The 64,326-nt window shown below is 39.6% G+C and overlaps 2 protein-coding genes across 2 annotated transcripts; one reads left to right on the forward strand and one right to left on the reverse strand.

Annotated features, from left to right (window-relative positions):
- The first annotated feature begins 16,166 nt into the window (after window positions 1-16,166).
- Window positions 16,167-26,170, forward strand: scrg1.S (stimulator of chondrogenesis 1 S homeolog). The gene is made up of 3 exons (XM_018243203.2): window positions 16,167-16,268; window positions 21,603-21,867; window positions 25,902-26,170. Exons 2-3 carry the CDS (start codon window positions 21,635-21,637, stop codon window positions 25,954-25,956), a joined length of 288 nt encoding a protein of 95 aa, XP_018098692.1. The 5' UTR covers window positions 16,167-16,268; window positions 21,603-21,634; the 3' UTR covers window positions 25,957-26,170.
- A 20,654-nt stretch (window positions 26,171-46,824) lies between these two features.
- On the reverse strand, window positions 46,825-58,686 carry sap30.S (Sin3A associated protein 30kDa S homeolog). Its single transcript, NM_001094356.1, is given in 4 exon segments — window positions 46,825-47,041; window positions 47,937-48,035; window positions 51,895-52,020; window positions 58,325-58,686. Coding segments are annotated over 4 exon segments (585 nt in total). The 5' UTR covers window positions 58,562-58,686; the 3' UTR covers window positions 46,825-46,918.
- Window positions 58,687-64,326: the final 5,640 nt, after the last annotated feature.

Genomic DNA, 64,326 nt, shown 5'->3' on the forward strand with positions numbered 1-64,326 from the left:
TCTCGGGCAGCAAATGAATGTTCACCAGATTTGACCTGAGCAGAAAGTAGTGGGGGGGGGGCAAAAGTTACCCTTATTGACAGTTTTATACATATCTGGCTTTGTTTTGTACTCTGAACAGCCATTTTGCCTTATTTTAGCAGGAAAAATATCATAACCCGGAGCGAGAGACACACTTTATATACATTTTATTTTGATAAGCCCATGGGACCTTTATATCTACAGTATATTTGTGAATCTCCCTAGCGGCTCTTCAGTATCAGGCTATTTGTTTTTTTATTTTAGTGTTCCCTAAAGAGAAAATGATTTCTGCTGGCTGCATAGTAATTATGAGGAACATAACTCTCCTTGAAGAAAATTCTAGTAAAGGGGATGCACTGCGAGTTTGCTCTTTTCCCTTCCTATGAATTGTTAACTCAGTGGAACCTCGTAATCTCTTTTAATGGTCTGTGAAATCCATTGGCTTGAGCTTTTGTAATGTAAAGAAACAATGATGTCTGTGTGCCAGTTAGATCATAACTTTTTAAACTGCATGGATAAACTAGCTGCCAGTTCTCAAAAGAATAGTAATCCCTTTTGTAAGGAAACGAAATTGAGTGTAAATTCTCGTCAGAGCAGTATGTGGCTAGTAGACATCTGCCTTTGGCATCATTGGGGAGCTTTGCAGCTGGAATGTAGAATAGGAGTGTGTTTAGTGCAACTGGGCTTCTCTCTTCCTCTATTTCTGAATTAAAGTGGGCCTGTCACCCAGACACAAAAAGCTGTATAATAAAAGTCCTTTTCAAATTAAACAAGAAATCCAGTTTCTATTTTTTATTAAAGCATTCTTAGCCTTTCATAGCTGTTGTAAGCTTATTTAAAAATCTCAGCTGTCATTCAAATATTGTCTGCCCCCCTCTATGCCTTGGGCATTAAGGCGGGCAGACAATTAGTGCAAGGCCAGACGTGGTGTTTTTACATTGCGTTTTTAAAAAAGCTCCGTCTACTGTAAATACGCATAAACTGCACTACCACTGAAACAAATGGAAAACACACTATGGCAATTCTCACCGGGCGCTTGCAAGCTGAAATCCGCCATGGGATGCCAGTATTGGCGTTTTTTAGCAGAAACGCCAATACGTCAAGAAACTACCAAATCAATAGACTCTATGGGATCTGCAAGTTTGAAACCACACTTTACAAAATACGCAGCTCATTATTAATATGGAGTACAAATTATCGCAAGATAAATGACGCATATACGTTTTTACAGCAGGTGGCGTAATTACAATGTGTATTGACGATCCTGCTCCATTTTGCATGTAAATAGTTTTTCTATTTCTAAATAGCTTTTCTATTTCCAGCCAGCGGAATTATGGGGAACGAGAACAATGAGAAGTGCATGTTGGGAAAAGAAACCTATGTGCTGAAAAACGCATGTTGACGGTCACGTGTGGTTTCAGTGGCGTATATTAGGGCCGACTGAGCCTTTTTAAAAATGCAACGTAAAAACGCCATGTCTGGCCTTGCCCTAACTTTCACTTTCCATTCAGCAATTCCTAGATGTTACTGCTCTCCACATTCCCGTAAGTCATTACCATCCATAAGATTTTCTTTTAGAGGGATGCTGCTAGTGCTGGGGGCCCAAAAAGTCTTCTTGGCCTCACCCTTAAGCCAGTCCTGCAATAATATGCTACTGTATTCATAAAAAAAATATACACAAAGAGCAATATTTTAATGTATTGAAAGAGGAGATAAAAAGCAGCAGATGAACTGGGTAAAACAGGGATAGGACACAAGTTAACATGTGGGACTGAGAGACTCTGGCCTTCCATCAGCGTCATACACAATCACAAACTGCACGTAGGACTTTGTAATGTTAAACACTTCTGTTTTTAACAATATTAATTTAAACACCCATAAGTATTAATACTGTTAGGATGAAATATAGAGGAGACATGAAAAAGCAGTGTAATTATGATTTCTGGTACAAGACATAGTGGGGCTTCTTGTGCAACCATCACCCACCTGTGCCGAGCACGTTTGTATTGTGTGCACTATTACCAGTGTTAGTTAATTGAATAAAGAAACCTACATTATATGCTTCTTTAGTGTTGCTCTCATGCATAGCCCTGTGGTTATTTGTGTACTCAATTACTGTACACTGCTTGCTGAAGTACTGCTTGAGTACTACTGATAAATGCACTGTTTTATATATATATATATATATATCTATATATATATATCTATATATATATATATATATATATATATATATATATATATATATATATATATATATATATATATATATATATATATATATAAAATGGGCAGTGTAGGACTCTTGAAAAATAAGGGAAATATACATATTTTTGCCAAAGTGTGGTACACCACATTTTTGTATCAACATATCTTTAGAAAAGGTGAATTTGTGTACTAGCAACCAGTTACTTTCATCAGTTATATATGCCTATAACCAGGGCCACCATCAGATTCAGGGGGGCACAGGGGGGACAGTTGTTCAGGGTTGATTAGCCACCTCCCCCCCTGCTATGAGCCTGCTGCAAAGTTTAGAAGAGAGGGAGCTCCGGGCAACGTCTTTGGTAGTTTAAGTTTAGGCCCCCCCAATGGCTTTTTATACTGTTTTAGCTCTGATGTCTGTTTGGCTTTTTTACTGTGGGGAGGGCAAGATATGGGGTGGGGCTTGGGGGCAGGCAGGGACCCAGAAAATGTTGCCGTATAGGGCCCGGTGATTTCTGAAGGCGGCCCAGCCTATAACACCCATCATTTATGACTACAGCGCTAATGAATGCAGGCAGCTTTGTATTCAAGGTCTACATTAAATAATAGCAATGCCCAAAATGCAAAAAAAAAAGTGTGCATTGCACATACAACTTTTCAGTAATATCAGATATTCAACATACAGTCCATATACAGTAACTACACAAATGCCTAATGCTTCTCCTGTTTCTTAGGGCAGATTTCACAGAATGCTCTCTTCACGGCTGGTCATGCCATATCACTAGTATGAAATACCAATATAGATCAGTAATTGTGGGGCCATCAACCCTAGCAGGCCTCAGGAGTATCTGTTTGCTTGAATGTGAAGCATCATCTTAACAACAACATAACATAATCAATGCATCATGAATTATTCCGAAGGCAATACTAAAATTAGAATTTTACTTCTTGTGACAAAATTATTTTGTACCTTCTTTTAAGCACTAAGTTGGCACTTCTTCGCCTACAAAGTAGCATAAGTTACCCAGAATACATCTGATATTTGCAATTAGCCCAGACCATTTGATCTCAAGTTCTTCGATGTAACTATCCAGAACAGCACATTTTGTCGATGTTTGCTTTCTACAGGTTCCAATCTTCTTTAAATGGACCCTGGAAAATTAAAATGTACTTTTATTTACATAAAATTGTAGCACATATTTGTTTGCTTATTTCCTGGTACACATAGGCCTAGCTGCTTTATCCCAGTAATGTGATTCTTATAAAAAAAAAAGTCACTGGTCTGAAATCCCTTTTCATTTTCTATATTACAGCCTGATGATAAAACGGGACATCCTATAGAACCCTTTATAGTCATTGTTATTGCACTTGCATCTGTAAATTAGAAAATGTTTGTGCTCTGTATGCCATTTGGAAAAAATACATCATTTGGATTCACAGGGCAACAAAACATCAACAGCTGCACCTCCAGATTCCTATAGTTTTTCTGCAAATGTGAAAAGCATAAGTACAGAGAAGGGATATTTTCTGTTGATGTTATAAATGCCTATTCGTATTGACTGTTGCAGTTTCATTTTCCCTCCGAATTAGATAGATCGCTTTAATATGTTTTACAATAATGAGTCCGTTTAGGCGTTCTCTAATTCTTCAGTTCTAAATTCTACTGTATCGTTCTAATACGTTCATCGTGACATCTTGTCTTGGACAAAAACATTTGAATTCCCTTTGTGTCTATAAATCTGTAATCACCTCTTTGCGTTCTCCATCCACTTAATCCAACTTCCCGGTAGTTGATTGAAAGAAAGCTCAGATATATGGGTTCCTTATTTAATCCAGTGACCACCCAAGTGGCTTCCTAACGTTTCCCCTGCTATAAATTGCTAATTTGATGCAAGTGCTCATTGATAGTACCATTAAAGTGACACATAGGGGTTTCCCCATGGAAGGTCCTTAATATAAGATTTCACAAATTAACTTTAAGAATAAAACCCTTTGCACTTCGTCTTCTCTTGACAGAGAGTTTATATGCAAGCAGGATATTTTCTAAAGTTCCTCAGACATTTTATCAGTTCATCGAACACCTAAACGCTCTATTGTTCACAAATGAATTATGAGCTGAGTGAGTGTCCACCCCAGGCAGAAAGCCTTTCACTGGGACTAGTAATGTTAGAGAACTAACAACACACCTAAGAGATGAAAGCCAAATCACAAGGTTGCTTTGGTAATGACAAGGATGACCTACTGAGCTCCACTCATTAATACAGGAGGCGCAAAGCAATAAAATACATATTTTTGTGGACTACTGTGTTCTTCACTATCCGTTAAATAGCCAGTAGACCAAACTCGCAAAGCATTCAAGGTCAGCAATATAATCAGAGGCAGCGCTGGATCAGTGTACAAGGCAGCCTAACAAAATTGTTTTGATGGCACAGTGGAAAGAAGTAACCTGCCGAGCTTTGAAATTGCAATTATTCTTAGAGTATCTTTGTATTTATTGCAGAAACATGTTCCTTGAAACTTTTAGATCTGAATGAACAGGGAAAAACACTTTAGATAATGAATCATGTTTGATCAAGGTGATTTCATGCGTGGCTTCAGATTTTAGTAAAGATGCTTTCTGGCTCTGAAAGAGAAAAGGCCTGTGTGCCATTGAATGAAAGGTGATAGAGTTCTGTTCAAGGGATAAAAAACAAAAGCTTGTAACTGTAAAATTGATTTTTAAAAAGTATGAAAAGTAATGAAGTAAATGAAAAAATGGCTACTATGCCCAAAGCTCTGTGATTTTATGGGTTTTTTTTGTGGTACAGGTATAGGATCCCTTATCTGTGATAATAAAACAGTAGCTTGTACTTGATCCCAACTAAGATATAATTAATCCTTATTGGAGGCAAACCCAGCCCATTGGCCTTATTTAATGCTTAAATGAATTTCTAGTAGACTTAAGGCATGAAGATCCAAATTACGGAAAGATCCGTTATCCGGAAAACCCCAGGTCCCAAGCATTCTGGATAACAGGTCCCATACCTGTATTAATAAGGGTTTGTAAGACTAATATACTAATAGTGAGGATTTTTCCAGCTCAGTTTTTACCTTCAAATGCTATTTTTTTTTACAGGTTGAATTGTTTGACAAAAAATATATTTGTTCAAGTTTTTTTGAGTTGAGTATTTTTACTCAAGGGCATGAATGGGTATGACTTATGGGTAAAATTGTTGAACCTTTCAAATAAATTCTCATGCTAAAAATTGTTTCTACCAGTGACAGTAAATGGCCAAAGAATAAAAAAATGGTCAGATTGAGAGTAGATTTGGCCTTCTGTAACAAGAACACCTAGGGGCAGATAAAAAAAATTCGAAATTCTAAGTAATTTTGTTGGATACTTCGACCATCGAATAGGATACTACAACTTTGAATTTACTTCGAATTCGATTAGAAGTAAAAATAGTTTGAATATTCGACCATTCGATAATCAAAAAAAACTTCGACTTCAATACCAAATTAAAAATGCAGAAGTGCTATGTTAGCCTATGGGGACCTTCTAGACCATTTTTCTAAGTCTTTAGACATCGAAGTAAAATCGGTCGATCGTACGCTAAAATCGTTCGATTCGAACAATTTAATTGTTCGGTCACACTATTTTACTTTGCTCGTTCGATGGCCAAATTCGGTGAAAAATCCTTTGACTTCGATATTCGAAGTCGAAGTATTTCAATTCGAGGGTCGAATTTCGAAGTATTTATCACTTCGAAATTCGAACCTTGATAAATCTGCCCCCTGAAGGCAAACACGCTGCCTTCCACCACTTTTTTGCTGCTGCCACCCAGCACTTGCTGCCAGTTCCCCCTCCATCCCAAGAGTTATGTGCAGAGAGGGCCCAGTGTAGTGGGAGAGGCTTAAAATGTGCAAATGGCTGTCCTCCCTGGAATCTCAGCTCCCTTCAGTTGGGTCCAAGGCTCCTGCCTACCTCTAGCTCCTGCCCTTAAAGGAGAACTACACCCTAAAAATTAATATGGCTACAATGCCATATTTAATGTACTAAACTTATTGCACCAGCCTAAAGTTTCAGCTTCTCAATATGAGCAATGATCCAGGACTTCAAACTTGTCACAGGAGGTCACCATCTTGGAAAGTGTCTGAGCAGCTGTTGAGAAGCTAAGCTTAAGGGTTGTTGTAAATCATAAAGCAGAAAATGAGGTTGGCCTGTAGTAAAAACTGATGCTCAGCCCTATATTGTGACATTTATATTCTATGTGTACTGTAGATTTTGAGTCAGTCCCTATTTTGAGTCAGTACCTAAGCATCTTTGGAGACACAGATCTTCCCTGCTAAAGGGCTGTGGTTGCCTCGGGCTGTTACAGAAGCCTCAAAAATAACGTAAAACATTTCTACCTACTTCCTTGGTTAAGCTTTAGTTCTCCTATAATACTCCATTTAGAGAAGGGGGAATAACTGGCATCCACTAGATAGAATAAAACAGTAGTGGTAAAAACAATAGCTGAGGTTTCTGAGACTGTTCAGGTGAGTATAAGACTGGCCTCACACGAATGTAAATCAAGGGTGCTTCTAGTCTTCTTGCTACCTGAAGTGGCAGACCTAATGCTACTATCGCCCCACTGTGTATAACTGTACTGGGGGCTTACAAGGAACAATTAATAAAAAAGAGTAGAATTTTTGGTAAAATAAAAAAATACATTTATTGAACTTACTTAGGTCACCGGGATTGGCAAAAAGCCATCTGAACAATGTTCTCACCTTGCCTCATGAGAGATGTGGCCTTGCTGCCAGCCGACCTTGTGACTGATTATATATAACATGGGAGAACTATATATCGCTGTGGAATCGCATATTTATCTGTAAAGAGAAACATCTATGGAGCAACGCAAGGTATCTATCTATCTGATTTGAAAATGATACTGGTTAATTCAGGGCCGGATTTACATAGCAGGCACCCCTAGACCCGCTGACGTTTGTTGCCCCTGTCCCCTCCCTTTTATTTGCGAAACTTTTGTCATCAGAACCAGAGCAATGGGAATTGGTGCACAGGTTATTTAGGTGTCATTGGAAAGCATGCCGCCCCCTAAAATCCTGCCGCCCTAGGCCTGGGCCTTGGTGGTCTTTCCAGAAATCCGGGCCTGAGTTAATTAGATATGTTGATATGTAGAGATGTTTGTCACAGTTACGTGCTCCCTGACTAATAGCACCAATATCAGGTTATGTTATGTGCAAAATCCAACAATAGAAGGGTTATACAAACCCATGAGAATATGACTTATTTAGGGTTACCCAGAGAGCCACAGGGACCATTCAATGCCAAGGGAAAGCAGGTGGAACAAGTGCAGAGGGCAGGCCCTGGAAAAGTTTTGCCTGCTGCATTGTTTTCTATGGAAACAGGTATTTAGATATCAGAAGATAACCTCCATCTGGCTTTGCTGTGTTTAACAGGCCCGTATATTCTGCCTGGGAGATTTAGACTTTATAGCCCTTCTCCTGCTATCTGGCAGAACATCTTACTGCATATGCTTTTTATCAGCCAGCAACTATATTTTTGGCAGGCACCTCATTTAAATCAAACAATAGGTAAGAAATAGCATGTGAGCTCTATAGACTTGCAAGGCCTAGATAAAAAGTAGACACATGCTCTGGCTTACTGCCAGCCTAAGATAGACTTGCATAGAATGGATGGAAGTTATTTGCATTCCAGCCAAAAGAGTAATCGGAGTAAACCTGTAATTTAAACATCAGCAGTCCGTTTAATTTATGGCTTAGTGAGAAACGAACCAGTGGTCCATAATCACATCAGACATGTTTCATACTTCCTAATAATTACTGTGATCCTCAAACCGCTGCAGAATTACCAGCATAAACGAAAGTAAATGTAAATTAAAAAATGAAGTGAATTGTCTTAATATATATATATATACAGGTATAGGATCCCTTATCAGGAAACCCGATATCCAGAAAGCTCCGAATTACGGAATGGCTCCCATAGACTCCATTTTATCCAAATAATCCAAATTTTTAAAAATGACTTCCTTTTTCTCTGTAATAATAAAACAGTAGCTTGTACTTGATCCCAACTAAGATATAATTAATCCTTATTGGAAGCAAAACCATCTTATTGGCTTTATTTAATGTATAAATGAATTTCTAGTAGGCACGAAGACCCAAATTACAGAAAGATCCATTATCAGGAAAACCCCAGGTCCCGAGCATTCTGGATAACTGGTCCCATACCTGTATTTATACAGTATATATATATATATATATATATATATATATATATATATATATATATATATATATATATATATATATATATATATATATATATATAGATAGATATATAGATATATATATATATATATATAGATATATAGATATACAGTATATATATATTCAGAAAGTGCATGAGTTGTGTAAGGTGTATGAAATGTGTGGTGCCATGTTGCTAAACTACAGGTTCTAATGTATCATGTGCTCATTTTTATTATGTTTGGACAGTTTTTTATGTCTAGTGAGGAACAGAGTTGCTGCAGGGAAATGTAATTTCTTTTGAAGGTATAAGAAGACAAAGCAGCTACAGACTCATTTGAAATAGGCAACATATAAAGTGGTTAGAAGTCCAGACAGCCTCCCACAAACCTAATAAATAGTGATTGTATATTGCATGTAACAGCAGCCCCCATGACTCTATAGATTGCCAGTCCGGGGCTGATCAAAGGGCAAAATCAGATCATTGAGAGTAAAGAAATACAGCACGGTCGTTGAGCAATGAATTAGGAGACAGGGCAGGGCTGGTGGCAAAAACAGACTTGGTACAGACAAGGGGGCAGATTTACACAAGATTTTACGCCAGCGACCGCTTCGCAGCCATCGCTACAATTCGCCAGGTAAAAATTCGATCAGACAGCGCTAATTCACTGGAATGCAGAGTTTCGTCGTGGGCGCTGAACGATGGTGACATTTCGCTAGCGTTACTTCGCAATGCGAGCAATTGAAAGCAAAGATGCGCTAGCGTTCATTCTTGTCTAGTGCAAATTCGCTTTTGCAGCAAATACATTACATTACACAAGTCCAGGGAACCTTAATAAATAAAATAGAGTTGTTATAATGCCCTACACATGAGCCCACTGTATAGTTAATGTTCCATATGTTAGAAAATGTTTGGGGGAACCCGGTTACCCCAAAAAAAATTTAAGGACTTTTGCAGGTTATCACCATTAAAAAAGGAAATGACGCCAGCGTTTTTTAGAAGCTTTTTCCACTGAAAATGATGTCAGTAACAGAAGACTGAGGAAGATATATACACACCATTGCACTTTGCCTGGTCTGAGCTGGGGAAGGCAAGTCTGGCAAAAGAGGTAACTCTCAGTAAAATCAGCATTTTAGTGAATTTGCGCTGTTATGTCCATTCGCCAGAGCGATAATTCGCCTGCCGATAGAATGCGAATGACTGCTAGCGTCTGTCTCTTTCACTAGTGAAGTGACACCTGCGCCTGTTAGTCAAGTGGCGATGTCCCTGCGGGCAGTAACGTTAGCAAATTGATGCTATAGTTAGCCACTTCGCCCTTGAGTAAATCTGCTCCAAGTTCTCATGAACAGACTGGCACCTTGCAATACACTCAATTGACTTAAAGCTATTGAGTATTCACTGGTGGACTTACAACTCATTGTAACCATTCACAAAGTTAATGAAGACACACTACGCACAATCTTGATATAACAGGTGAATTGAGGGGCTTACAGCACTTGTTTTCTGGGGGCTTACAGCTATCTTGTGTGGCAGTGCCAGTTTCTGCCATATGCAAAGCATTTCCAAATCACCTTTGAGAGATCTGTAACAATAACAAACCACATATGATATAGCCAACTATTTTCCACCCCAGAATGAATAAGCGGGATTTATTGCTACTGCTTGGTTACATTTTTTGAGATTTGCTAAATGAGCCCCCCATCTTGCTACACGGTTCAGATTCTAAATAAATTCGTCTGCCTTCAGTCCAGCCTTGGCCAATACTTTCACCCTTATGAGGGGTGCACAGTGCAGGCAGATCCTTGGCACAAATCTTGTTATGTTTGAACACAGGAAAGCACTATTTCCCCCCCCCCAGTGATGTTACACTTCTGCTCAGGGTCAGAGTAAAATATACCTAATATATTTTTCTGTATAACATAAATACATTTAGTTTTCTTGTTGTTTAACTGATATATTTGTTGGACACATTTAGTGCTACAGACAGGTTTATATTTTATTTGACTATAGCACATTTCACTGCCTTTGTTCTTTGTACACATCAGGATTTATAAGACTATGCCACAGAGTCTTTCCAAAATATTTTATGCAGAAAACTGGTAACAAAACCTCTAAAATACCTTTACTTTGACCAACATTTGCATTATTGAAAGAGCTGAACTAGACCTGCACAGATGCAATGGTTTATATGTCAGTCTAAATACATGTATTTTCAGGGGGTTTGTCACCCACAGGGAGCACAATTTCACACAGATGACAAAGCACATATATAAATCCTACAGCTTGGAACAACAGCTTCAAAGGTCGGGTAATTAATTAAAGGTAAACCAATGCAAACAATCAGATCTTTGCTTGGAGACCAATGAACAAAAAGTGTTTTCTTTAGTATGACTAGAACAGTCACCCAAAAGTAAGGGACACGGAGCAGCCACCACTATCAAAAGTCTTCTCCAGGGCCCCAGTGCTAACACATAATGCTAATGCAGCAAAAAATATTAAATCATACCATGTGAGCTTTATTACAATAATCCTAGTGTACAAAAACAATTCCCAGTATCTAAGATTTGTGTAGCCCTGCTTAAAGAGATAATGTCATGATTTTTATGGTGTAGTTTTTATTTCTACATTGCAAATAATTCACACTACCATATACAACGTGTTTTTGTTTTTAGTTGTAATATTGGTGTTGTGTGGGTGCCATCTAATGTCATTTTGCCTGGTCATGTGCTTTCAGCAAGAGATCACTTCATGATGGAACTGCTTTCAGACAGACTATTGTTTCTCCTACTCAATGTAACTGAAGGAGTCACAGTGAGACTTGGATGAGACAGTGCTGTTCTTATATCTACTAGGGAGCTGTTATCTTGTGTCAAGGAGCTGTAAGCTGGTAAGCTTCCACTGTTCTGTTATTAGGCTGCTGGGGGAAAGGGAGAGGGGTGACTCCAACTTGCAGTACGGCAGTAAAGTGTGATTGAAGTTTATCATGACTGAAGGCACCTGGGAAATTGACAATATGTCTAGTCTCATGTAGGATTTCACAATAAAATATTGTTTGCGCTTTTGAAAAACTGATTTTACGGCACTGTGATTGTCCCACTACAGTCCCTTTAAGCACCGGAAACTGTCTACACAGCAAACTGTATGTCATTGCAGCCTAATTTACAGTAAGAATGGGGCACTGTCTGTTTTATTCATAGCACCTTTGAGATCTGCTGGGACCTCAACCTGTGGCTTTACTACTGTATATCTCTTCCTATCCCAACATCTGCTCTATCGTACAGTGCAGAGCACATGCTTTCTCTGCACAATTCTTCCTTTCATTTTCCACAATTTCTTTCTTTCCAACAATCCAAAACAAACACCAACCTTAAGCAAATCATTAGTAAGCACCAGGAGCATACAGCGCTATGCAAATAACTTTGTGATTTAAAGCCAAACACAAAGACTACTTTCTGCCTGCTGAAACATTTGTGTAATTCTGTGAGTTCATTGATTGAGAATTACATTCATGTTTTCACTAGAAAAGAGAACGTATTCTGGATCATCTTCTTTTGCACTTCACACTTAGTAACATGGGATCAGTATGGATCATATCATTTGAAATCATCATTTGACATAATGGTTAAAAAAAAAAGTCTATACATCTTTACAAAGTAAAAAGCCCAGCAGACATTTCAACATTACAGAGTAAAGAATAATAAATTCCAATCGGTTACTGCCTTTCTCTGCTAGAATTTAAATATCTATGTACCAAATTACAGGCATAGGATTCATTATCTGGAAACCCATTGTCCATAAATCTCAGAATTACCAATAGAATCTTAACCAAATAATACAAAAAGGAAAATGTTCTCCTTTTCTCTGTAATTATAATTATAATAATCAGGGTGATTCATATTACGGAAAGATTCGTTATCAATAGTGATGAGTGAATCTGTCCTGTTTTGCTACTCCGAAAAATGTGCAAAACTCTGAAAAAATTATCGAAACTGTGAAAAATTTGCAAAACATGTTAATGGGCGCCAACATTTTTGTCTCAGCGACAATTTTGTCTTGATGACTTTTTTGTCTCTGCAACTTTTTGTCCAAATCCAAGTCAATTGGCGTTTTTTTTCTTATGGCAACTTTTTTCTCTCTGCGACAATTTTGCTGTGGCAACTTTTTTGCAACAGCAAAATTTTCTGCGGCTAATTTTTGCCGCAGTTTTGCAAAACTGTTCAGGCAGCGAAGTGTCGAATTTCACTGCAAATCAATGCCTAGCAAATAAATTCGCTCATCACTACTTATGAGGAAAATCCCAGGTCCCAAGCGTTCTGAATAAGAAGTCGCAATTCAGTACTGAGAACAAAATATAACGTTTTTAAACTGAACTTCCTGTACAACTTCACGTCAGTCTATTTTGGTAGTGAAGTTACGGCTGCGCCCAGGCCTGGGAGTCAAAATAGGCCCTGCAATTCCAAGTACGCAGAGGCCCAAACAGCCCCCAACCAGCCCACTCTATGGTAACTTTCTATGGAACCATACAGCAGCCCCATTTGCCAGAATCCACAGATTGCCAGTCCGTGCCTGCCTGCGCCCATTAGTAAAATGGCGAAGTACCGAAATGACGTCGCGATGGCAAATTTTCACCAGCGTTAGTCACTTCGCCCTTAGTAAATTTGCCTCCTTGTGTCTAATTATGTGTCCTATAATAAAGATTCCTTGCTGCTATTTGTTTCTCTTGTAAAATTAAGTCCCTCAGCACCTTTCACTGTTATCTTCTGATTTCAGTTTTGTTCCTATGCGATATTTCACTCCTTTTCATGCTAGAGAGGTCATTTTTAGTTATGTTTATGTGTTGTTAATACAACATCCATTTCCTGACATCTATGGCCTCTTGTAATACTGTAAGGCTAGGGCCACACAACATAGATTCTCTGCCTGTGGAGAAACTGCTGCTCCACTTCTTTTCTTCAGCTACGTTGCAGGAGTTGCAGATTTTGGTGCAAAATTATAAATCATGCGTTTTGGCGCCTATATGGAAGTAATGTTTCCGGGTGCAGGCAGCGCAGCATTAAAGGAGCAGTAGATTTTCGGCCTGTGTTTCGCCGCAGGCCAAGGTCTGTGCCTAAAAAGGCATTTGAAATGTCAGCCTTATCCAAACATATCATACTGCATATGCATAGGAACATACAGTATATTCTGATACTTCAGTGGCAGCGGGCTTGTTCATTTTTTCATTTAATTTTTTAAAATACATTTAGGTATTTGCTTAATCCCCTCATAATTATTTTCTTCAATTTCAATCTGTACTAACCTGATTATCTTAAAGTTTACAGAACTGTGTGTCGATACTCAGTGATGCCGCTTTTAGCTTTTCTCATTTGAATTATGGGTATGTTTGCTTTCCACTGTTGATTTCTTCTTGTGCTGCCTGTAGAGAAGCATTGGTTTAAATTAACTTCTTGAATTTCTGTTACTAAGAGAATTTTTTGTACCATATTAGTGTTTATTTATTGTCCTTTCAACACTCCCTGCTTGGCTTCTGTATTTTTGTTTTAGGACACTCTGTCCTAGCATTTATTATTTAAAGCTTAGTCACATTAGACTAAATAAATTAATCTTTATAAATCCCATACAAACAGGCTATTTAAATTTGTAATGGGCCCTGTTACCCCAACCCCTGCAACCTTTGGGGCTCCTCTATTGTCCTTTGTGCTTTTAAGATGATTTCTCTGAACAAACATGATATCCAAGGCACTGTGATCTAAAGACCTACAATTTAGTAAAGGTAGCGGTAGTTATACATTGTTTATATTTGAGTGGATACATAGATCTATTTACAGTATTTATGTGAAACAAACAGTGGAGATCATTTGGAAGGGTTTAACATAAAAGACTTTTGCCTTTTTCAAACCAAATTTAGTGTGTAACTATGTAATCTGCATTCAGCTTTAACTTCTAACCCACTCCATTACCTATTTACGAATCTCCCTTCTATTATAAATCTGATTTTTAAAGTTAATAATACTGGCATGGGATCCTTTATCCAGATACCCGTTATCCAGAAAGCTCAGAATTACGGGATGGCCATCTTCCATAGCTCTGTTTTATCCAAATAATCCAAATGCGTATTGGGTTTATTTAATTATTAATTGATTTTCTAGTAGACTAAAAGGGGTTGCTCACCTTCAAAAACTTTTTTCAGCTCATTTGGTTTCAGACATTTCACCAGAAATAAAAACTTTTTCCAATTACTTTCTATTTCCTACAGTATTTGTAATAAATTTTTTTAATATTGAAACATAAAGCATAAAGTTTTATTTTTCACCTTCTAAAGCAGCTCTGGGAGGGGAGGCACCGACTCTTTAACTGATCTAAATTGATACATTTATAGTTGATACATTTGTTATATTTGCTATCCCTGCTGAGCTGAATCCCTGAGCTGTTAGAATTGATACTATAGTTGCTAATATTCCACAGATACTGCTGAGAAATGTATCAACTGCTATCGAACCTCCAGCGAAGACAATTAGAGATTGCATGGATATCAAAAGGGTCGACAACATAAAATAAGTCTGTTTGCCGATGATGTGACACTTTTTTTGACACAACCCATGACAATCTTTACCTAATCTATACAATCTCTTGGCTAAATTTGTTTGCATCTCAGGATTAGTAATTAATCCAGAGAAGACAAAGGCCCTTAATATAGGCCTGCCCCAAGACGTGGTTGAGTTATTAGCCCTTAATTTCACATTCAAATGGCAGAAAATTTCAATCTCTTTTCTTGGGATTCAAGTAACGAGTAATTATGATACCCTTTATCAAACCAGTTAGAAGAAGATTGGGGCAAATACCATATTTCATGGATTGGCTGAATATAGCAAATTGTAACAGTTCAGATGCTCCTGGATCACTGAGCTGCCAGACTGAAACACTAGAGACACAAACATTAAACTTTAAACTTACATTTTGGGGAAAATGGTAAAAAACAATAATTGGAAAATAATTGGAAAAACTTATTTCTGTTGAACAATCTGAAAACAACTCAACAGAAAAATGTGTTTGGAATGTGAACAACCCCTTTAAGGTATGAAGAACCAAATTACAGAAAGATCCGTTATCCAGAAAAACCCAGGTCCCGAGCATTCTGGATAATAGGTCCCATACCTGTAGTAGGAAGGTCATTTATTATTTTATTATACCCAAGCTTTGTGGATAGGGAGTAACAAAGGAGAGGGTGAGGATGAGCAGACAACAAGCTATAACAACCCTACATGATAATGGATAATTATTTTTATTCCTTTTTAATTATTTTTCATTATCATTAAGAATCCATTTTAAAAGAAACTAAGCTTTAACCAAAAGCACCTTATCATATCTGTAGTCCATCGTCCATTAAGCACATCATTTTCCATTCATACTTTTTTTAACTTCCAGAAATAGAAAAAACAGTGTGACATAATGTTTGCTTGAGGCTTATATACCTTCACTACAGACTAAAGACTATCTGTCTTGCTCCTGGAAATGAAATGATCATAGATATCCTGGGATTTGTGCATGGTTAAAGCAGGCAGTTATTCTCAGGCACTTCTGGCCGAGGCTGACTGTGAGGGAGAAGTTGTCGTTGGGATGGAAACAAAGGTTCATTGATGATGTACTTCTTCTGCCAAGCCAGGCCACTCCCCCCTAATCCAGTCCATTTTTTTGCCCCTTCACCAGTACTGTACATCAGTCTATGCTCATTTCAAGAAACAGCTAGTCCAAGAACTCTCATAGACTTTTGGAGACATTTGTGCATCTGACACAGGTAGGATTTGTACTGTACATGCTCTAAAGATAGTTTCTTCTTCTCAGATATAAAGAGGAATTGCTGCTCTGTACACTGCAATATACTGTATTCATAAGAGAGAGTTGGGGGTATGAATACATTGTCAGAGGTTCCTTTTCTACCAGCTTAAAGGCACTTCATATCAATGCTTCACCAACAAAGGTAACTTTTAGTATGTTATAGAATGTCCAATTTCTAGCAACTTTGCATTTGGTCTTCATTATTTATATGTACACTTTTTGTTATTTTGTCTTTTTCTTCTGACAATTTCCAGCTTTCAAATGGGGGTCACCGACCCCATTAGTAGAGGTTAGAAACAGACCAGGAGTCAGCAGTACTTAGTCTGTAATCACCCTTTATTGGTGTATCTCACCTATACAGGGATACACCAATAAAGGGTGATTGCAGACTAAGTACTGCTGACTCCTGGTCTGTTTCTAATGTGTACTAATCGAATATTTATCACATGGTGGATGGAACCACATATAAGGCACCACATTTATTGTTACTGCTACTTTTTATTACTCAACTTTCTATATAGGAACTCTCCTATTCATATTCCTGTCTCTTATTCAAAACAGTTCATGATTGCTAGGGTAATTTGGACCCTTGCAACCAGATTGCTGAAATTGTCAACTGGGGAGCTGCTGGATAAAAAGCTAAATAACTCAAAACCCAAAAATAATAAATAAAGAAACCCAATTGCAAATTGTCTCAGAATAGCACTCTCTACATCATTCGAAACGTTAATTTAAAGGTGAACCCTTAAGGTAAGTGAAAAACATAAATATCAGTAAAATGGTGTTAGCTACCCTGATATAACCTGGAGAAGATATTAAAGTGAGGTTTCACTATCAAGAAGCAGCATTTTTCTTTTTTATCCTTATATAAATAATTTTTTCAAGAATTGTGCAGCCTAAAAGAATCTAATCATAGGAGTTTTCCTACAGTGTTAGTTCCAAGAATAGTAAAAATGTGAATGGTTTCAATATTACATCCTGACAATGAGTCTTGTATAGTAGTTCAACCACAACCATAGTGGACATCTCTGACTGCGCAAGACATTGTGCCTATACAAAATTAAAATATGATTCTAAGGTTAATATTTGTTCTATTCTTGGAAAATAATATATGTTTGAATTAAGAGTTATTGCTGGAATAGAAATGTCTTATTGATGGACTCCACAGAACTGTAATTAAGCAACACCTTTTATTGAGGCTCAGCCATATGGAGTTTCACACACGCACATGGCACGAAAATTGGAACAGAGCTCTTATTTGATGTGCTTTCAGATTTCTATTTAAGGTTAAATAAAAAATGACTGTATATTTGACAGGTAAAAAGAGAGACTAATATAGTCTATGCAGTTCTAAGACATGGCTTTAATACTTAGTTGCCTGCTGGCGGCAGGGCTTGTGTGTTTGCCCTAATCTAACACTAGGGGGCATTTTTATAAAAAATACATTGCGATATTTACATAAAAAGAGAGGAATATGTGTGTCATCTCACTGTCACTGTTTTACAGATTAAAGGGAAACTATACCCCTGAATATGGCAGGTCTCTATAAAAACATCACATAAAACAGCCTATATGTAAATCACTGTTTCGCCAAACTAAAAATATAAATTTCTAGTAACCATTGGATAGTCCTGAATAAAAAAATCACCGTTTTGAATAGTAAGGGCCACCTCCAGGATCTCATACAATTCAATGTGCGTGCACACAAACCAAGGGCACACATACATGCTACGTTACATCAGCCAATGAATGGACAAAGTTCTTTCTTTTACTCACACACTTCTTCCTGTTACATTTAGAACCCTGTCAGGTGATTAGTGACTGAGCGCACAGGCCATCACAAAATGGTAGCTTAAGGTAAAACATATAAATGGGCAATATTTATAGATATGTATATATGCAAATATGGTAAGATTCTTTAAATACTGTAGCTCATTTGTTATGCTATAAATGATCTGTTGGTTAAGCAATCATTGCGAGGTCTAAATTTCCCTTAATGGGCAGATTAATTATAAGGGATAGGGGGTCCAGAAGGATATGGTTTATGATTTATCAACACTTTTCTGACTGTTAGGAAAGTTTTTAATTAACTGGCACATTGGGTGATACCTTTGTTCATCTGCCTAATGTAAGGTGATCAAAATTTCAGAGAGAAATCTGGGGACAGGGGAGAATATTTTGGTGCACTTAGTGTGCCATGGCAAAATTTTTACACCATGCCAACTTTGCAAGACACCCTCCCCACGAACCACTCCCCATTTTAAAAATACACCCTCAGTGAATATATTAATGAATGTAGTGGCAATTCCATGTATAATACTCCCAGAACTCACAGCAGGATGGCACAAAGGCAATTTCATGTAATATTCCCGCAGAGGTCATAGCAGGATGGAACAAAGGCAATTTCATGTATAACTCCAGAACTCATAGCAGGATGGCACAAATGCAATTTTATGTATAATACCCCTAGAACTCACAGCAGGATGGCACAAAGGAAAATTCATGTATAATATCCCCAGAACTCAGAATTCCATGCATAATATCCAGAGAGGTTAAAATTCAGAATGGCTAATTACGGCACGTAAAGATGTAATGGCATTATTGTGGGAAAAACAGAAACAGCCAAATTGAAACAACATAAACAACACCAAGTAAGGAAAAATAAAGGTGGAGTAATTATTCTTACAAGTATTCTCTCTGTCTTTATTGATAGTTCGTGGGTGGGGAAGAAAGGGGGATCTGCCAAGCTGCGAGCCACCAGGATGTCTTACACAGGAGCAAAGTTCTTCCCCTCACCAAAAGGAAGCTCTTCTGCTTACTGCTTCCCCAAGTTCCAGCTCACATACAGTTACATAGTTAGTTACATAGTTACATAGATAAATTGGGTTGATAAAAGACAAAAAATTGGGAGCTGGGTCCTCTAGGAACGATTGGCCTGGATGCTCTTATTGTAATCTTATTCTGCATGTAGTTATCGAATTGATGTTAGAGACCCTGATTCAAATTCCAGGGCTGTTTTTATAGAGATATGGAATGCTCTGAGATATAGTTTCCCTTTATTAAAGTGCGTCCGTAGAAAAATGAATTCCCTTGATATATTTCATGTGTGTATTCATTACAAGTAGCATGTATTATAGTCAATCATGCATTTACAAGGCACAGGAAATTTATGCTTTATCAATGTTTAAATGAAAGTGCAATTCTGTCTGACATAGATATAAGCTACAACTGCAATTACTTACATTTTTAGTTGACATTGGCCCAGTATAGCAGAGCCTCTCTGCAGTAATCTCTCAGCGGTTACATCTTATACTGCAAGTAAAAAAAGACACAGTGCCAAGTTGTTTGGCATTTTGTTGCAAAGCCAAAAGAGTATCAAGCCTTCTGTTTCCCTGGGTTTAACAGAAACAAGGGGAGCTGTATTATATAGCAAGAGAAGCCAAGCTTCTTATTTATAGTTTGTGAATGTTAGTTTTTGGGGTTTTAAGCAAATCTATAATTGAATGAATCGTTATAACTGGCTCCTTGGAAGTCTGAGCCTGCAGACAAGGAATACATATTCCTTCTGTGTTGAACTTCACAAAGGTACATAGATGTGGCCAAACTGTGGTCAAATGATAAGGTGGTCAGATGTCTGGATTTCTGTGTCCAATTCTCTTCTGTGTTCAATTCTCTTACAACACATAACACAGTTCTGATCCAACTGATATAAAGTTGGCTTTGTTTCAATACAGTTTCTATAAATTGTGCAAATTTCTCTGTTCTGGATGTCTTGTAAAAAGAAATAAAATATATTGCACAGAAAAGAACCATTGGCCTATATGATGTTTATTTTCTATGCCCTTTGGCAAAAAAAGAAAACAATGGCTAAAACCAATAATAATAATTTGTTTGGCCAATGTAACTACTGACCCCAAACTGGTATATTTTCTTCACTTCTTGTCTGCCCAAAATGTTGTTAGACATATGTGGTGCCCCAGTGGGGTTCTAACTCTGTTCTTGCAAAAAGCTTGGAGGCCTAAAGGGTTCAAAAACTCTCAAGGCTGACTTTGAACCAGATATAACACTTGTGGCCTCTTCTCTGGTTCCAAGCCTGACTAGTACATTACAAGGTCCATAATATAATGATATTTTTCAGTGACACAATTCAAAATTTCAGATCATTTTAAGGAACTTTTTATCAAGATGTACCAGCTGAAACACTGTGACTAAGTAGCATTTATTTATTTTCCATCTGCCCCCTCTAGATTTAGATTTTTGTTTTAAATAAATATATTATTCCTTTCCTTTATTTTATATCTCCTGCTGATTGCACATGGACTTGTGGGCGTGTGTATGCAGCTGTACTTCTTGGAGTAACGATCATTCCAGCTAATTAAATGTATGCTCACATAACAATTGTACTGTAAATAACTAAAATACATTTCTTTACATCCAGTTTTTATATCACACACCAACAAGTCTGTACCTAACTGTCCTTTTTATGACCATGATCTCCATAGGATGTGTTCTTAGCTTGCAAGGATGAACTGGTACAGTATCATATAGCCAGTGGTGTAACTATAAAGCAAGCAGACCCTGTGGCTGCAGGAAGGCCCTTGGGCATAGAGGGCCCACTGGGCTTCTAATTAATTCTAATAAACTGGACAAAAATGCCCATATATTAACTTGCTGTATAGTCCAGTAACATCCAGCTAGGCCACTACCCATATCAACCAATTAGATGGTTGCTTAAAAAACAGGTGACCAGGAAATGATACTTGTGGATTGGTTGCTATGGGTAACAAGACCTGGACCAAACATTGCATCTTTTATTACATAACCCCAAAAAGATAATCCTGATTTGTTTTTATTATAGTTTTACACTGCTAATGCCTAAAACCTTTGAAGGTCAAAGTGTTAGCAACCACAACTGCTTATGAAATTTCTATGCACTAATGGTATAGTCAGTTAATCCTAGGTTTGTTGACTCTCTGACTTTCAGAGGGTAAAGCACACTTTTGGTATTGCAGGGGGGCAATTCTCGAAGGCAATATATAATGAGGTGAATGGAGAGATAAAGTGGAAAATGTTGCTATGTGAGTAACTTGCTGAGGCTATAGTGTGCTAAGCGAGGTGATCAAGCCTGGAGAGTAGTTGGTTGGCTCAGTAGTTGGTGTATGAAGTAACATTCCCATGTAATAATGATGCATGTGGGACCGCACCAGGGAACATGGAAATACTAGCTTGGGTCTAAGGTCTAAGTGACAATAGTTTACTGACGAACAGACGTACTCATATTTTTCATCCACAGGTTTGTAAAAATTCCGAACTAAGAAGCTAAATATGAGGATTCAACTTCTTGTTTTGCTGATCACTGTCATTGGAATCAGTGCCACACCAACCAGCAGGCTCTCATGCTACAAGAAGATTTTAAGGGACCGAAACTGCCATAATATCCCAGAGGGAGTGGATAGTCTTACACCCCTACATGGAAACCTTCAAGACCACTTCTGGGAGGGAAATGGATGTGAGATGGTCTGTTACTGTAACTTTAATGAGCTGTTCTGCTGTCCAAAGTAAGATTTGACTCTTCTATTATGTAGATAGTGAATAATAATGCTTATTATGATATAATTACTGCAAAGACTGTTATATGTTTATTTATAATACACAAACACCATTAATATCTTGTAAATTATATCCTTATAAACGGTGAGTTCTGATGTCATCAGTTATAAACGGTGAGCAGTGATGTCATTTGTCACATGACTCACTGAAACAAGTTTATTATAATAAATAAAGTACCCCTTTTGCAAAATATGAGATTATTAGAAATTACCTCGGATGTTCCATGACCTGTATAAAAACACTCAGCCTTCGGCCTTGTGTTTTTATACAGGTCATGGAACTCCTTGGGAACTTATAATATCCTTATAATTCACAAGAGGGGCTACTTTATTCACTATATCTATAATACACATTTGAGTTCTGACAAGTTTGGCTCCCCCCCAACACACACACACTAGTGAGCCATGCGACACATCAATAAGCAATGCATAATAAGGTATTTGGGCAACTCAGATATCATTAACTTTAAAAGAAATCTCAACCCAAAAATAATTATTTGCCTAATAAAAGAAAACATCATTCTAAGCAACTTTGCAATATACGTTCATTTCAATTTGCTATGGTTTTTGAGTTCCCACTCCCACCCACTCACGCATGCATAATCCCACTCACTCATGCATAATCCCACTCATTCATGCATACTCCCACTCCCACCCACTCACTCATGCATAATCCCACTCATTCATGCATACTCCCACTCCCACCCACTCACTCATGCATAATCCCACTCATTCATGCATACTCCCACTCCCACCCACTCACTCATGCATAATCCCACTCATTCATGCATACTCCCACTCCCACCCACTCACTCATGCATAATCCCACTCATTTATGAGTATGAGTGGGATTATGCATATGAGTAAATGGTATTATGCATATTATTATGCATACTTATGAGTATGAGTGGGATTATGCATATGAGTGAGTGGGATTACATGTACACATGAGTGGGGTTACAAGTATGAGTGGAATTATGCATGTGAGTGATTGGGATTATGCATGAACTAGTGGGATCATGCATATGAGTGATTGGGATTACATGTAGGAGTGAGTAGGATTACACATATGTAATTGCTAATAAAGTTACATTACCAAAAAAAGCTTCTGAGCAAGGTGATCAGGCGTGGCTGGATATGCAAATATAAATGATGATGTAGCCAATAGAAAATGGCCGCCTGGTTTAAGAACATCTTGCATTCAGGAAAACACTACAGTGCAGGCTAATACAGATAGGGGATACAGATACTACCTGACCCAATACAGAGACAATGGTGCATTTTGTGTGGGGAATATGTGCCCAACCTAAAAACATGGTAAGGGTTTATAGGGTTTACATGTCCTTTAATACAAACTTTCTCCAACTCTGCAGAACCAGTGGCTGCAGCAAAGTATCCTCCAAATTGAATCCCCATTTATCTGTTTAAATCTATCTCCATGATCTTTGTCCCTGCAGCTGGAGTTGGAAACAGTAAAGGGGATGTAAAGGCAAAAATAAAATCGAATACAAATCTCTACACAGTCGCCAACTGCTCTACAGGGAAAAAAACAAAGCTGCTTGAGTTCTGTATGGCTGGGAAGTAAGATGGGAGCTCCCCCTGCTGTTCATAAGTATGATTGTTTCCCTGCTCAGCAGTTAGGGACTGTCTGACAATTCCTATCCACAGCAGTAAATGAAGGGGGAATTTCACTGCATACAGTCAGGTTTCTTATAAAAACGGTACACATTTTTTAATTAAAGTATATTGGAGATAGGTTTCTTTTTCATTAAAGAAAATAAAAATGGGATTTTATTTTTTTGCCTTTCCTTGTCCTTTAATCATATAAATATTAGGGATGCACCGAATCCAGGATACAGTTTGGGATTTGGCCAGGATTCGGCCTTTTTCAACAGGATTCGGATAAATCCTTCTGCCCGGCCAAACCAAATCCGAATCCTAATTTGCATATGAAATTACGGATGGGGAGGGAAATCACATGACTTTTTGTCACAAAACAAGGAAGTTAAAAAAAAATTCCCCTTCCCATCCCTAATTTGCATATGTAAATTAGGATTTAAATTCGGTTCGGTATTAGGCCGAATCTTTCACAAAGGATTCGGGGGTTCGGCCGAATTCAAAATAGCAGATTTGGTGCATCCCTAATAAATATACATCCACATGGGTTGCAAAATCTGAAAAAAATACATCTGTTTAGTTTAGTACTGGAATAGTACGCTTAACATCCTCCAGTTATTGTAAACTGTTACTACCTACATTTCCCACCAGCTACTTTCTGAGGTTTGTAGTTTCTGAAAGCAGTTTATTATCCTTGAAGTAATACATTATTTTCAGTAATTGTGGAAAATACCCATTGGAATATACTGTAAGTGGTATAACTATTGAAATCCATAGTATAGTTTGTACTTATTAAAAGTACAATAACTTACCAATGTATTTATATTTACCTACCAGCTTCACAGTCTTTTAGTGATGGGCGAATTTATTCGGCAGGTGCAAATTCGCGGGTAATTCCTGCGATTCGCCGCCGGCAAATAAATTTGCGAAACTGCCCAGAAAATTTGCCAGCAAAAATTTCGCCAGAGTCAAAAAAAAATTGCAGCAAAAACGCAAATTTTTCGCCGTTTCGTGAATTTCCGTTTTCTATAATTCTGCCTCGAAATACTTGCAGACTCGGCTGTACTTACAAGAGATATTGTGCTGTCTTTACTCATAAAACCTGTGCTGACTGAGTGGGCTTGGTCTGATAACATTGGGGAAAGGAGACAAATCTACCTAAATTTGCTCATACTTTGAACGACAGAGTTTTCATGTAACACACAAGCTCATCCCTGTAGTAAGCATGATTTAATAAAACAAAAAATTCAAGTTAGAATGCCTTCATTTAACTCTGGCAATGAGTAATGCACTTAAAAGGATCAGTAAAGGAAATATTCCCTTTAGATGTAAGTTTTGAGGCTCCAGTTTCCCTAACGCCAGTAGCCTGTGCCAAGCAGTTTGGCAGAGAGAACAGTTCTGGAGGGCCATTAAGCTCTTACAATAACACTCTTGTTCTGACTTCATCCACTGTTGCCTTTTGAACATGTTAAAAAGTAGACAAGATGTATTAGCATGTTTTCTCTTGTATAATGGAGAAACAATGCATTCATTTAGTCTAACCTCATGCTTTGTTGCAGCTACTTTATGGGGATACTGCTCACATTTTGGTCTTTATTACAGCGCTGTCGTTTTTTTTCTTATCCCTTATTAGACTGCTGTTCATTAGAGCACTCTATATCACATAGGAAATTTGAAATATTTATTATTTTTCATAATAGTTATCTACATATGGTTTTTATGCTAATGTGCCTAAGCAAGCCCTTTACTGCAGCACAAACAAAATCCATTGCTGAATGGCTAAGTAGCAATTATCTACATGGAAACCAGTATACGCTAAAGCAGGCATTTAAATGTAATATCAATTAGTCATGCATTTGGACTTTATGTACAGGGTTTTAAAGGGGACGGGAAATATAACTGAGCTTGAGCCATTTTGTCTTTCCATGTGTGACACATAGCAGGACATGTGCAGCCTCAGATTTTTTTTCCGCTGATTATTAGAACTTCATGATATCAGGCCAGTGACATGGGTAGGATCAACTGAGATGCTACAGGTGTAAAAGTAGATGGACAAGGAGAAGATTCTGTAACAATATTAATTAACAGCTATATAAAATGTTAATATACTTAACAAATATGTATCTTCTTGTATTATCGGTTTTTTTTGTTCTACAAGAGAATATACTAAGAAATACACTTCTATAAACCAACAGAAAAGTAATTTTTTTAACCAAAACAAACCCTTTTTTATAACAATATCCCAAAGTGATTATTTTCAGGAGTAAGTTGAAAAAAAGGTATTATGCTTCTGTTCCTAACAAAATAACATTATTCTGAAACCAGCTGACACATTCAGCTAAAATCTTTGTGTGTGTTCTTTTCAGGGATATATTCTTTGGACCAAAAATATCCTTTGTGATCCCCTGCAACAAGCCATGAAATATGAAGCCATCATCTAAAGGAAAACTTGTTAGCAAAGGTTATGTGATGCTCTGTAAGATGATTACTCTTCATCCATTGCTATTTTCAAGTTTAACCGTGGATTTGTGCTATGCCCTTGTTTATGTACAAGTAATCCGCTCATGTACAGGCATAGGATCCATTATCCGGAAACCCGTTTTTCAGAAAGCTCCCATAGACTCCACTTTATCCAAATAATCCAAATTTTTTAAAATAATTTCATTTTTCTTGGTAATAATAAAACAGTAGCTTGTACTTGATCCAAACTAAGATATAATTAATCTTTATTGGAAGCAAAACCTGCCTATTGGGTTTATTTAATGCTTACATGATTTTCTAGTAGACTTAAGGTATGAAGATTTAAATTAGAAAAATCCAATACCTGGAACACCCCAGGCTCTGAGCATTCTGGATAACAGGTCCCATACCTGTATCACAGTACACATTTTTCTAGTAGCTCAGTGGATGCTGTTACCATACCGCTAATGCAGAGATTAAAAATTGTATTACATATTCCATTTTATCATCCCAAATCCTCCTAATTTTCTGGAGATGTTGCTCTGAGGTCTGATTGGTCTACTTTTTTGTGTATGTGCAACGCTACACCCTGGAAAATGTGCACAACAGACCTATACACCTATGAGTCAATGGAGTGTGCAGGTATATATATATATATATATATATATATATATATATATATATATATATATATATATATAAACAGGTCTGTGGACAGCACCAGCTTTCCCAATTAGCTACCTTGTAGCTGCCCCTGTGCACGGCGGTATATGTGTAGACAAATGAACAAAAACCAGCACCAAGGGTCTTCCAGTGATGAAAATATTGTATTGTTACATAGTATGCAAAACCGACGTTTCGGTCCCCATCGGGACCTTTATCAAGGTGAATAATACATACAAAAATCTTGTTTAAATAGCCTCCACCCACAAGGCAAGGAGGTGCTCGTGACATCATGTGCATAAATTATTTTAACCCTTTGTATGGCTGTATAGCAATAAAATCTTCTAAAATGACCAACTTGTGTTAAAATATATGATGATAAATATATTAAATATACTATAAAAAGTGTTGCAACAACATAGTGCATAAAGTGCTACTATTTAAAAAAGTGCTAATCATTTTAAAACCAATTTAGCTTCCTCATGGAGTAACAAATTACCCATAATCCTAGTCCAACTGACTTATTTACTTAAACATATATTTTGCGCATCAAGTCAAAAACTATTGACATATACTGCATTCCCAAATATTATTATGTTTCTCTAATGCCAAATGTATATTACATGGGACTATGGCACTACTGTCGGGTGAACCGCATATATCTTCAATGAATAGTTGCAGTACTGGGGGGTTCTTATCTGTTCGTTAGAAAACAGTTCAGTTGAAGTGAAGTATTGAGACCTTTCGGGGCCACACATCCCAATTCATACGTCCAAAACGCTTCTTTGCGGCGTAACATTTGGTCCATGTCCCCACCTCTCCGTGGGGTTTTTACACAGTCAATGGGCATACATTTAAATGCAGAAATAGGGTGCCTCGCATTGAACCAATGTTGTGCAATGGGTTGTTTTGATATATCTTGTTTGACTTTTCTTTTATCATAATTTATATCCAATGCCGCCCGTATCGTGGAACGGTGCATACTTATTCGTTCCCTTAATTCACGGGTGGTCTTGCCACAGTATAGTAGCCCACAGGGGCATTTGATCAAGTACACTACATACTGTGAGCGGCATGTAAGTCTATGTTTAATGCAGTATGTTTTTCCAGTATGGGGATGGTAGAATTTGTCACCCAGTATCAAAGTGTTGCACATAACACAATTGTTACATTTAAATACTCCACTTTTTAACATACCCCCTCCAGTAGTTTGGACATATTTGCTTGCCGGATCCGCTGGTGTGAGAAACTCCCTCACATTTCTATTCCGCTTGTATCCAAATTTCATTTTCTTCTGTATCAATTTGGACATTTCTGGATCCGTGCTCAGTAAAGGCCAATACTGCAAAAGAGACTTTTTTATTAAAGGAGTACAAGGTCCATATGTGTTAATGTAAAACAAATCATCCTGATTTTTTGGTCTAACATCTCGATTTTTACCAAATAATGTTGTCCTATCCAAATTTAGGGCCCATTCTTTGGCTTCATTAATAATGTGTGTAGGGTAACACCTTTCACTGAATCTGGCCGACATAGCCTCGAGGCTTTTCATTCGTTCCTCAGGTGCACTCGTGATCCTAACCACACGAAGCATTTGGGATCTAGGTAATGAATTTAGGAGATGTTTCGGGTGACTGCTCCTGTAGTGTAATAATGTGTTTCTATCTGTTGCCTTCTGAAACAACTTAGTTTGTAGTGTATTGTTGGCTTTATCTTTATAGACTGTGACATCCAGATAGTTGATAGCCTCTGAGTCATAATGCATTGTTAATTTGACTGGCAGGGGCAATGCATTCAACACTTCTGTAAATTTTGTCAGATCTTCCAGTCCACCAAACCAAATAAAAAACAGGTCATCAATGTAGCGCCTATAGTATCCCCCAAATTGACGAAACAGGGGGTGGTTCAGTATATGCTCATACTCATAGTTATACATATATGTGTTGGCATAAGTAGGCGCTACATTTGACCCCATTGCTGTTCCTGATACCTGTATGTAAAATTGATCCTCAAATTTGAAATAGTTATTATGCAGGATGAACTCAAGGAGGGATATTATTCCCCCAACAGAATTTATAATATCCCTCCTTGAGTTCATCCTGCATAATAACTATTTCAAATTTGAGGATCAATTTTACATACAGGTATCAGGAACAGCAATGGGGTCAAATGTAGCGCCTACTTATGCCAACACATAAATGTATAACTATGAGTATGAGCATATACTGAACCACCCCCTGTTTCGTCAATTTGGGGGATACTATAGGCGCTACATTGATGACCTGTTTTTTATTTGGTTTGGTGGACTGGAAGATCTGACAAAATTTACAGAAGAGTTGAATGCATTGCCCCTGCCAGTCAAATTAACAATGCATTATGACTCAGAGGCTATCAACTATCTGGATGTCACAGTCTATAAAGATAAAGCCAACAATACACTACAAACTAAGTTGTTTCAGAAGGCAACAGATAGAAACACATTATTACACTACAGGAGCAGTCACCCGAAACATCTCCTAAATTCATTACCTAGATCCCAAATGCTTCGTGTGGTTAGGATCACGAGTGCACCTGAGGAACGAATGAAAAGCCTCGAGGCTATGTCGGCCAGATTCAGTGAAAGGTGTTACCCTACACACATTATTAATGAAGCCAAAGAATGGGCCCTAAATTTGGATAGGACAACATTATTTGGTAAAAATCGAGATGTTAGACCAAAAAATCAGGATGATTTGTTTTACATTAACACATATGGACCTTGTACTCCTTTAATAAAAAAGTCTCTTTTGCAGTATTGGCCTTTACTGAGCACGGATCCAGAAATGTCCAAATTGATACAGAAGAAAATGAAATTTGGATACAAGCGGAATAGAAATGTGAGGGAGTTTCTCACACCAGCGGATCCGGCAAGCAAATATGTCCAAACTACTGGAGGGGGTATGTTAAAAAGTGGAGTATTTAAATGTAACAATTGTGTTATGTGCAACACTTTGATACTGGGTGACAAATTCTACCATCCCCATACTGGAAAAACATACTGCATTAAACATAGACTTACATGCCGCTCACAGTATGTAGTGTACTTGATCAAATGCCCCTGTGGGCTACTATACTGTGGCAAGACCACCCGTGAATTAAGGGAACGAATAAGTATGCACCGTTCCACGATACGGGCGGCATTGGATATAAATTATGATAAAAGAAAAGTCAAACAAGATATATCAAAACAACCCATTGCACAACATTGGTTCAATGCGAGGCACCCTATTTCTGCATTTAAATGTATGCCCATTGACTGTGTAAAAACCCCACGGAGAGGTGGGGACATGGACCAAATGTTACGCCGCAAAGAAGCGTTTTGGACGTATGAATTGGGATGTGTGGCCCCGAAAGGTCTCAATACTTCACTTCAACTGAACTGTTTTCTAACGAACAGATAAGAACCCCCCAGTACTGCAACTATTCATTGAAGATATATGCGGTTCACCCGACAGTAGTGCCATAGTCCCATGTAATATACATTTGGCATTAGAGAAACATAATAATATTTGGGAATGCAGTATATGTCAATAGTTTTTGACTTGATGCGCAAAATATATGTTTAAGTAAATAAGTCAGTTGGACTAGGATTATGGGTAATTTGTTACTCCATGAGGAAGCTAAATTGGTTTTAAAATGATTAGCACTTTTTTAAATAGTAGCACTTTATGCACTATGTTGTTGCAACACTTTTTATAGTATATTTAATATATTTATCATCATATATTTTAACACAAGTTGGTCATTTTAGAAGATTTTATTGCTATACAGCCATACAAAGGGTTAAAATAATTTATGCACATGATGTCACGAGCACCTCCTTGCCTTGTGGGTGGAGGCTATTTAAACAAGATTTTTGTATGTATTATTCACCTTGATAAAGGTCCCGATGGGGACCGAAACGTCGGTTTTGCATACTATGTAACAATACAATATTTTCATCACTGGAAGACCCTTGGTGCTGGTTTTTGTTCATTTATATATATATATATATATATATATATATATATATATAGTGAATAAAGTACCCCCATTGTAAAATATAAGGATATTATAAGTTACCGAGGAGTTTCATGACCATATAAAAACACGAGGCCGAAGGCCGAGTGTTTTTATACAGGTCATGGAACTACAAGGTAACTTCTAATATCCTCATATTTTGCAACTGGGGTACTTTATTTATTATAATACACAAATTTCAGTGAGTCATGTGACAGAAATGACATCAGAACTCCTCGTTTATAACTGATGACATCAGAACTCACCGTTTATAAGGATATAATTTACAAGATATTCATAGCTTTGTGTATTATATATATATATATATATATATATATATATATATATATATATATATATATATATATATATATATATATATATATATAGCCCACACACACATATATACTTTCAGGTGTACAACCCCACTGTAAATACGGAGTTTAATCCTTATAAACAGCAGATTCTGACATCAGAATCAGCCATATATATCTTAAAAGAATAGGCATCAAACCCTTCTATGGGCTCTCATGTTTGCAATTATATGGGGGCAACGTCAGACTAACAGCCATAGCAACACTGAGAAATGAAAAATTAAGACCCAAAATCCTGTAATACAGCTTGTCTATCTATCTGTCTGTCAGTCTGTCAGTCTGTCTGTCTAACTAATCTATATATTTATTTATCTATCACACATTTCCAAATCTTCATAGTACTGACTTAATACAGCTATCAATGTCCAAAAGACTGAGAAAAGTGCTTCAACAACATGGATATCAATTCATATTATTTAACATATATTCTTAACAGATATGCTAACTTTAAAATCTCTATGAATGCATGAATATTGCAACATAATGTGTATTATTAGTATTGTTTAATACCACCTTATAAATATCACCTTTATGGGCACATGGACTAATTACTCTTCAGATGGCGTAGTATTAAAATCAACACTATGAAATACATACAGTATCCCTTTAAAGGTAGTTTTCACAGCATATTTCGTTTTGCTATGCAGTAGTTATTTTTTTGCAGGAATGAAAACACCCTGTATCAGGTAGATACATAGACAACTGAGAACAAATTAGGGTCCCCACCTTTTCTGGGAAAAAAATAATACTCATCTCTGTTGTGTTTCTTTCTTATTAATTCAATTGGCAAACGTGTGAATCATTTTTCTATGGATTACAGAAAGGGAAGTGTAGAGAAGAATAAGATGCTGACCTGGTTGTGGCTTTCATCTCTACAGAACCCCAGATGGTGACTTGTAATTACCAATGGGATTCCATGCTGTCTATGTTGTTTGCTGCTAGCATAACATTTTCCTTATGTGAATAATTTGCTGCTGATATCTGGATGTCTCTGCACAATACAGTGTTATTCATCTTAAGCAACTGTTACTATAAATGATTACCATTTTAATTTATCCAATAAAGTCTTGATGTGTATCTGTTCTATTTGTTTGAAATCTCACTAATAGAATGTTATTATCCAGCGAGCTAAGAATAATGCCTGTCTCTGAAAGAACAGACACATAAATGAGGGCTTGTTTAGCATGACAGGCTTAAGATGTCTAAAGACCAGCAGAATATCGGACGAACGATCGGTCAGTGCCCTTTGCTGACCTGCCACTAACCATTCAGATAAAATTAAGCAGCAAAGAGAACAAAGCAGCCGATGTCCTGCTAATCACAGCAATCGTGCAAAAGTATGCCCGACAAATTCTACTGGGAAGCTCACAGCGATATCGTCAGATCGGCAATATATGCAGAGATATAATCGTCAAATCTTTAAACCTGGCCGATTGTCCAAACGATCGATCTCCAAGGGACGAAAATTATTAGGACTCTCCACACACGGTCCGAAAAACATACGAAATGAGGATTCGTACAACTGGATCTTTGCATCTATGGCCAGCTTTAGAGCAAAGAACTGTGACAAGCCAGTTGTTTACCATCATGCACCTCTCATTCCTATAGAATGTTTCCTGACACGTAGAAAACCCCTCTGACCCAGCATTACCCCATTATTGCACCATAAGTAACATTTTCCGTGATCTATAGTAGAAGGGTGTATCTCTGGGATCCAAGGTAGCCCCACACAAGTAGGGGTAATGAGATACGTAGGACTAACTGATACCTGGCTCATTTACTACTTAAAGGAGAACTAAACTCTAGAAATGAATATGGGTAAGAATGCTATATTTTACATATTCAGCTTCTCATCAGCAGCAATGATCCAGGAGTGGACTTCAAACTTGTCACAGGGGGTCGCCATCCTGGAAAGTGTCTGTGACACTCACATGTTCAGTGGACTCTGAGCAGCTGTTGAGAAGCTAAGCTTAGAGGTCGTCACTAATTATCAAGCAGAAAATGAAGTTTGTCTGTAATGTAAGCTGATGCTACAGGGCTGATTATTAAATTCTGATGCTAATTGCACTGGTTTCTGTGCTGCCATGTAGTAATTATCTGTATTAATTACTAATCAGCCTTATATTGTGACATTTATGTGTACTGTATATTGTGAGTGGGTCCCTAAGCTCAGTAAGTGACAGTAGCACAGAGCATGTGCAGTGAATCAGCAGAAAGAAGATGGGGAGCTACTGGGGCATCTTTGGAGACACAGATCTTCCATACTAAAGGACTGTGCTTGCCTTGGGCTGGTACAGAAGCCCAAAACATAATGTACAACATTTCTAGCCTACTGAAGTACTGTCCTCCTGTGCATGGTTGCAAAAGGTAGAGGGATACCTGAACAACTGGAACCCCCGAGTGCTCTAAGATTTGTTTTCCTGTAACAGCAGAGTAGGAAATACTACATACCTGGTTTGCTGCATTATAAGTTAACGATCATGTGGCTGTCTCTTCAAATGCAAGTTTACCACTTAGGTTGATGCCAGTTCACTTGTTGGCTAAAAGCCACATACAGGTATGGCACTGTTATCCAGAATGCTTGGGACCTGTGGCTTTACAGATAACAGATCTTTCTGTAATTTGGATCTTCATACCTTAAGTCTACTAAAAATCATTTATACATTAATTAAACCCAATAGGCTGTTTTTTTCTAATAAGGATTAATTGTATCTTAGTTTGAATCAAGCACAAGGTATTATTTTATATTTACAGAGAAAAAGGAAATCATTTTTTAAAAATTGGATTATTTGGATAAAATGGAGTCTATTGGCAAATTTACTAAAGGGCAAAGTGACTAATGCTGGCGAAAATCGTGACGTCATTTCGGTACTTCAACGATTTACTAACGGGCACAGGCATCACTTCGCTAGCGAAGGAGATAGATGCTAGCGTTGCTTCGCACTCTAACGCCAGGCGAATTTTCGCTCCGGCGAATGGCCGTAATGCCACAAATCCACTAAGTTTACTGACTGCTACCTCATTCACCAGACTTGCCTTCACCAGCTCAGACCAGGTGAAGTGCAATGGAGTGTATAGGACTTCCTCAATTTTTAGTTAAAACATTTTTTTTTAAGTCCCAAAAAACGCTGGCGTCTTTTCCTTTTCTCAGAGTGATATCCTGCGATGGTCCGTAAAATTTTTTTTGTTGGGTAACCGGGTTCCCCCCTCTATTTTCTAAAATATGGAACATAAACTATACACTGGGCTCATGTGTAGGGCATTATAACAACACTATTTTATTTATTAAGGTTCCCTGGACTTGTGTAACGTAATGTATTTGCTGCAACATATACGTCCATGTAACCTTATCATTTCCCACCGTATGCAAATTAGGCAACGCTAGAGCATCTTTGATTTGATTGCTGAAGTAACGCTAGCGAAAATTCGCCAGCGTTCGGCACCCTGGACGCAACTTCGCATTTTAGTAAACTGGCGTTTTCTGAGCGAATTTTCGCCTGGCGACCCCTAAGGGAGACGGTCTTTCCGTAATTCAGAGCATTCTGGATAACGGATTTACAGCTAATGGATCCCATACATGTATTTCTTAAAATACTTGACAATCAAGACAATCCAATTGGCCCAGTGACATTCTCAATGGGGCTACTGCTTATTCAATGTGTTATGCCTTCAAATCTCCATATAGAATGGCCTTAGTACTCATGCTGAAATAGTTTTATGGCATTATTCTGCAGGTCAAGGGAGCCATCACTGCTTTGAAAGGCTTAATTGAACACCATTTAACTGGCCATGGCCTGAGCATTTGCTAGCCCCCCTCACTTCTGTTGGGAAGGAATGTTGCACGTCAGGAAGGCTATGGAAGATAAAAAGTATGCTTCAAGCCAGCCAGCCTGATTATGAGATCTTAAGCAAGAGAAACTGCAATATGAGCAAGCAACTCCTGTAGAGAGACGAGGAGCATAATATATGCTCATCTCTTAATATTTCTGGAATTTTTTGAGACTTTTAGCACCCCACCCATACTGGAGAAATACATTTTATTTAAGCTACAAAAAGCTTTATTTTAGCATGCATTCAGAAGCAGGGAATTGCATGACTCCAAGTGATGTGTAGCAAGTGGTTTAGACTTGCCAAGTTCTTGATGGGACTAGTAAGCTTAAATACTCTATGACCATATGGTAAATAGATGCTTCAACTAATAAGAAAAACATATTGCTATGAAATCCCTGTGCATCCATGTCTAGGGGCTACAGTTGGGTTACACATGGGTAACTTTTATTTGACTGCCCTGAACCAGATTTAAACACAGATCTGGGTCAAGATGCAGTAGCACCACTTCCATCATGACAGTGCACCTTACCACGTATCCATGTCATCACAGGCAGTTAAGTCTTGTATTATTCAAAAATGGAAATCTGAAATTCTTTAACACTGTACTCAATACTTTGCAGTGCAAAGAAGGAAAAAAGGCAATCCGGCAACATGACAGCTACACCCAACAACGGCAGCCAAGCCCTCAAACTGTTGCTTTAAATCTAATGCATGAATAATCTTGGCGTTTAACATTGGAACCTAATTTAAAACCCTGTACTCCTTGATTGTGTGGACATAGGGACTGTGCAAAAAGTTTCGTTTTGCAGAAGGTTTTCCCTATACAGATGTTAATGGTGGCCCCCACGCCCTAGTTGTTTTAACTGAATGCCTAACTAAAGGAGTTGTATGAGTCATCAGTTGACAAATTTAACTCAACTGCAAAAGCGGTCATTCTCACAAACAATGGCATGCAACCAAAAAACCCAGAACATTGTCTTGGTTTGAGTTTATTAAAGACCCAGTGTTTTATTCTTCAGGGTACAAGTGTTAACCTGTTATTTAGTATACCCTCATCCTAGTACCTGCTGCACTATATTATGAAGCAGACCTGTACTGGAATCATTTTGCAGCTTCTTGGTTCACCCCAAACATTTATCTCATTCCCCTATTCTTTACTGGTGTCACACAAGTCTCTGTCCAAGACCCCCTGCTCTTTTTACACTATACTACTTCTCAAGAAAAAAACAATTCATTTATCTGATGATGATACCCAAAGCTACTTACCTACTCTGGCCCTTTCTCCTCTATTTTTCCCCAAGCCATGGCTTTCTGTTATCTCCTCCTGGATGTCCAAGCATCAGGACCATCATTACTGGGTACAGTGGGGGAGTCCAATCAAAAGCCCCATAGTAGAAGTGGGGCTCTGGGAGACATTGAGGACTGCTTCATGGGCTGTGAAGTTGGTGAGGCTTAAGTGCCATGGTTTAGCAATAATGGGTGTGGTTTGGGAGGATTGGGGTCATGGCCAGGCTTTATTTGTAATTGGTTAGTTGGCAGGGCCCAGAGGGCCAGTGGACTAACAACCTTCAAATGTTTCAAGAAGACTATGAATGTCTATTTAGAGAAGCATTTTGAATACAAAACTGATTTCAACATATTTACAGTATGGGGGTTATTTACCAAAGGTCAAATTTATGCGAATTTTTTTAATAAATACGAATATACTGACAACTCGAATGGGAGGTTATTTATAAGAAAAACTCGGACATCTAATATTCAATCGAATAGTCCCGACCCAAAAATGTGAATTTAATTTGAATCGAGTTTTCTTCCGAAAAAAATTTGAATGTTAGAAAGGCAATTAACATATTCAAATGGTTTAAGGGACCTCAGCCATTGACTTGTAAATGTTTATTAAGGTTCGATGGTGAATTAAAATGTTAAATTCAAATTTAAAAGCACCAACTCAAATGTAAATTTGAATGTGAAATTTATTACACCTCAACCCTGGAAACAGTTATAATTTGAATATTGCTGTTTAAGCCTATGGGGGACCATTTGAAAAATCAAAGTTTTTTTGGGGAAAAACTTTGAATCTAATTTGATCCGAATGGTTTGAATTCGGCCGAATATGGAACTATTCGACCAAAAAAAAAAAAACAAACTTTGACTTAATTTCAGTTGGTCTTTTTGACCCTTTATAAATATGCCCCTATGTGAAATTCGTTCTCGTTCTGACAGCTCTCCAAATTCCACTGCTCTCTATTTGTTTGTGATTTATTACATACATATTTAATGAAAGGGAAATATATATACATATATTGAGAATTCATACTTTGATAAATATTCTCCTACATACTGTATCCCTCACAAGTTGTGGAACTTTGTAGGTTTAAGTCCCTTTGGTCAGGGCACCGTTCATAACAAGGTTAAATATATAATAATATTTTATCAGCCATTTATCAATAGCAAATAAGTGTCCAACTCTTAATACATAGTGATATACAGTAGTAAATTAGGTTGAAAAAAGACACATGTCCATCAGACAGAAAGGATGATTGGGCCTTTGAAAAGATAATTAATTCCACTGGTGATGAAGAAAGAAATCCTGTCTGCAACAACAAAACAAACCCTGTGGGTACAGTCATTTCATGTAATACCCAGCGGAGGTTATTTCTGTATCCTGTTGTGCCATTTCTATCAGTTTGTGAATATGCTTATTAAAAGCTAAATAAGACTAATCAACAGTTTGTTGTCCTTGATTCGTTCTGCTGTTCTTTATGAAATCTACTTTCTCTGTCATCATAGGGGGACACAGGGACGATGGGGTTAAGCTCCACCCTCCAGGAGGCAGGACACTTACTAATAAATTTGTGGGCGTGCCTAACCGGCTTAACCCCCACACTCCAGCTTATCCAATCAGTTTTTTAAGTGTCCTGTTACCAGGAGGATGGACGTCCAGCGATGTTAGTCAAGGATGACTACTCTCTTTCTGTGGTCTTACTCTGGGCAGCGCATGTTTGTCCTTAGTACAGTCCCAGTATTTCTCCGCCCACCGGGGTCATTTCTAGCCGCTATAGGCTATAACGACCACCCAGACGTATCCCTGCTAAGTTTGGCGATGGCAGATGGTCTGGCCTGGATGGGCACGAGGTGAGTACCTGCCTTGGGCATAACAACTCACCTCACAGGTCTGGCTTGGCAGCCTCCCCCCTAGCACGGTAGCCCTCCCCCCGTTCCCCCCCTTATCCTTACTGTTTTGGTAAGAGGTGCAGGGCGTGCTCCTGTACTGGCCGGTTCTTTCCCTCCATGCTGTGTCTGGGCGCTCGCTGCGCCTTCTGTCTAAGTGAGGAGACGGCTGAGGGGGGAGAGGGCCGGATCGCGCTGCGCTGGAACGCATGTGGCGTATGCGTTCCGGCGGCCATCTTGCGCACGTTGTGCGCATGCGCGTATGCGTTCAAGCGGCCATTTTGCGCATAGTGCTTCTGCTGCGCACCGGATGGTCCATTTCTCCGCTCCTGCAAGTGCTAGCGAATTGTGAACGGTTGCTGACTGCCCCACACACTCCTACTTACCCAATCTCCATGGCAGAAGGTAGGTCAGAGGGGTTATTCACCAGGGCAGGGGGGAAGGCTGCCAAAACAGCGCAGATTAAATTTTTTGCCTGTGCCAATTGCAATGTTAAGCTGCCTCGAGGGCAGGGGGAGCCGCTCTGTAAGTCCTGTTTAGTGGGGCAGAGTACAGCGCTCATTTCAGAGGATGTTTCAAGCCCTCCAGCGGCTCAGCCAGAGAATCCTTCAAGGGAGAGTATTTCTCAAGGTCAGGGGCTCAGCTCAGATGCTGATATGCCAGCACCATTGTGGGCCATTCATTTAACACAGTCCCTTGCTTCCTTGCAGGGTCTTCCCTCTATTGCTGACAATTTAGGAAGAATGTTAGCCAGACTTGATCAAAAGACTAGCTCTAAGCGAAAGCGGTCTGAAGAAACTAAAGTGCCTACTACGTCTATTCATTGTTTGTCTGACGAATCTGCAGCTGAGCAGGCATCCTCACAATCTGAGGGAGAATTACTTCCTTCTGAAGTTTCGTCTGGGGAGGAGGAAGAAACTGTGGAGGACCACAGAGATCATGATAGTCAGCATGATGTGGAGGGTATTATTAAGGGTGTTATGGATGTGTTGAATATATCACAAACGCCCAAATCCCAGGATGATTTGGGGTTATTCAAGAGGAAGCAAAAATCCGAAGTTTGTTTTCCTTCTCATGAGCATCTTCTTCACATAATACAAGAAGAGTGGAGTGTTCCAGAAAGAAAGTTTCAGACGACTAGGAAATTTTCTAAGTCTTATCCATTTTCGAAAGATCTGGTAGAAAAGTGGACTAATCCCCCAGCAGTTGATGCACCTGTATCAAGATTGGCCAAGTCCACTACATTGCCAGTCACAGATGCGGCATCCTTCAAAGACCCATCTGACCGAAGATTGGAAGGTTTTCTTAGGTCAATTTATTCTTCGTCTGGGTCAGCTCTTCGCCCATGCCTGGCTTCGGCTTGGGTGGCCAGAGCAATACAAGCGTGGTCCGAATCGCTTGTCAAGGACATCCAGAATGCAGTTTCCAGATCCGATCTGTTATCATCAGCCAATGCGATAGCAGAGGCATCGGCTTATTTGTGCGACTCCGCGCTAGACACAGTTCAAGTCACGGCACGTACCTCCGCTCTTTCTGTTGCAGCACGTAGAACATTGTGGCTGAAAAATTGGTCAGCAGATCTGAGTTCTAAGAAGTCCTTGACATCTCTTCCATTCAAGGGACAGCGCCTGTTTGGTGAAGAGCTCGAAAAAATTATTTCGCAGGCGACGGGAGGAAAAAGCACTTTTCTTCCACAGGCCAAAAGTAAAACAACTACTACCACCAGACGGGGAAGGTTTTTTCGTGGCTCAAGTAGACGATACACACGAAGAAACAATTCACCACAGCGGTCACACTTTCGAGCCAAAACAAACGACAAAGGTCGCATGCATTGGAAGACCAATCGACCGGTTATCAAGCCCGCAGCAGATAAGTCTTCGTCAGCCTGACGGGGTACCCCTTCCGGAGTCGGGGGAGCGTATTGGGGGCAAGTTACTCCAATTCCGGGAGGTGTGGATCAACCATGCGTCAGACATGTGGGTGAACGAAATTATTTCCGAAGGTTACCACATAGATTTCTCAACCATTCCTGGCAAAAGATTCATCATGTCCAGGGTTCCTGCAGATCCAGACAAAGCTGCTGCCTTTCTAAATTGCATCACAAATTTAGAACAAACTGGAGTGATTGTTCCAGTGCCACATTCAGAGAGATTTTCCGGATTCTATTCCAACATTTTCATTGTGCCAAAGAAAAACGGCTCCTTCAGGCCGGTACTAGATCTCAAACAGCTGAACAGGTTCGTCAGATCAGTACGATTCAAAATGGAGACTCTGAGATCAGTGATAAGAGGGATGGAGAAAAATCAACTGCTGATGTCTATCGATATCAGAGATGCGTACCTCCATGTACCAATCTGGCCGCCGCATCACTCCTTCCTTCGATTCGCATTCAGGAGCCAACACTACCAGTTTGTGGCTCTGCCATTCGGACTCTCTTCAGCCCCCAGAGTGTTCACAAAACTAATGGCAGTATCGGCGGCGGCATTACGTCTGCAAGGGATTTCAGTCACTCCTTATCTGGACGATCTGCTTCTGAAAGCCAGATCAGAGGAAAAGGCAGAGGAAGATCGGAGCAAGGCAATCAGTCTTCTGCAGAATTTTGGCTGGACCATAAATTGGTCGAAGTCCAATTTGCGACCCAGTCATCACATGACATTCCTGGGTCTCGAGTTCAATACCATTACACAAATGGTGCATCTTCCGTTGGACAAGCAAATGAAGGTCATGAAGCAAGTCCGTCTACTCCTCCGAGATCAGAGTCCAACTGTTCATCTAGGAATGAGAGTACTGGGACTCATGGTTGCTACCATAGAAGCCGTTCCATTTGCACAGATTCACTTACGACCATTGCAAGCGAACATTCTAACGTCATGGAGAGGGGGAGCTCTCACTCGCAAGCTCAATCTATCTCAGTCGACAAGAGTAGCCATCCAGTGGTGGCTGCGACCGACCAATCTCTCCAAGGGTCAATCCTGGGCGACGCAAGATTGGAAGATAATTTCCACAGATGCCAGTCTGAGGGGTTGGGGAGCAACCTGGGACAACTTCTCTGCCCAAGGTCAATGGTCTCCAAGGGAGTCCAAACTTCCAATCAACATCTTAGAGCTAAGGGCAATAAGACTAGCTCTGGCCGAATGGACAGAGTTATTACAAGCAAGTCCGGTTCGATTACAGAGCGACAATGCTACCGCAGTGGCGTACATAAATCGCCAGGGAGGTACTCGCAGCAAAGCGGCGCTGTTGGAAGCTCAACAAATTCTCAGTTGGGCAGAAACCAACGAAGTACAGCTGTCCGCGATCCATATCCCAGGAGTTCTAAACACCAAAGCAGATTACCTCAGCAGAATTCGTCTAGATCCGGGAGAATGGGAACTTCACCCAGAAGTGTTTGCAAAACTAGTACTCCATTGGGGACAACCACAGGTCGATCTAATGGCGTCAAGAAACAACACAAAGGTGCCTCGATTCTTTGCTCGTTACCGAGAGAGACTGGCAGCAGGGGTCGATGCCATGACACAGAAGTGGCAGTTCAATCTAGCGTACATATTCCCTCCGCTACCCATGCTTCCACGAGTCCTCAAGAAGATCAGACAGTCAGACATCACGGTAATTGTGGTGGCTCCTTACTGGCCTCGGAGGACTTGGTTTTACGACCTTCAGGAAATGTCAATAGCACAACCGATACGTCTCGAGAACAGGCCGGACCTTCTGTTCCAAGGGCCCGTGGCACATCACAACCCAGGGTTGTTCGCTTTGACGGGATGGCTGTTGAGGCAGACATCTGGCGAAAACAAGGGTTAACAGAAGAAGTTATTGCCACATTATTGAGAGCTCGTAAGTCTTCATCTTCAAAATCATACTACAGAGTCTGGCAATCCTATCTGAGTTGGTGCGAGGAGTTCAATCTATCCTTTCACAAGCTTAGCATTCCGAGAGTTCTGTCTTTCCTGCAGCGCGGGCTCAGGCGAGGTCTAAAACTCAGCTCTCTGAAAGTACAAGTATCAGCTCTGTCAATCCTATTTCAGTCCAAACTAGCCTTGAATGATACAGTACGCACTTTTCTACAAGGAGTGGCACATATAGTTCCTCCATATCAGCCTCCAGTTCCAGCATGGGATTTGAATGTTGTTCTTGAAGCCCTTCTGGATCCACCATTCGAACCGATGGGATCTATTTCAGATATTTGGCTTACCTGGAAGGTAGTGTTCTTAATGGCAATTACATCCACTAGAAGAGTGTCAGAACTGAGTGCACTATCGGCAGATCCATCTTTTCTAGTGTTCCACAAGGATAAGGCAGTCCTACGCACAGTTCCGTCTTTCCTTCCTAAGGTGGTCTCGTCATTTCACATCAACCAAGACATTGTTTGTTCCCTCTCTCTGTCCGGAACCAAAGAATGATAAGGAACGTCGACTACACAACTTAGATGTAGTTAGAGCCTTACGATGGTATATTGAAAAATCAAGGTCTTTTCGACGGTCTCAAACCCTCTTCGTATTACCATCAGGGCCCAGGAAGGGTCATCCTGCATCTAAAGCTACCATTTCTAGATGGATCAAGGAGACCATCAGACAGGCATACATGGCCAAAGGGAAGATTCCACCGGAGGGAATTCGAGCTCATTCTACAAGAGCAATCGGAGCTTCCTGGGCTTGGCGTAATTCAGCCTCATTGGACCAGATTTGCAGGGCGGCTACCTGGTCCTCTGTACATACTTTTTCAAAATTCTATAAAGTTGATATTTTTTCTTCAGCTGAAGCATCTTTTGGGCGCAAGGTGCTACATTCTGTGCTGAAGTAATGGTTAATTCATTTTCCCGCCCTGCTGTTTTGGGGGCTGCTTTGTTAAGTCCCCATCGTCCCTGTGTCCCCCTATGATGACAGAGAAAACAGGATTTTTTATACTTACCGTTAAATCTGTTTCTCTGTGATCAATAGGGGGACACAGGGCGGCCCGCCCTAAAACTTTTGTTTATTGACCGTTTGGTCATGTCGGGATAATTCCCTGATTTACCTTCTACGTGGGTTATTATTATTTTGATTATTACGTAATCTTGTTACAGCCTTTTTTGTGACAAACTGATTGGATAAGCTGGAGTGTGGGGGTTAAGCCGGTTAGGCACGCCCACAAATTTATTAGTAAGTGTCCTGCCTCCTGGAGGGTGGAGCTTAACCCCATCGTCCCTGTGTCCCCCTATTGATCACAGAGAAACAGATTTAACGGTAAGTATAAAAAATCCTGTTATCTAAACCTTTTATACATTAACAGAAACAAAACAATACACATAAGCAACGTCTGTTCATTTTTAATTAAAGCCATCACATTCATTTACATTTAGGCAAGACCAGAGACTCCATTGTGTAATATTTACATGCCAACATATAATTACAAGTTGAGAATTAATAGAACAATCAGTAAGTGCAACTTCTAGAGGACAGAATACATCACGTGGGCCAGTGTTACAATGCTATAACAGTGATCTACTGTAAATAACAGGGACGCTTATAAGGTTGGCTTAGCCCTGGGATCTCATTAAAATTAAACACCTAAGCATTTCACAGAGGCTTAGCATACAGTAGTGACCCCATAGGCTTTTCATCCCTGCAGGGAAAAGCAGGTTTAAAGGGAAGCTACAGCTATATGGTGCTCCAGCCAGACTGAGACTGTCTCAACGTCTCAAATTCTACATGAAAAATATCATTCCCCTGTGCATTTTACAGAACCTGCAATATCAAAGAATGATAGTGCACCATGTAAATGAATAATGATTAAAACAATCCAGCATGGGCTAGTAAAAGAATAATGGCTTTCTCTTAGTAAGTAGTTTTGACTGTAGGATTGTAGAATGTAAGCAGAAAATTAGGGAAATAGTTCCATAAGGGATATGACTTTTAAATGTGACTGCTAGTGCCACTGAAAAAAGCCAATATCGGCCATAATAAGCCTGTTATAGAAAACTGGGCCAAGAAATGACATACAATGAAATAGTTATCAAATAAGGCTGATGATACAGTGGCAAATCCTACAGAGAATATGACTGATTAATAGAAACCGACATCAAAATGATCAGAACTGCAGAATGTGCTGATGAATCATGTACGTAGCCACTGGTGAAACTAGGGGACCTCAGGCTCTAATGGGGTGGCAGGAACTACTGTGAGGATGGGCCTGGATGAAATGGCACCTGCTGCTCCTAGCAACATAGTCACATTGGAATCAAGGGCCATATAGGGACCAGTGTGAGCTTGAGATGGAATGGGCCTTGATTTTGTACAACAGGAGGATAAAAAATGGAGCATTTCTAATTTAACACCCTGATTAATAATAGATAGACGTGGGTTAAAGCAATAGCTTGGTTGCAATTCCAGACATTTTGAAGTGTGCAAAAAGATCACTTCCTATTTATTTGAATACAGGTTATTTGGACTTGGGGTGCAATTCATGTCTGGAAATGTGAGGCAACTTCATTAGCTCCTACGTGGCAGTACCTACTCACTCTTTAAGTTTGTGGCGAACAGGTATCTGGCTAGCAGGACATAAGTTAGTAACAGAACTACAAAAATATTTGCTTCTCCAGAAACATTTCTTTTAACACACTAAAATGCACAAACTTTAATGATGCATCGGGAGCACCTAATTTATTTCAATGAAAAACAAAGTGCATGACTGTATATGCCAGATGCACCAGTTCATATAATATAAAATGTATATTTCATGGAATGGGTGGCACTCCGCTTCTGAACATCACCCAGTTGCACAATTAAAGTTTAGTATAATATCAAGAAGAACCAGCAACACAGGGTTATTTATATTAGTGAAAAAAGTGTATGTGGTAAGGCATGCATAGCCAACGTAATGTTTTCGGTCCCTGCTGGGAGCTTTTTGTCCACTAATATAAATAACCCTCTGTTGCTGGTTCTTCTTGAAATTAATATAAAATAAATATATATACACATACACACATTTACATACACAAAAAAAAAACACTGCAGGACATTTCATTGTGCCTATAGCTTCCCTTTAAAAATAAATCTAATTGACTATACCTTATTGTGTGGTTCACTTCACTATATATATAATAAATAAATAAAACCCCTACTAATTTATCCAACAAAGTAGTAATGGTCAAGATATGCAGTAGCCGGGTGACACCAAATCTGGTGCAAAGTGATTGTCCTATATGTATTAAGGAAATATAATTAGTGAAATGAGTTAATACTATAATGAATTAGCACAACAATTACTACCTCCCCACTTTACAGTCTCCCCAAGTGAAGCCAATAATTGAACTTACCTTCAGGGATCCAGGCATATCAGAATAAAGCTACCCACATCTTTACTCTAAAAAAATGTAAAGGGGAAATTGGATCACAATACTTAATGCCAAGGTTAATAAGGTGGTGCCCCCCAATAATGGAAGGTCCCAACAAGAAGAAAATGTAAAATCAGGGATATGGAAGCAGCACCCTTACTCTGCTGCTAACTATAAAACCCAGGCTGTTTGATTCTGGCAGATATAATTCAGCAACAGCTGGATGGCCGTCTGCTTTATATCCCTGGTGTATATATTATGAATATCTAAAATGATTATATTTTGCAATGCAGGCACGGGATCGGTTATACAGAATGTTCTCCAAACGGGTGGCAACAGGTATAGATAAACAGTTCTGTGTCCTGCTGTTCTTCTGTAATAAGACAATGCCTTGTAATTCATATTTATTAACCCTGAAAATGACACAGAAATGTTTTAGACTTAAACTAGGGCAAACCCCCTAAGCCAGAATTCTGGATAACTGATCACAAATCCATAATATGTGATTTGTACAGGTACTGGGAATATATAGGGTATATAGGGAGAAAGGTTAATGTCAGATCATTTGTGACTTTCTCAGTCAGCTGGAAAACACCAATTGAATTCAGTAACGTAGCACAAGGTGGTGCAGAATGAAGCCTCCCTTTGAGCCGGAGGATATAGAACTAATGCCTCTCTGCCCTAATTATTATCTCTTTGTTTACTAATTCCATGATAAAGTGTAACTGGTTAACGTATGGTTTTAGGAAAGGCCACAAATATTCCCTTTAACGCCAGTAGGAGATCTTATTCAGGGAACCCCATGGGCTTTGCGTTTCAGAAGTTCCTACAGCCCAGGGGTGTCCAACATGCAGGTCTCTTACAAATAGGGGCTTATTGTAAAAGGACTGGGATGTCCTGAGTTGGACATTCCTCATAGACATGTACCAAGTATCATACTGTTAAACAAGCCAAGTCCCCATAACCAAAGAAATGCTTTCTCTGTACAGTGCAAGTGCAATCTAGGGAACCTACTTCTTTGGTGCACTGCATCAGAACCATAGCCCATACAGTGCTTATAAAAAATGTTCTACATGTTACAAGTGCTACAGAAAATGATCCTAAGTTCCATTTATTTTCCATATAAACTAGCCTTCCAAGGCCCCAGGATAATAAAGGTAGTGGCAGGTTATATAGCTTCCTACACATTTTACAACAGCAGCCAAAATCAGTCATCCCATTTGGATAAATAACCTTTATGAGAAATTCGCCTAGCTGGGACAGTTGCTTGTCAATGTATCCCTACAAACCTTGCCGAGATGTGCAAGTCTCTCGTTTTTTGCCAATTGATTGGTTCAACACATTTGACATCATAGCAGCTAATCATTATAATCCTTCAATTTTTTTGTAAGAAAATGTCAATCTTTGAGATTGCAACATATACAGTTCCACAATAAGCACTAAAATAAACTATTTTATTTACAGATGTTATTCCATAGCAGAGCTTGTGGAAATCTCCAGCAGATCCAAGTGTCCATAAAACCTTTTGTGTGTTCTAATGGAGACCACCGTCAGACTTGTGGTCCAATTTGTTCTTTTCATTCTTCACGGAGCAGATAAAATATGTTAATGTGTCCTTTTCATTTACAGGGAGTGTCCTGAAATGGCATCCAATTATCTAAAAGGAGAGAAAAAAAAAGCAAAATGACCAATAAAACAGGAACATTTAGACCAGCATCATTAATCTGAGAAAGTTCAGTAATACATTTATTACAGTGAATCTGGCCTTTTGTATCATCACTGGGACAACTTCTACTAGGGTCCATAGCACTGAGGCATCAAATTAAAGCTCTAACGCTTTAATATATTTATGGGTTTCCCAATCTAAACCGTGGATGGTACGGATTTAATTTAATAGTGGTTAAATAGACATCTCAGTGTCCCCAAACCATGGAAAGATGAATTTTTACAGATTGAAATGACATCTGAACATTACCTGTTTTTATTAAAATAAATGTGGCTCAGATCTGTATTATCCACTTTAAATTTGTCATGGTTACCATTACAGTCTGCCCACTAAGTTTAATGACCTTACTAATCAGATTGCAGTACAGGTATGGGATCCGTTATCCGGAAACCAGTTATCCAGAAAGTTCCAAAGTAGGGAAAGACTCCATCATAACCAAATAATCCAAGTTTTTAAAAATTATTTTATTTTTCACTGTAATAATAAAACAGTAGCTTGTTCTTAATCCCAACTAAGATATAAAAAATCCTTAGTGGGAACAAAACCAGCCTATAAGGTTTATTTAATGTTTACATGATTTTCTAGTAGACTTAAGGTGTAAAGATCCAACTTATGGAAAGACCCATTAACCAAAAAAGCCTCAGGACCCGAGCATTCTGGATAATAGGTCCCGTACCTGTATAAATGTTTTAACTACAAGTAAATGTGTACTAAAGCACAAGAAATACAAATGAAGATATGACTGATGAATTGCTATCAATACCCATACAGTTACTGGGATACTGATAACATGGAATATTATTAATCTTTAACCTGTTGCACTTACTTCCACCAGCTGAGCTTTATTTAGCCCTGGCCTTGCTTGAAGTTTGAAATGCCGCTTATATCTTCTCAGTGTGTTTACTTGCAATTGAAACAAATCCACCTGGAATGAACAAAATCTCTTTTTGAGTTTATAACCACTTGTACAAGGAATACAACTGCATGCTGACTTTTGTATTCCCTTCTCAATACCATTAAAAGGTTTCTAAATGCTGAAGTGACCTTCAAAGTAATGTTTAGCAAAGCAATAATATGTAATGGATTTTTTTTTCTACCACAGCCTCTTTGGTGACATTATTATAAGTTTCAATCTATTTTGGCTGCATTTCATAGTTTAGTCTAGGTTAAAAGGATAATATAAAAGGGCTTTAGAAATATATGAATTTTAATCTAAAATTGTATCCATTGCTAGCCTTATGGGAAAAGCTACTTTTGTGGCATATTATCTGCTGGTTATTTCACCCAGCACAGAAGCACTCAAGTCAAATATATGTACCCTTGCATTTGTTTTAATTACGTATGTTAGGCTGGTTACCAATAAAGCAAATGACTGGCTGCTGTGTTTCAGGGTGGTTTTGCCCAGAAGGGAATACACCACATGTACCATAAGGTGGCCATACACATTAAGATCTGTTTATTTGACCACCTACGTGCCAGGCCAAATAGGGCAGACTCAATCACTTGGCCCTTGTTCCAATGATCAGGTCAAAACAGAGCCCTATGCAAGTCCATCAGGAGAGGACAACATCGATGCGCTCATGTGATCCTTGTCCAAGGGGATTTTCAAACCAGAAAGATATCTATAAGGAGGCCACATACTTGGGCAGATAGGCGGCTGATATAGACTTAAGGAGCCAAATTGGCAGCTTAAATCTGCCTGTGATGAAACACCAGAGACCTTTAGTTGTCTGAATTGACACTGCCTCACCTTCTTTTGCATGTAGCTATGGTACATGGCTTGACAGGCAGCAAAATAGCCGGAATTGCCCCTCCGTTGACCTATATGGAAATGACCTTGATCCTGCCGGGCACTCACTGGTCTGGTGAGGGCAAAACCAAATGGTTTGCCACCCTCTGATTTTGAAACAATGTGGTGTATCAAAATTATAGGGGTCAGTGTGCCATTTCCCTTAAGGTGGCCATACACAGAGATCCGCTCATTTGGCGATGTTGCCAAACGAGCGTATCCCCCCCCCAACATTGACGTGGGTCATATCGCGCTGACCGATCGTGGGCCCTAGGGCCCAATGATCGGATCATAATGCAGGAGTACGGGCGGTTAGATCGTGGGACCGCATCAACAAGATGCGGTCCGCGATCTCATGGGATTTTTACCCTGCCCGATCAACATCTGCCCGACTTTCGGCAAAAAACTCTACAAAAAACTCAAATCGCACAAATTTTTCATATTTTTTGTTAATTATTGCACAAAACCCAACCAGGGGCATTTCTGCCATGAGGCAAGGTAAGTACCTTGCCTCAGACGGCATCTCTCCAGCAGAGCAGTTTTTTAAACCAGAAATTTGTCTTTTCTAGCGCAGAGAGCACAATGTTGATCTCTGCGCTAGCAATGCGGCATTTAGAGCGCTGTCTTAGGTGGTGTTACAGGCTGGAGTGCGACTGAACCCAGCGCAGATCAGGATATATTTGGGACATCTCCAGTTGACTTCTACATCAACTCGGCAGGTCTGAGTTGTAGTACTTTTTTTAATTCAGACTTTTAACACCCTCTGGGTTTAATAAATTCCGAAAAAAAATCGAGTTATTTTTCTCCATAAAAAAATTTGGATTTTATAGTAAAAAAACCCTCTAAAGCCAATTATTCACATTAGCTTACAATCTAAGGACTATATTGTATACAGACACACACTAGGGTCAATTTTATCATTTAACCCGCCTGTATGTAATTGGAGTGTGGGAGGAAAACATAGTACCCAAAGAAAACCCACACAAGCATTGGACAGATTAAATGAAAGTAAATTCTTGCAGATAGTGCCCTCCCTGGATCCAAACCTGGAAAGCAGTGCTTGTCAGAATTTCTGTTTAGATTTTCTATGGAAGTTAGCCTGAAACTGGCCAATCAGTTCAAATAGCTTTTGAACATTTAGATCAACAAACAAAGAAAATAAATAAATCAATAAAAATAAAGTGGCTTCTTGTTTAAGCCAAGTATATTACAGCCCTTGAACCATAAACCCAAATTTTTGTCATCTGTGACCTGTGGTGTATTTTTTTTCTTAGCATATATAGAACTATAACCAAATGGGGGAATTATCAGGGCTGTGAAGTAATCAGTAGACACTTAGGAGGAGAAAGGAGCAGTAACAGGGCCCAGGACTGTTCTAACAACTGGAATCTCCAAAGAGTACAATGGCCCTTAGGTGTGGAATTAGCCCAACAAGGTAATCAAGTCATCAGACACTTCACCAATATATAGCTTCAATCCCATAATATAGCTGGTCAAAAAACAGAATATAGAATATTACAGAGCACTCAGCAATTAACAGTAAATTAGGGCCAACAATCAGGCATTGAACCCGGGTCAAATTGGGGTTAATATTTTGAATTTCATCTTTCCAGCACTGTGTTGCACTAATCAAGGTGCAACTTTATAGGAATGCACATCAAATAGGAAACATATTTAAACAATTACAAACACAAAATAGCATTTTGCATTGTAAACTTTTTCATTAAATGAAAGGAGAAGGAAAGGTCTTTTAACTTGGGGGTGACAAAAGCTGGGCACCCCCAAGTGATTGCATGTACTTACCTGAAACCACAGGCCGGTGCTCCTATAAGAAGAAAATTGCACCGGTCTGGGGGTTATACCAGTGAGCACCACTGAGCGATCGCCTTCCGACTTCTTATTTCTTCAAGCGGGTGTGCATGCGCAGTTTCAGGTAAGTACATGCGATCACTTGGGGTGCCTAACATTTAATACCTGCTTAAAAGTGGCAGATACTTTTGGTTTACTATATCAAAAAAAAAAATTTATATTTCAAAAAAAGCCCACACTGTGCATATCCCTTCTATTATATTCCTTTCTTTGAGATCAGTAAACAGATATCTTTTGTCTTAAAGAGGAAGTAAAGTCAATATATAATAATTATTAGAAGAATGTATAGACAGTATAAAGTGAATAAAGTACCCCTTTTGTAAAATATAAGGATATTGTCTCAGAGGCGACTTCTAATATCCTCATATTTTGCAACAAGTGGTACTTTATTTATTATAATACACAAGTTTTAGGAAGTCATGTGACAAAAATTACATAACTACTCACCGTTTATAACTGATTACATCACTAGTCACCATTTATAAGGATATCATTTACAAGGTATTCATGGCTTTTGTGTATTAGAACAGAATATTCAACCCTATTTATGTACTTGTATCAAGGTAAAGGTGAGGCAATAGCTTTATATTGTAAAACATTGAACACAGCCAAAAAATAGAAATTGGTTAAAAATACATTTACTCTGTAACCTCTCACTGCCTTGGATATTTGATCATGTAAAACAGCACTGCCTATTTGGAGGCCGGCCGGTTGGATGCAGCCCTCCAAGGTAATTTTACAACCCCCACCTGTCAATAAGTTACACAAAAATTATCATTTTGATATAAACCAGTCCACATGTAAGAAGTATCTGTCACAAACTATCTCGGCCTCCAAGTTAGCCCTGAACAAACCCTAAGCCTACTAGATCATGTGTTCTTCAGACATTCAACAAGAGATCCAATATCCCTATTATTACTTATGTAGTATTATAATATAGCTATTATATACAGTGAGCTTTGTTTACAATAGCAGTGCACTGGTTTCTCTCTTGCAATCTGCTGCAAGATAACAATGATACAATTAAGTTACTTCTATAGCTTTCTAAGGATCTTTTTAATAAGTTTAGGCTGAAAGTTATATTTAGTTGATGTACAATATATACAATGTAGGGAAACATAAATACCTCAGGAGTATCAGTGTCATGAACAGGGGAATCACCTTCGTCATCATCACTGCCTTTCCTTTTCCTTCTATTTCTGACACTCTGAATTAAGTTCTTGTGAAAGTCACATATATAGAGGTGCCTTGCCTAAACAGAAACAGAAACAAATGTTTGCAAATATATCCCAAAGAGAAAATGATAAGAAACAGGACATGCACAGACAATTCCTACTATGTGGTACAGCTTACTAAATACCAATAAATGGTAGAACGATAGTGGAAAACAAGTAGATCAGCTGCTACAGGGCACAAGATTCAATGGGACTTCTTTAAAGTACCAGGATACAAATGCTTTCCCACTGACAGAGGCTTAAGTGACATTTTTGTGTGTTACGGGACCCATCAGCAGTCTCTGTATTTGCTGGAATTCAACTTTATTTTGATAAATGGATGTACGAATTGAATTGTACCAGCCCATCACTATAAAACTTGGTTCCCAGAGTCTACAAGAACCTCTGCCAAGGTCTGGCACTCACTTTAAATGGACTGTTCACCTTCGTTTTAGTTTAATTAACTTAAAGAAACAGTAACATCAAAAAAAATTTAAAAAAAATTGTTAGTATACATCGAAGAGAAAACACCAAGACAAATTAAACGTTAAAATCGCAAAGTCTTTATTAAGAAATAACTTACCGAAACTCTGTTTGAAAAGCGATCGGGCGATCCATCGTGAGGGCGCTCAATTTCTCCTCCCTGCATTCCTTATAGAAGATAGCCAGGGAGGAGAAATCTAGCGCCACATGATGGATCGTCGCCGTGCTGCCTTTTCTGAAGAGGAGTGGAAGCGGAGTTTCAGTAAGTTATTTCTTAATAAAGGCTTTGCGATTTTAAAGTTTCATTTGTCTCGGTGTTTTTTTTTTTCTATGTATACCAACTGTTATATACCAACTGATGTTACTGGTCCTTTAATATAGTTAATATAGTATACCAAAATTAAATACTATTTACAATATAGTTTCCACCTTTTTGTAATATTAAAGTTTAAAGTGTCATTTTTCACCTTCTTATGTCTTTCTAAAGAATCATTGACTCTGTAACTGTTCTAAATGATGCATGAGTTGATACATTAGTTATCTTTGTCCCTGCTGAACAGAATTCCTGTGTTTCATTAAAGGCAGCTGTTAGAATTGATACAATAGTTGCTAATATTCCACAGATGTTGCTGGGAAATGACACACCAGAGAAAGGAACGTCAAACTGTAAACTTCAATTTTGGAAAAACAGTTAAAAATAAAAGATAGAAAGCAATGAAAAAGTCTTTATTTCTGGTGAGCAATCTCAAAACAACTAAACGGAGTTAATTTTAATGCTAAAGAAATAGGGTTGTTGCCCAAATTCCCCTATAAAATTAGGCACCACCCACCCAAGATTTTCAACCCAGATGGGGGAGATTAGTCGCCGCAAACAGGCCCGAATTTGCGGCAAGGCCGCATAGGCCCGGGCCTAGGGTGGCACAAAAATTGGGGTGGCATGCCGCCCAGCCGCATTATGGGGACGCGTGCGTCGCCATTCAATTACAGCAGCTGCGCCTGCGTTTTTTCGCCGGCGTGCTGGGAAGGGGAGGTGAGGTGGGCGCTAGGACCGCGCGGCCGCCTGGTCGGACTGCGCGGCCTAGGGGCGCCCCTTATTGAAATCCGGCGCTGGCCGCAAAGAAGAGGAGATGTCACCTGGCAACTTATCTCCCCGAATCTGCCCGTGTGGCCAGGCCCTTACCCTTAAATAAGACTGCTATCTCCTGGAAATGAGGTGCTCAGAATAACAGAGCAGAGATAACTGAGCAAAACTAACCATCCACACTGTTTATAAAGGCTCTCAACACCTCCCCGCTGCATAGATATGCAAAAAAGTAACACATTCATTACTGCAATGGCACATGAACTAAGATTACCTGCTTGGGAGGTTAATTATGAAAAATAGATGCAAAAGCTGCAGTTGACTGGCAATTGAAATACTCGAGCCTATTGTAAAATGTAGCATAAGTAATTTTAGTGCTATATATACTTTTTGGCACTGAAAGGGGGCTAGGACGCTAGCGCAAAGAAGCGCAATTGTGCTCCCTGTGCTATAAGAGACAAATATATGGGTTGGAAACCGGAAATACAGCTCTTAAAATTACCAGGAGCAGCATTTTTGCTAATATTGGAGTATAAAGTTACATTTTTCTAAAGCAGCTCTGGGAGGGGGGCACCTACTCAGTTCTAAACTGTTCTAAGAGTCAGTCCACACAAGCAGATTCGGGGAGATTAGTCGCCCCAGCGACAAATCGCCTCTTCTTCGGGGCGACAATCTCTCAGAACCGCCTTCCCCCTGCCGGCTAAAATGAAAATCGCCTGTGGCAATTCACATGCGACGCTTTTCATTTTAGCCGGCGGAGGGCAGGAAGAAGGCAGTTCGGGGAGATTGTTGCCCCGAAGAAGAGGCGATTTGTCACTGGGGTGACTAATCTCCCTGAATCTGCTCATGTGGCCTGACCCTAAATTGACACATTTAGTTGATACATTTGTTATCTTTATCCCTGCTGAGCAGAATCCCTGCGTTTCATTAAAGGCAGCTGTTTGAATTGATACAATAGTAGGTAATATTCCAGAGATGCTGCTGAGAAATGTTTCAACCACGAAAACCTCTGAGGCAAAACTTTGCCAAGTAAAAGTTGTTGAAGTGCTACAGAAGTCAATGGGAGCTGATCTTATTTGACCTCTTTAATGGAGAAGAAAAGTCTTATCCCACTCGCTAATAGGAGCTCCTATTAGCAGAAAACGGCACCGGCCCGGGGTTATTCCAGCGAGCACTACGGAGTGATCCTCTTCCCGCTTCTTTCTTCTCGCCGCCTGTGCATGCACAGTAGATCGAAAAGCTGAACTTTAAAGGGGACCCGTCGCCCAAACCAAATTATTCCAAATCCTATTTTATCATGTTAGTCAAGCAAAATGAACTTTAATTACACTGTTTAAATTATTTGAATATTGTTTCCATCAGTCTGGGAACTCATAATTATAGCAACCAGGAAGGAGCCATTTTGTGGACATTGTTATTAAGACAAGTCTTGTATCATCTCAGAATCTTGTTTGTGCACCAGGGGACAGGGACCCAATGTCCATCCCCATGCCATGGTTACACAATTAAATCGTTAAGAGAGCTGGGGGAATGCAGGGAGAGCAGTGACATCTAGGAAGTGCTGAATGGAAAGTGAAAGTAATTGTCTGCCCCGCCTCTATGCCACTGGCATAGAGGAGGGGCAGACAATATTTGATTGACAGCTGATATGTTTAAATGAGTTTACAACAGCTATGAATGCTTTAATAAAAAAAAGAAATTGGATTTCATATTTAATTTAAAAAGGACTTTTATTATACAGATTTTTATGTCTGGGTGACGGGTCCACTTTAACTAAAAAGGCAGCTATTTTGTTCTACTGGGAAATAAGAAAAAGCCAGAAGAGGATCGCCTCGTGGATTCGACCTTTTAATTTATAAACCTCCAAATCTTTATTGTAACTGTATTTATTTGTATTGTATTTTGTATATATTTGTATTTAGTATTGTAATGACCCCCTGTTTGTTCTATGAATGTATTGTTCTGATGTACAGTGCTTTGATCTCAAGCACTATAAATAAAAATATACAGATATGTTGCAGGAACAACATGGACCCACCCACTGCTCTGTTCCCAAAAGTATTTTGTTTTATAGTGCACAGCCTACAATTAGAAGGATCTATTACACATATAAAGCAACAACATATTCTGCATGGCTGAACAATAGATGGGTGTACACATCAAACATACAGATTACATACAAAAGTGAAACAGGACATAGGGCCAGGTATTCATGAATTATGACTCATGTACATATTAATTAGCACTCTAATGCAGTTTATGTGCATGAAAAATCAGCTAAGAAAAGTGACATAAGTGGTAGGAAAAAAAGAAGTAATGGTGGTATCTACTTTGCTGGTGTATAATACCAATACACATTCCAATGGAACTTTTCAGCCAATGTTGGGGAGGTGTAGTTCAGAATCTTAGCGTGTGTCACCACCCTTATTGGAATTTTTTAGACAGGGTGTTAGAGCTGCACAACACTGGTGATTAGGCGCCTTACGAGGAAACTTGGGGCGACTTAGGAAAACAAAACACTCCGAGTGCCACTCCACTGGCGATTTATATTCTAGCCGGTGGGAAGACGTTTAGGGGAGATTAGTTGCCCGAAGAAGAGGCAATTTGTTGCTGGATGACTAATCTCCCCGAATCTTAAATGTGTCACTGCAACAAGCACTGCTGCATTGATTTCCTGCTCTGCAACATCCCTGTACTTTGCCTGCGGGGATCACGCAACAAAGAACTACAAATCCCTTGATGCTTTGCAGAAGAGAAACAACCAAAGCTATCATAATCTGCAGAGAAGCATTTTATCATGTACAGCCAGTAATACTGTATAGTTATAAATTGTTTTTTTTTTTTTTTTATTTGCCGGCTGTATGGCAGCATCAAGTGTCTGTTTACAAAGCAGCAACATATGAAAGCGTGAGAAGGAGACACCTATTTGCAGAGGCAGCTGTAGGGCACAGTTGAGCTATGAATTGACAGTTGTGTGTGTGCAGAAGCAGCAGCTGCCGAGCAACTAATCCCTCACTAGCTGAGCCGTGTGCACTTGGATTCTGGGGGCGGGGCTGGATACGGGTGAGCGGAGGAGACAACAGTCCCTTTCCATATCACATGGGGCTGTTTGTAAGAGCCTGGAAACGCAACCATATTGTCTGCTCTTCAGCTAAGGCTACCTCGTTCAGCCAATGTTGGGGAGGTGTAGTTCAGCTCAGTGTCGGACTGGAACACTGGGATACCAGGAAAACTCCCAGTGGGCAACTTGCTTCTAACCATTTAGCCAATTTCATGGTCATTCTCTATTTCTTTATGGGGAAAAATGTTTAATAATGGAAGAATATAGTAAGTAGATATAAAAGACTAGGAGAATAAATAGTTTGAGTGAGGAAAGGAGGAATAATAGCTTGGAAAGTGGGCCCATGGTCTAAGGTTTTCTGGTGGGCATCCCAGTCCGACACTGGTTCAGCTTGTGTTGAAATGGCCTGTGACAGAAGACGTGCAGTGTGTGTGTGTGTGTGTGTGTGTGTGTGTGTGTGGTACTGAGCGGCTGAAACGCAGCATATGCAACATGACACAAAGTTGCACAGTAGCAACGCTTCAGTCTGAACTCCCCTCATTGACACTTGCCAGTCAGACAGAGAATGAAGCAATAACATAAGCACAGTGACAGCAGCCACACTCTCGTCGGGCAAGTCCGACACTGGCCAGACGAGAGTGTGGCTGCTGTCACTGTGCTTATTATTGCAGGACACCGGGAAAAAACCTGGTGAGCCCCGACCCTTAATGGGCACCCGCTGCGCCTGTCCCCTCTCCCGATTGGATTTTTTTAGCCATCTGCCCATGTCTTCATCCATGCGCGCTCGGCGCATCATAGTAGGGGGCGGGGGTTGGTGGGGTTCCTGGACATTAGTCCAGATGGGCCCCCCAGTCGAAACCCGGCGTCTGCCCCAGCAGCTATCTATCCATGTAGCAGCAAATAAATCCTTTCTTTGAATAACAATGCCTTTATTTGGAACACTGGCAGGACCCGGATAAACGACGTTTCAGGATTTTTTTCAAGCTTCCGTGTAGCAGCGACAGTCACTCTGCACCCTGGCTACAATGACGGCAGCTGGATGGATATATATATATATAGTTACTATACTCCCCTAGAAATACACATGAAGCACAAAACCAGCCTGTGAGGGAGACATGGAGCGTTTATGTCAGAATGAAAAGTGCACTGCGCCTGCGCCACCGCTCGGCAACTGCTCCTCATTCCTATTGCGCTGCCTCTATGCGCCGAGCCCCGGGGGGATTAGAGCAAAGTCTGGGAGATGCAGCGGGACGTGTGTAATGTGCGATCTCTCTCTCTGCCCGAGTTCCTGCATCAATGACGCGGCCACATTCACTGCTGCAAACTTCATAGAATCGCTGCCGACGATTAAAAGCAACTTTATCTATTTCTAAAAACCCCAGTTGTATTTTGTTTCCCATCAGCTCCCAGCGCTAGCCCGCAGTCTGACTGGGAATGCTGGGAATTGTAGTGCAACAGAGAGTGCAGATGTGCCATATATATAGTGTTGTACATGAGACTTGTCGGTTACTTTGTAGTCAAAGCAGCTGCACAATAAGAGCCGACACAGAAGGCAACAGAGAAAGGCTCAGCCTGTAAGTGTCTCAGCCGCAGAGCTCACAATACACTTGTCTGTACTGCACTGAGGGGAACTAGTCGCAATCACTCACTGGCTCTTTGGAATGAACCACCGAGCGCGCACCAAAGGGGGGGGGGAAACACACGCGAAGCTACTCACTGTTTTGTCCAAGTCGATCTTGACTTTCTTCTGAGAAATGCTCTTCTGGATCCGCTTGCTGAAGCTGGCATTCCCCGCCGGCCGGTTACACCGTTCCCCTTCTTCCCGCAGGCAACACACCTGCCCGTTGAAGGGACCCAAAGCCGCCACCCCTATTGTTGGGGAGACGGAGGCGGTGGGGGAGCCGAGCTCTGCGGCGGTGTCTCGTCGGAACTCGTCAGGCGGGAACCCGTTCATCATTTTGTTACAAAGCAAATCCGTTTTGTCAGTGGGGGGTTGGTATCGGCCGGCTCTAGAGCTGGAGTACGGGGCGCATTCGAGGTGTCAGCTGGGCTAAAAAAACAACAACAAAGTGCTCTCTGAACATACACTGAGCCTCACAGGCATGTGCTAAAGTGTCTGGCTTTCAAAGCAACACATTCCCAGCAACGATAGACTGAGCCCGCCCCCTGTGTGACGTGTCTCTACTAACTGTGTAACATTGGCCGCACTCCTGCCCAAACTTCCTGCACTGCCCGTGCCCTGTTACTATCAGTGTCCTGTTACTATCAGTGTCCTGCTACTATCCACTCTCCACTCTTTCTCCTGACTGACAGCCTGGCACACTCTCCAAATACAAGTTACGTCCCGACAGACACAACTTTTTCTTTTTCTAATTAAGGTTCTGTACATTACCACAATGAATTGTAAATGAAACAACTCAGATGCAGTTGAACTGCAGACTTTCAGCTTTAATTCAGTGGGTTGAACAAATAGATTGCATTAAAAAATGTGAGGAACTGAAGCCTTTTTTTAACACAATCCCTTCACATTTCAGGGGCTCAAAAGTAAATGGACAAATTAAAAAACTGAAAATAAAAATGTTCATTTCTAATACTTGGCTGAAAACCCTTTGCTGGCAATGACAGCCTGAAGTCTTGAACTCATGGACATCACCAGATTCTGGGTTTCCTCCTGTTTAATGCTCTGCCAGGCCTTTGTGTCCTAAGTTTAGCTTTTAACAAGTGAAATGCTGCTCACTTGGGTTCAGATCAGGTGACTGACTTGGCCATTCAAGAATATTCCACTTCTTTGCTTTAATTCCTGGGTTGCTTTGGCTGTATGAAGGGTTTAGTGATGTTCGGGTCAGGGTTTTCCTGACCCACAATCGACCCTAACCCCCCTGCTGCAACCCACGCCTGGCCGCACCCACGCTTCCTGGGTCCTTTTATAGACCCGCCCCGCCAATGATGTCACAAAAAGGGGGGGGGGGCGAGCAGATGCGAGTCTATAAAACCGGAAGTCGGATGCAGGCAATTGAAGGTGGCGGGCAGGGAGAGCAGGAGAAGAGCTCGACCTGCCCACCACCCGCGAGGAGCAGTGCCAGGTCGACCCGAACCCGCCCAGCAGGTATCGGGTCGGCCCGCACATCACTATTAGGGTTGCCACCTTTTAAAAAACGTACCAGCCAGTGGTGGGGGCGGGAACTAAAGGGGTGGGCCGTGATGCAAAAAGGGGCAGAGCCTGGGAGTGTGACACAAAAAAAGTGCAGAGCCAAGGGGGTCCTGCTGCAAAAAGGGGTAGGGCCACATCGCGAGATGCCGGTAAATTTGTAATCCTGGCCGGGTGGCAACCCTAGCTGTATCTTTTGGGTCATTGTCCATCTGTATTATGAAACACCTCCCAATTTGACTGCATTTAGCTGGATTTGAGCAGACAGTGTCTCTGAACACCTCAGAATTCATTTGGCTGCTTCTGTCCTGTGTCACATCATGGAAAAACACTAGTGTCCCAGTGCCACTGCCAGCCATGCCCAAGCCATCACACTGCCTCCACCATGTTTTACAGATGATGTGATATGCTTTGGATCATGAGCTGTTCCACATCTTCTCCATACTTTTTTCTTGCCATCATTCTGGCAGAGGTTGATCTTGGTTTCATCTGTCTAAAGAATGTTTTTTCAGAACTGTGCTGGCTTTTTAGATTTTTTTTTTTTTTTTTCGCAAAGTCCAATCTAGCCTTTCTATTCTTGATGCTTATGAGTGACTTGCACCTTGCAGGGCACCCTCTGTATTTACTTTCATGCAGTTTATGGTAGACTTGGATATAGATACTCCTACCTCCTGGAGAGTGTTGTTCACTTGTTCGGCTGTTGTGAAGGGTTTTCTCTTCACCATGGAAATGATTCTGCGGTCATCCACCACTGTTGTCTTCCGTGGACGTCCAGGTCTTTTTGCTTTGCTGAGTTCATCAGTGCTTTCTTTCTTTCTTTCTTTCTTTCTTTCTTTCTTTCTTTCTTTCTTTCTTTCTTTCTTTCTTTCTTTCTTTCTTTCTTTCTTTCTTTCTTTCTTTCTTATGATGTACCAAACTGTAGCAATACTAATACTGTAGCAATTTCTCAAATGTTTTTTTTCTGCTTTTGCAGCTTAAAGGAGAAATCAAACTGTGGGGGAAAAAAAAACCCCACCCCGGGTAGACCTCCCTCCCTCCTCCCACCATGCTAACTACCCCCTGGGGGGGAAATAATGCCCATACTCCATACTTACCCCTCGGCGCAGATTCTTATAGCGAAGTTTCACGCGTCCATCCTCTGCATCTTTGGTAAGCTGACTGAGAGATCGGCAATTTCCGTGCAATTTCGCACATGCGCAGTTGCGCAAACCGTCAAACTGCTCCAACCGCGTGTGCGCAGAAATACCGATCTCACATTCAGCTTACAAAGGAGCCTGAAGATGGACGCGTGAAACTTCGCTGTAAGAATCTGCGCCAAGGGGTAAGTATGGAGTATGGGGCATTTAGCCTAGGGGGAGGAGGGAGGTCTACCTGGGGTGGGGGGAAGGGTTTTTTTCCCCCACAGGTTGATTTCTCCTTTAAGGATGGCTTGTTTCACCTGCATGGAGAGCTCATTTGACCGTATGTTGTCTGTTCACAGCAAAATCTTCCACTAACAAACACCCCCCTCAAATCAACTCCAGGGCCTTTATCTGCTTCATTGATAATGACAAAAATGAAGTTATTGCCCACACCTGCCCATGAAATAGCCTTTGAGTCAATTGTCCAATTGCTTTGGAGTCCCTGAAATGAAGTGATTGTAATAAAAAAAGGCTTTAGTTCCTCACATTTTTATGCAATCGTTTTGTTCAACCCACTGAATTAAAGCTGAAAGAGAGAGTTGTTTACTTTAAAATTCATTGTGGTAATGCACAAAACCAAAATTAGAAAAAAGATGTCTGTCCAAAGATTTATGGACCTAATTGTACTTCCCTGCACTTCCCAGTCTCTAGAAAATCTCTCTATTTCCAGAGTCTCCTAGCTTTCATTTTCTCTCTATATGAAATAAAAAAATGCAGCTACACAACAAAGGCAGGGTTTTTTAACACTGGCTGCTGCTGCATAAATTCAAAGGTATTTCAGATCTATGTGGACAAAAAGCCCCGTTTAAAAAAGAATTGCAAAGTGTACATTTTGAATGCAAATCCACATGTTGTTTACTCCAATGCAGTTTTTTTGCCCCAGAATTACAGTATTATTGCAGACACATACTAAATTGTATCAGCCATAACTTGTTCATGATGCACCAACATGGATTCAAAGTAGCAACTGTTTTGGTAAATCGCATGCAAGTTGCAGCCCATTTTATTTCCCTAGATTTTGTGTTGGAATGGCATCACTTCCACCTAGTGCCATTCATAACAGCAAAAGTGCCCAAGTCAATTGCCTTTATTAAAGGGGAACTATCATGAAAATGAAAAGTTAATATGAGCTTCAGAATACTGAAATAAGAAACATTCTAAATACAATCAATTAAAGATTCTATATCGTTTCTGAAATAATAAAGGTTATCTTCACTATTCCTCTCTCAGCATCTGTTTCTCGTCATTCTGTCTTCATGCAGCAGTTTGGTGTCAGATATTTATTGACAGTTAGATCCAATATATCTTATAGAGGGGTTCATTCTGCCTAGAAGATGTATTAGAGCTCACTCTATTAAAATCACCCAGAAATCCAGTCTCTACATGCAGAATTTGTGCAAAAGGCAGTTATGTTGTTAGATTTTGTTTGTACTGGCTCTGATACCTCTGATAGGAAAGAAAGCCCCCCATAAGATATATTGGATCTAACTGTCAATGACTATCTGACACCTGATTGCTGAAAGGGGAACTCCGGCTTCCAAACCAAAATTTGATAAAGAGGCCCACATAACACAGAAACCCCTAATATATCCATTGCAGTGACAGGTTTCTTCAAAAAGTATGAATAAACACCATTTTCTATACTGAAATCCATCTGTTTAACGGTTCTTCTCTTTTTTCATTATTTGAAATCCTGGCAGGAAAGGAGGGACTAAACATTGATGTTACAAATTGTAGCAACGTCTCCACAGCTTACAGACATCATGCAGGAACTACATAACCCACAATGCATTGCACTGTGATGTTCCTTTCCTTATTGAAATCACATGTGCAGGGAATTGTGGGGTTTGGAGGATGCAGGCTGAGGACAGATGGCCGTTGATACAAAGTAACAGTAGTCAGCCAGCTCAGCAAAGTAGTCAGACAGATCAGCAGGAGAGCAGGGGGCTAGGCGTAGGGAACTGTTCCAAACCATTAAAAATCTGGAAAAGTCTGCATATTATACCTTTCAAAAAGCTTAAGTTATGTTTTTGTGGAGTTCCCCTTGAATGAAGACAGAATGAGGAGAAACAGATGCTGAGAGAAGGATAGTGAACATAAACTTTAAAAAAAACTCATTTTTCGTGATTTATTAAACCCCGATGTTGGTAAAAGGCCAAATAAAAAAGTACTCCAACTCAGACCTTTCCAAATTCATGTACAAGTCAATGGCAGATGTCCGATTGACATTTTGAAGATATCCTAATCTGCACTGGGTTTTGTTCAATAATCAGAAGATCTGAAAAAGTCACCGTTTTCAGCAACAAACCACACAAGAAATTTTTGTGAAAATGTATTGGTAAATGGTGGGAGAAAGTCAGTGCGCACTTGGTTGGAGTCATTTTCAGAAAATAGTGAGAACATGTCGGACTTTGATTAATAACTCCCAAAATGTTGAATTTACTAAACCTTCCAACACCTTTTTCAGTTTAGTTGCTTGTTTAGTTGCTTGTATAGTTGTAGTATAAAGTTTAATTTCTCACCTACTTAGGTTTTTCTAAAGACTACTCTGTAGCTGATCTAAATGAATACATTAAGGGGCAGATTTACTAAGCTCGAGTGAATGGTTCGAATGTCAAAAAGTTACAATTTCGAGTAAATTTTTGGGTACTTCGACCATCGAATAGGCTATATTCGACCATTCGACTTCAATTCGAACGTTTCGAAGTAAAAATCGTTCGACTATTCAACCAAGTACTGTCTCTTTAAAAAAAACTTCATACTTCGCTAAATGAAAGCTACTGAAGTGCAATATTAGCCTATGGGGACCTTCCACAGAACTTTTCTAAATTTTTTTTGGTCGAATAGAAATCCTTCGATCGATCGCTAAAAATCGTTCTATTCGAACGATTTCATCGTTCGATCGAACGATTTTTATTCGACCGCAGGATTGCTAAATTTGTTGAAAAAACTTTGAATTCGATATTCGAATTCAAAGTTTTTTAATTCGATAGTCGAATTTTGAATTTTTTTGTACTTCAAAATTCGACCCTTAGTAAATCTGCCCCTAACTTGATACATTTCTGATCTTTGTTTCATTAAAGGGCAACTAAAGTCTAAAATAGAATAATGTTAGAAATGTTGTATTATGTATACTAAATATAAACATTAACTTACTGCACCAGCAGCCTAATACGACAAATGATTTATGCTTTCAAAGTTGGCGCAGGGGGCTGTCACCTTGTAACTTTGTTAGACATTTCTGCAATATCAAGACTCGCACATGCTCAGTGTGGTCTGGGCTTCAGTTGGGAGGTTAAGCTTAGGGATCGTCATAAATTATCAAAACAGCACAAGTCAAATAATATCTGCCATAGAAGCCAATACAGCAAGACTGATTAATAATCATAA

Source organism: Xenopus laevis, chromosome 1S (genome assembly GCF_017654675.1).
Source record: "Xenopus laevis strain J_2021 chromosome 1S, Xenopus_laevis_v10.1, whole genome shotgun sequence".
Lineage (NCBI taxonomy): Eukaryota > Metazoa > Chordata > Amphibia > Anura > Pipidae > Xenopus > Xenopus laevis.

Bases quoted from the DNA above. Each gene is read 5' to 3' on its own strand.
- scrg1.S (XM_018243203.2), top strand. From the start codon at position 21,635: ATGAGGATTCAACTTCTTGTTTTGCTGATCACTGTCATTGGAATCAGT. The intron at 21,868-25,901 runs GTAAGATTTGAC...TGTTCTTTTCAG, and splicing joins GAGCTGTTCTGCTGTCCAAA to GGATATATTCTTTGGACCAA.